The 72089-nt window shown below is 45.0% G+C and overlaps 2 protein-coding genes across 2 annotated transcripts in view; both read right to left on the bottom strand.

The window, feature by feature from the left end:
• The window catches only part of BAG1 (BAG cochaperone 1), an 8916-nt gene extending 8022 nt beyond the window's left edge, over nucleotides 1-894 (bottom strand). Inside the window, exon 1 of the mRNA XM_063451871.1 lies at nucleotides 801-894. Coding sequence (XP_063307941.1) covers nucleotides 801-840 — 40 coding nt within the window. The 5' untranslated portion in view covers nucleotides 841-894. The remainder of the gene's footprint in view (nucleotides 1-800) is intronic.
• A 40051-nt stretch (nucleotides 895-40945) lies between these two features.
• Nucleotides 40946-55587, bottom strand: CHMP5 (charged multivesicular body protein 5). Its single transcript, XM_063451869.1, has 8 exons — nucleotides 55390-55587; nucleotides 53539-53643; nucleotides 48286-48332; nucleotides 46373-46466; nucleotides 46214-46285; nucleotides 43940-44048; nucleotides 42982-43094; nucleotides 40946-41798 (listed from the first exon to the last, which is right to left on the bottom strand). The coding sequence occupies exons 1-8, from the start codon at nucleotides 55456-55458 to the stop codon at nucleotides 41748-41750; spliced, it is 660 nt and encodes a 219-aa protein (XP_063307939.1). The 5' UTR covers nucleotides 55459-55587; the 3' UTR covers nucleotides 40946-41747.
• Between the last annotated feature and the right edge of the window lie 16502 nt (nucleotides 55588-72089).

Raw genomic sequence — 72089 nt, 5'->3', positions numbered from 1 at the left:
ATATAAGAGGAATTATTACATATTGCACTATTATTGTACTTTGTGTTTTCTAGCATTCAGGGTCATATTCTGAACCAGTATTGTAAGTGTAATATTACCATCTACTTTTGAATCACTTTTTCTTTGGTACATAAAAGTAAAATATCCTAGTGTGATTTTTTTTTTTTTTTAAACTTGCTAGTTTACCTTTCATCAGATGACTTCCCCACAGTCCCCATTAAGATGAAGACATGCATTTTAATTCTGCGTAGTCAACCAGGATTGCACTTGCTGAGCAGTATTCTGCCAAGGATATAGATCCTGTCTATAGTTTGGCTCAGGTATGCAATATATTGTGCCAGTCCAGCCACCTGCACTATTATAGGGTGCATTTGTAACTTACAGGATCCCACGGCAATGGCTCAAGGTAGAACAAAGCTACCAAAGTGACCAAGATAGCAGCCTATGAAAATCTTTTTCTCCTCTTCAGCATTACAATTCCTGAATAGTAATTACATATTTGCAATCATCCAATATAACCCTCTGAATGTAAGAGAGGTGTACTGTCAGCAAATACAATACAAACATTAGTATAAACATAGAGAGCTGCAGTATTGATACAAGGCTCACACTGATGGCCGTAGTATCTGATGGCTCACACACATTGTGCCATGCAGGGGATATGTCACCCTTAATAGCACCTTATTACAATCTGCACACTCTGCCACAGGACTCAGCCATTCAATGATAACCCTCTATACACAGGAAGCACATGGACCCCCTGTATCACCCAGTGCCATCACTGACTGCAGGAATATTACCATGGGTGAGGGTGACAGCCAATCCACTGCTCGAACTCATGCTCTGTGAGTGTGGGAGACACTTCTTACAAAGGTGTCCAGCTGCAGCTGTCACACTCACTTCCGCAGCAACGTCACATCCGGTTCCACGCCATTAGTCTTTCTATTGGACGTGCGGCTGCCATCTTGGTTTAGGGAATCGATGCCCTCACATGTTACCAACAGTGTGTACCTGCTGCACACCGAGTGCAGGTCAGCACACTGTCACATGACCTTCAGAATGAGCAGTTTTAATGAGGGGAAAACATGTCTACGGGCTTCTCTCTACACCTTCTTTAACTGACTGGAGCTTGGGGGTGAAAGAATGATGTAATAGGTTTTAAATTGCAAATGTGTGCCCCTAATTACAGGGAGTATAGTCTGCATTTTTGTAGGATTCTCTATAATGTATCATATTGTATTGTACTAATGTTTGTATTTTTACAAGATTGTCCTCTATACAGTCTTATTATACTCTAAGCACCATAACCACTACAGTGGGGTCCCCTGGTACTCTCCCAGGGTAAGCTATTTGCTTCTAAGCTATGACCAAGAAACAGGGGTGTGGAAATGCACTCAATTCCCATACAATATGTATCTGGGTGCAGCCAGGCTGGTCCCACTACCAGGAACCAAATACTTGGAGATGCAAAAATAGAAGAAGGTCCAGGTACTCCAGAATACAAAAAAGGCAACTTTTATTGAACCCACCACCACTCACAACGTTTCGACCTTGACAAAGAACTTCAGGTCGAAACGTTGTGAGTGGCAGTGAGTTCAATACAAGTTGCCTTTTTTTGTATTCTGGAGTGCCTGGACCTTCTTCTATTTTTGCATCTCCATGTGCTTCTAAGCTGACGTGTTAACCATACCTCTCAACTGTCCCTGTTTAGGATGGCCAGCAGTGGAGACTCGTCCATACAGTCACTTGGGGCAGAGCCTTACCAGTTTGTATGTGAGGAAGATGTATTAACAGTAGTTTAGAAACACTAGGATACTTTTTTCTGGAAGGGAGGGTGGTAAGCCAAAAATATATGGGGAAAAATGAATGACTCATAATTCTGTAATAGGTTTTAGTTCTGCAGGGTTTATACGTTTAATTTATAGCTGTTTGGGGGAGCTTACTTGAGAGCCTTTAGGCATGTCTAAAAAATGGGGCTGGTTTGAAACCTGCCATGTTTCTGCAGATTTTTCACATGCCTAGTGTCCTTTTAGAAGGAATTTCCATTGAGTTGCTATTCTGTCCTCCCTCATCAGGGGTCCTCATTGGCTAATAGCACCATGGAGAGATGTTACAGTGAGAGAGAAGCAAGAAGTCATCTTGGAAGCAGCACATGCAGAGCACAGCAGATCTTGGCTTCTGCCAATTATAAGTATGTAATATTAACTTTTTCTCTCCCCCAATAGCCATAGTGACTGCCTGAGGGCACTGTGCTGCCTGACACTAATTGTTTTAATAACTCCTACTGCACATACCATCTGATTTAAGTGATCAGTTATTCTACAACTGAGACCTTAGATCATGGGTCCTCAAGCTCCGTCCCCCCAGATGTTGCTGAACTACAACTACCATGTTTCTTTGGCTATCTATGTAATTCAAATAATCATGGGAGTTGTAGTTCAGCAACATCTGGGGGGCCGGAGTTTGGGGACCCATGCCTTAGACACTCATGCTGTGGCTAGTTGAAAAGCTGTAAAGCTTCAAACTGCTGGACTGGGGCTGTGACTCTGAGGACTGAGCTGTTTCAGATTTCAATTTATTTTGCTCTGTAATGATTGTTGCTTTTGCATATATAATGCATATTTATGGTACATATATATCTCAAAATGCATTTAGAATGAAATAATATATATGTATAATATATTATAAAATGCTTTTAATTATAATATATTATACATATATAGGAAAGTGTGTGTATACATACACGTAATACGTATTACCGTATTTATCGGCGTATAACACGCACTTTTTTTCCCCTGAAAATAGGGGGAAAATCGTGGGTGCGTGTTATACGCCGATATCCCATAATTACTTACCTGTCCTGAAGCGTGGGCCGGCTTCACAGCGCGCACCGCGGTACAGGAACTTTCATTTCATGTTCCGGTTTCCGGCGGGACTGAAAGGAAGTGTGCACAATAGTGTGCACACTTCCTTTCAGTCCCGCCGGAAACCGGAACATGAAATTAAAGTTCCTGTACCGCGGTGCAAGCTGTGAAGCCGGCCCACGCTTCAGGACAGGTAAGTAATTATGGGAGGGGAAGTACACTATGGGAGGGGAGGGGGAAGTACACTATGGGAGGGGAGGGAAGTACACTATGGGAGGGGAGGGGGAAGTACACTATGGGAGGGGAGGGAAGTACACTATGGGAGGGGAGGGGGAAGTACACTATGGGAGGGGAGGGAAGTACACTATGGGAGGGGAGGGAAGTACACTATGGGAGGGAGGGAAGTACACTATGGGAGTGGGGGAAGTACACTATGGGAGGGGGGGGGGAAGTACACTATGGGAGGGGGGGGAAGTACACTATGGGAGGGGAGGGGAGGAAGTACACTATGGGAGGGGAGGGGAGGGGAGGAAGTACACTATGGGAGGGGAGGGGGAGGGGAAGTACACTATGGGAGGGGAGGGGGGGAGAATACTATGGGGGGGAGAATGGGAGGGGAGGGGGAGAATACTATGGGAGGGGAGGGGGAAAATACTATGGGAGGGGAGGGGGGAGAATACTATGGGAGGGGAGGGGGAGAATACTATGGGAGGGGAGGGGGGAGAATACTATGGGAGGGGAGGGGGAGAATACTATGGGAGGGGAGGGGGATAATACTATGGGAGGGGAGGGGGAGAATACTATGGGAGGGGAGGGGGAGAATACTATGGGAGAGGAGGGGGGAGAATACTATGGGAGGGGAGGGGAGAATACTATGGGAGGGGAGGGGGAGAATACTATGGGAGGGGAGGGGGATAATACTATGGGAGGGGAGGGGGAGAATACTATGGGAGGGGAGGGGGAGAATACTATGGGAGAGGAGGGGGGAGAATACTATGGGAGGGGGGGGAGAATACTATGGGAGGGGAGGGGAGTACACTATGGGAGGGGAGGGAAGTACACTATGGGAGGGAGGGAAGTACACTATGGGAGTGGGGGAAGTACACTATGGGAGGGGGGGGGGAAGTACACTATGGGAGGGGGGGGAAGTACACTATGGGAGGGGAGGGGAGGAAGTACACTATGGGAGGGGAGGGGAGGGGAGGAAGTACACTATGGGAGGGGAGGGGGAGGGGAAGTACACTATGGGAGGGGAGGGGGGGAGAATACTATGGGGGGGAGAATGGGAGGGGAGGGGGAGAATACTATGGGAGGGGAGGGGGAAAATACTATGGGAGGGGAGGGGGGAGAATACTATGGGAGGGGAGGGGGAGAATACTATGGGAGGGGAGGGGGGAGAATACTATGGGAGGGGAGGGGGAGAATACTATGGGAGGGGAGGGGGATAATACTATGGGAGGGGAGGGGGAGAATACTATGGGAGGGGAGGGGGAGAATACTATGGGAGAGGAGGGGGGAGAATACTATGGGAGGGGAGGGGAGAATACTATGGGAGGGGAGGGGGAGAATACTATGGGAGGGGAGGGGGATAATACTATGGGAGGGGAGGGGGAGAATACTATGGGAGGGGAGGGGGAGAATACTATGGGAGAGGAGGGGGGAGAATACTATGGGAGGGGGGGGAGAATACTATGGGAGGGGAGGGGAGAATACTATGGGAGGGGAGGGGGGGAGAATACTATGGGAGGGGGGGAGAATACTATGGGAGGGGGGGAACACTATGGGATGAGGGGGGAATACTATGGGATGAGGGGGGGGAATACTATGGGAGGGGGGGAAATTTCCTGGAATTTCTTTCTAAAAATTAGGTGCGTGTTATACGCCGGTAAATACGGTATATACACACGTATTATATGTATATGTGTGTGTGTTTATATATACACACGTATTATGTGTGTGTGTGTGCATATATATATGCACACACACGTATTATATATGTTTAAGGCCGTAAGGCCTGTATTTGTGGGAGGAGTTAAGCGTTCCTATATAAACGCTACTCCCCCCTTCCTACCTTGCCTTACACACGCTGTTCACTCTCAGTGACAGCTGAACTTCCGGTCCTCGCTCACGCTCTTCCGGTCCTCGCCTCTTCCGGTCCGGCATTCTCTCAGTTCCCCCGCTCCACCTTTCGGGCAACGAACATACAAACGCCAAGGTAATCGGCAAATAGCCGCGCACGGGCTATTTGCTGTTCGACAATCTCCACACATTATTCATAATTCACTTTATTATCAGAGCTCTAGGGAATTTTGTGGTATATGGTTATTTTTTCCTTAACGGTGTGTACGAAGTTGCTCATATGTCAAACCGTTATGTATATGCAGTGCACACTGCACAATTCTCTCTGTTCATCCACAAATGTCATTTAAACCTAACTTTGCAACGCAGGCCTTTTGGTTTTGAATATTTTTATTGTTTCATAATACAAGTGCAGATTGCAAACTGGTTTATAAGAAAGCAAATAGTTGCCCACGCAGGGGCTTAAGCAGTAACATTCAAGAAGGTGAACTTTCGCCTACGTAGAGGCTTAATTATCAGCATATAGGGGAAAATGTAAACCATCTCCCGCATAGAGGCATATTGGGTCAATACACATAGGCGTATTTGAACTTTGCAGGGATATGCTCACAAACATTATAGCAGTAATTACATAGATTGTGTTAGTGCTATTACATTCATTTAGCGCATTAATAAGCGTACGGGTGTTAGTTGTAAAGTGCCGTTTACGCAAGGCTGTAAACGGTACGTTGCTCGAAAAACCATATCTAAACTCTTGAGAACAATATCTGTGCTGGCGGTAGACACAGCACTTTTACGTTTGCTTAGCTTAAGTAGTAGTCTCAGCAGGCTGCGTGAAGGTCAAGCTTTATACAATTTGTCATCAGCACGGTATTATGTAATGCAGTTTGAATGCTGGTGAGAGCGGGTATTTGAAAATTTGTCTATGCAGCGGCCCATTGCGCTAGCGTATGACCACCATTCAAGTGTACATAAACTGTGCTTTTGCGTTAAGGAGAACCTAAACGTGGCCGTCCCCTTTGCTAGTGATACCGGAGAAACTGACGGAAGCCAAGCACAGAGAGATGGACACAGGTTTCTTCAGGAAGGAAGAGATTCTTTATTGGATCACCGATCGGGACTCAGAGGGACTAGCGTCACCAAAATACAGCAAAGTCTGAGCCCCGGACAATAGTGCAGGCTCCTTATATAGGCATATAACTCCTCCCATATTAAGCTCCACCCGCACATTCTCTTAACCAATCAACCCAAATAAGAATTAACTTCCTGTTTGACCGCATGGCTTGTCCAGCACAATGGAGGAGGGGAATACTATATCCTGTATTCTTGCACATGCTCCGTACACTACTGATCGTATCTTGCCTCGTGCAACCAACTGATCGATACGTCAGCATATGCACGTACACATGCCACGTGGTAATCTCGGCCTACTAAATTTATTTTTACCGAGATTCCACCACATTCCCCCCTTTGATGCCTCTTGATATTTTACAATTACTTGAGGCATCACTTAACCTTAGTTTTGCTTACACCGCAAGTTACCTTGAACCAGACCAGACTTATCTTATGATGTGAATCTTTTAACACTCATCTTCCTGCATTGGTTCTCCCTGATCTAAAGCCTTATACTTATATATCGCCATTATCTGTGCAGCAGCCTTCCTCTCTGCTATACTTCCTATCAGGCTTTGCACAGACCTAACTACCAGGGGTATAAGACACGGTAGGAGTAGACACAACAGTAAAATCAGTAGGACTCCACCTACCACTGCCTTAAGCCCTCCAAACCACTCATACCAGCTACCAAACCAACTACTTGGATTGTACCCTTTCCATACCTGAGTAGGCACATGCGCTAGTTTAACCATATGGCTAGTAAGCTCAGCTATTGCTTGCCCTTCGTCGTCTATTTGAAGACAGCAATTGCTTAGGTTAAACTTCCCACATACACCTCCCTCTACTGCCAAAAGGTAATCCAAGGCTAATCTATTTTGGTAGACTGCTGTCCTCATCCTGGTGTTATGCTTCGCTAGAAGATTGAGCGCTTGTGATGTCTCATTAGTGATAATCTCAACCACCGCCTGTAATCTTATAATACGGTTGAGCATATAAATAGGGGTTCTATAACCAAAAGTACCATCCTCAGCCCACGTGGCTGGCCCATAATAGTCTATGATACGCTGGGGAGGCCATTCATTATCTTCCCAGGTGCCTATCTCTATGGGTCCCCTTTTCTTCCTATGATTCACATCATACACTTTAACACCTAAAGTCTCACCTGTTTCAATCGGTAACAAGAAGAAGGATGGTTTGAGCATACCCAACACACATGCCCCTTCCCAGTCCTGTGGCAGCTCCGAGTAGGCTTTCTTACCACAGATCCAGTACAAATTTGCTGGGGCTCTCCAGGTAGATGTGATGGATAGATCAAACCACACATCCTTTAAATTGGCATATCTAGCAAACGGGTTAGATGGTTCTGAGACATTTGAAGCCGACCACCAAGTTGTATTCTTTGTATCATCATCATAAGCTTTTTGCCCTAGACAAGTTAATTCTCCTACAGAAGTATTATACATTATTCCTTTCCTTGCTATGCAAACATAACCTATGATGGAGGTCTTTAATCTCCACTCAGATTTACCTCTAACACTCATATGATAATCGGCTTGTGTAGATATTAGTTGGTCAACTGCCTCAGAACCGGACATTACCTCCTTTGCTTCCCAAGGCCATTGGTCTCCCATGTTAGTACCTCCACACACATAGCAGTTGGTAACATTAAGACTACCGGCAATACTTTCAGCTAAATCGATGAACAGGTTTTTAGCATTATGGGGGATCTTATTATCTATGCTCATCTCTTCATAAAAGGAATGGTATACTTGATGAGTCTGGGAGGATACCGTATCAGTCTCTATCCCTATAAACAATAATGTCCCAGGATCTAAACCCGTCCCGTATATCTGAAACCCAAATAAATTGCCATACTTATCTAAGAACTTGTCGGGGTTATTAATAAGTATATGGACTGGGTTACATTCCATAGACTTACAATATGGGCTAGTCGGCAACTTAGTCACTATCATGTCTTTGTCTACTGTCTGTCCCCAAGTCGCCCACCCCACACAAGACCAATATGGACAGAAGTTATAGTCTTTATTTGGGCATCTAGGACTCACATATTTATTTTTGCTACTGGGACAAATGTATTTATCGTTAGACCCATACGTCCTCTCCCATCTAAGATCCCCACATACATTCCACGGCTTTCTACCACTCGATATCGCTTTACACGCATCAAATAGCAGAACACCCGAAGAATGTACGGATTCTAACACCGTCTTATTAATTAGGGTCCCCTGAGGATCTCCATTCCTGAGAGTCAACCAAATTGTACGAGGCTGATACTCCGGACTGAAGCACTTAGGTTCTCCTACTCCTAAATGGCACACACTATAATCTATATTTAAGTATCTACATCTTGATACCTCTCCTTTACATTCGTATTGTGAATGCCAAATTAGGGTTTGGGAAATATGGTTACCTGTTCTCGTAGTCTTAATGCATACCTCACAGCTAGGAGTGTCGGTACCTCTACCTTCCTGAATATAAAAACACATGTAAATAAACACAATCAAAAGCACATCTTTCGCCGTCATCCTCAGTCTTCGTCCGTGCGATGGAACCTCAGCTTCCAGGATGTGAGGGCTGCAGGGAATGGAGTTCTGCTCGTCTTCACAGGTGTCCCTTCGGGACTTTCCTGGCTTATACACTATGTGATGGTAAGCGGACAGGCTTTATTATGGCCTTCTCACTCACACCTGTAACAATAAAATTTGTAATCCACAATAATTCCTCGTTACTCCGACTGAGTAGTGCGTTTCAACCGGATCTTGCAGGGATTCTCTGGATCTGCTGTAACTTGCCAAGAATCGACTGCTGCTGGTTTAACCCTGGAGTGATGTATCCACGGAGTCACTTCTGCTACTTTTATCGCGTATGAACTTATCCAGATAGGATTGGATGTTCTTCTTAGCCTTCTGCGGAATGTGATATTGTCTTAGGCTCACTGGATAAACCCCATGTTTCAGTTCAATTTTTATTGGTGGAATATTGCGGGCCAGTCCTGGTGGGTTGTTCTCTGCCCAAACTCCTGGTATGTTAAACAATGTCTCATCACTCCTAGGGTTTTGGCTAGTCAACACTGTATAAAGTCGCCACTCTTCTTCCTTTGGTACGGATAAAGTCATAATACCTGAAGGTCCATTAAACTTCAAAGATGTCGTTCCATTTGGTAGGAACGTAATCTGCGCTTGTAATTTTGATAGCATATCACGTCCCAGCAATTGGACTGGACATTCAGGCATATAAAGGAATTGGTGTTTTACTACGTGGCCTCCCAATGTACAGAGTCGACTTTTAAGAACCGGTCTTTCAGCACTTCTTCCAGTTGCTCCTATCACAGTAATAGTCCTTCCAGATGGAGGAGCAACTAGATTAGTCACCACTGAATGTTCAGCACCAGTGTCGATCATGAACGCACTCCTTTTTCCCCCTATTGATACATCGACCATAGGCTCCGCTCGACCAAGGGGGATGGAGCCCGGTCGGTATCAATAGTCCTCCATGACCGTGTCAGCCAATCCTACGAAGTCCCTACCTTCTCTATCGCGGGACCTTTGCGCTGCTGGAATATACCTGTCTTCCCTAACACTTCCTCTATTCCCATTACTCCCTCTATAACCATTACTCCCTCCGGGGCCTCCTCTACCTCTCGCTCTGCCTCTAAAGTTTCCGTAGCCTGCCCTGGGTTGGTCTCTCTCGTACTGCTCTCTTTGCGGACATTCGTTCCTCCAATGCCCTTCTTCCTTGCAATACGCGCACTGATCCCTACTCAAAGGCTCCCTACTCCATCTATTATTGCCTCTATCTGGGCCCCGTTTATCTACGCCTGCGATTGCTACCGCTAGCATATCAGCCTTTTTACGCATCTTGCGCTCTTCCTCTTTCTTATTTTCTGTATCCCTGTTCATATAAACCTTATTTGCTACCTCCATTAGTTGGGTGATGGACATACCTGCAAACCCTTCTAACTTTTGTAGCTTGCGCTTAATATCTCCGTAAGCTTGGCTGACAAAGGCGGAGTTAACCATTCGGGAATTATCTGCGTCTTCCGGATTAAAGGGGGTATACAAGCGGTATGCCTCCAATAATCGGTCATAAAAGACACTGGGCGCTTCATCGCTTTTCTGAATCACCTCAACTGTCTTCGACATGTTAATGGCTTTCTTTCCCCCTGCTTTCATGCCAGCAATTATAGCGTCTCTATAGGCTCTGTGTTGAACCATATCAGCACCATTTACGTTCCAATCGGGATCAGTGTTGGGATAATGTGTTGCGGCCCATGCAGCTGGATTAGCTTGGTTCAAAGCACGGGCTCTATCCTCTAGTGCTTTAATGGCTGCTTGATTTATTCTTGTCCTTTCCTCATTGTTAAATAAAGTCATTAATAACTGCTGGCAATCAGCCCATGTCGGATTATGCGTCTGTACTATTGAGGTGAACAGATCAGTCATGGCTTGTGGTTTCTCAGTATACGAGGAATTATGGGTCTTCCAGTTTAAAAGGTCGGTAGTGGTAAATGGGACATATACGAAGACTGGGTCAGCGTGTGCCATTTGACCTGCGGCATCGATATAAGCTGACCCGGGATTTAGGCGAAGAGGCATCTGATAGTGCTTTAATTGTTGGGCACCAGTCAACTGTCGGGTTTGGATGGGGCTACGTAGGGAGGCGTCAGTCATGGGTTCCGGTCGGGGAGAGCTAGGGTATGGGGATGTGGGAGGTTGGTTTTGGGAAAAGGTGGTAAATAGAACACTTCGGGCCGAGCTAGATGAAGCTTGACCGGAAGTCTGAAGTGGCGCCAAATCAGGATATTCATTTTTAATGGGGGTGGGTTCTGGTTCCGGAAGGGGAGATTTAGTACGAGGGGGTGTGGATCCTGTACTGGAGGAGGAAGCGGAAGTGGATGAGGGTAATGAGGGGAGGGGTGCAGGACTTCCTGCGTTTGCGTCACTTCCTCTTAACGGAAAGTAAGGGGGCGGCAAAGGGATCTCGGACTCAGGGGGCGTGTCCAAAATGGGCCTAACACCAGTCCTAGTGGACGAACAAGTCCTAGCTACCATGAGGCGACACTGCTCCTCGTGGCATGTCTGGAGCCATTTTGGCGAGTCATTTACGGCCTGTCTCCAACAGTCAATATAAGGAAACTGGCCGTAAAGTTCAGGCCTACCTGATACAGCCACGTGTAAGCGCTGTACCAGAGTTGGATCCAAACTGCCACGTGGCGGCCATGCCGCAACCAAAGTAGGCCACTCCCTAGTACATAAAGTGACCAAACGTACAGGAGACATCTTTACCCCAAAATCACAAACCTTGAATCCCTTTTTAAAATTCTTAACCATACATCCTAAGGGATCCGGAATCGTTGACTGCGACGCACCCATATTTAACAATGGAACGTCGTCGACAACGATTACTATACACGCGTACTATTCAACAATCACACCCGTTTCCTCTGGCAACAGCACCACGTGGTACGGTTACCAAGTGAAACGTACACAATAACAATAAACACTCAGGGAATTCCCGTACACACACAGCTGCTACACCAGTCACTATATAATCAATATTATGCCCTTTGGCGTAACTATACAGTCACCCACGCTATAATTCTCTATATACGAATTACCCGTCTATAACACACCCCAGTAACATCGTCTTTTACAAATAGCGGTTACAGTACGGTTAGCATAGGTCAAAGTACAAGTTAAGGTCACAATACAATTATTAGTGGTTATGGTGTTAAAACATGCAATTGACGACAATGATTAGTACTTATTATACAATGTCAGTAAATATACAGGGTTATGGTACCGTGCACTATAATACAGCAACACACTATTAACACTCTCGCTAGACGGCTGAGCTCGCGCTATCTAACAAGATATACACTTTACTAACAATCTTTAACACATTTACAATTCCCAACTAAACTATTGGCCAGTACCTTGAATGGACTACCTAAAAACAATCTACATACGTTTTGGTTAGCCACACTGCCCAATCACCACATATATAGCGAGCTAGAGAACCGAATTTACACAGGCGCCTCTTAGTCGCACTATACAACGAGCTAGAGAACCGAATTTACACAGGCGCCTCTTAGTCGTACTATCAAAAGTCTAGTGGGTTCCAAATTTACACGCCTTCCCACTTAGCCCAGATAGGATGAGAACTAGCGAACCGAATTTACACAGGCGCCGCTTAGTCTCCCGGTCCCTCCGACCTAGCGAACGTAATATACACCCTAGAACGCTAGTCTAGACAAGACACCGGTGTCCGGCTAGGGCTATTTACACCAGGACCCCGCCTGACTAACCAAATCAAACGGTCTGACTAAAGAGCGTTCGATCGAGCGGTGCGCCTTCGCTCCTTCCCTCCGACAGAGGGGGCAGATACAGATTCAAAAACCCCTTTGGGCCTACCGCACAATCGGTATACCCCTAGCGGGTCCTGCCGTCTAAAACAGCAGTTGTCTTACCTCCTCGTTCCTGAACCTGAGTTCACACTCATCGACGGGGACACCCCAGCACTTCTCACGTAGAGGCCGATGATCTCCTGGACAACAGACCAGTGGCGCCGAGACGAAGGGAGGTCCACGCAGAAGTTCAGGGGTGCAGCCGTAGAGAACGTGGGCAAAGATAGACCGTCTCACGCCTCTGCCTCTCAGCTACCGTTGAACGATGAGTTTCCCGGCCAATGCACCAAATGATACCGGAGAAACTGACGGAAGCCAAGCACAGAGAGATGGACACAGGTTTCTTCAGGAAGGAAGAGATTCTTTATTGGATCACCGATCGGGACTCAGAGGGACTAGCGTCACCAAAATACAGCAAAGTCTGAGCCCCGGACAATAGTGCAGGCTCCTTATATAGGCATATAACTCCTCCCATATTAAGCTCCACCCGCACATTCTCTTAACCAATCAACCCAAATAAGAATTAACTTCCTGTTTGACCGCATGGCTTGTCCAGCACAATGGAGGAGGGGAATACTATATCCTGTATTCTTGCACATGCTCCGTACACTACTGATCGTATCTTGCCTCGTGCAACCAACTGATCGATACGTCAGCATATGCACGTACACATGCCACGTGGTAATCTCGGCCTACTAAATTTATTTTTACCGAGATTCCACCACACTAGTAATGGTTGGGCCGTTTGCGGTGGGTCTATGTCTCCACTGTAGCTTGTGGCCATTATTGTACCTGTGTTCTGTTGTTTTACTCCTGCGCTCTATGCCTGCCTCCAGTGTTGCGTCTCTATTGTTTATGTTTCGGTGTTTCTGAGTTGTTTCCTGTGCAAGTCGGTCATGTGGTCGTATTTTTGTCATGACTGGGTGGACCCATTTGTGCCCATGGCTGTGTAGCTGTTCTGTGGGGTACAGGATGGATCATATAGGTCTGAGTTTGGACTGTGGGTGTGTGTGGTGCCCTGTTTGCGTGACATCACATCTCCGGTCGGTTCCTGGCTGGTATCAGTGACCGTCGGCTCTATGTTGTATCTGTCAGTGTGGTTGTAGTGGGTCTGGTTTCAGGTAGCGCGGTTTGAGGTTGCAGCGTTTATGGTGTATATGCTCGGCTGCTTGTGTGTGTTCACATGTGTATGTATGTGGTGTTGGGTCGTGCCCTGTCTATCTGATTGTGGGTAGTATAGGGGGGTGTTGGTGGTTGATTTCCTCCCCTGTTGCCATCCAGGTTTGCCGTTTCCCATCTTTTTATGTAGGTGCTGTAGTTATCTTGGAGCTATACTCTCCTCCTCCGCCTACTGTGTCACCAGTTGATTCTGAAAAGCATCAGAGGCGGTTAGTCTAATCCAGTGGAACCAGCGTTTGGTGTAGCGGTCGGGGTGGTTGCCTTCACGTCCTCGAATTTCCTGGTTGCTTCTACCTCTTCCACCCATCTTGCGATGGAGGGTGTGGTAGCCTGCTTCCAGTATATTGGGACCGTCGCTTTGGCCGCGTTTAAGAGTCGTGGGATGACAGATTTACTGTATGTCGGTATAGACATATCTGTGTAGTGTAGGAGGAATGTTGCTGGGGATCTAGTAAGCATTTCATCCGTCACTTCATGTATGACCTCTCTAATCTTGTCCCAGAACGTTCGGAGGCGTGGGCATGCCCACCAGATGTGTATGAATGTGCCCCTCTCGTTTCTGCACCTCCAACACGTATCTGGGATATCCGGATTTCTGGCGTGGAGCGCCGTCGGTGTCAAGTACCATCTGGTGTATATTTTGTAGGAGTTTTCTTGCAATCTTGCTGAGCTAGGCGTTTTTTGTATCAAGATGATGCATTTGTCCCAGTCCGCTTCCGTCATCGGTTCTTCAAGGTCTTCCTCCCAGTTTCTCATGCAGGGGGGTGCCAGTAAGTACCTTCCCGTAACCAGCATTGCATATATTTGCGAAATGGCCCGCGGTGTTTCTTTATCTTGCGTACAGAGTAGTTCGAATTGTGTGGGTTCTCTCAGCAGGGATGTTTTTTGCGGGATGGACCGCGCATATCCGGCTATTTGTGCTCTCGCCAGTGTGTGCAAGAAGGTAAGCGCCCTGCCCGGAAAAAGGTCAGTGACGCCTCGGACATCAAATGGTCGTTGGAGGACATCCATCATGCAGGGAATTGTTGTACGTCCCGCCGGGCCCGGCGTGGGGCCGTGGTCCCCTGCTGGGAAGGCTGGGTTGCCTCTTAACGGCAGTAGCGGGCCTGGATCCGTCGTGAGGTATTGCTTTGTGCCTTGTCCGTGCAAGATCTGCATGGTCGCCGCCACAAATGGGTTGGTGATACGTTTATGTTTGTATGTGGCTCTGGGTATCCATGGTAGCGTCCGTAAGTCGCAGTTAGCGATTTTGGATTCCAGCTGGGTCCACGGTTTCGTTCCGCTAGCGACCGACCAGCTGGCTACTCTGGTGAGGTGCGCCGCCTGATAGTATTTTTCGAAATCGGGGAGCGCCAGGCCTCCTCGGAGTTTAGGCAGGGTTAGTTGAGTGTGAGCTATGCGTGGGGATTTGCCTTTCCATATGAACATGCGGACCTCTGCCCGTAGTGTCTTGAAGAAGGTTTGTGGGGCTAGGATCGGCACCGTTTGGAACACAAAGAGAAGTTTCGGTAGCAGCGTCATCTTGACGGCATTTACTCTTCCTAACCATGACGCGTATAGAGAGCTCCATTTATTTAGTTCCTCCGTTACTTTTTTTAATATAGGGAGATAGTTGAGGGTGTATAGGTCTGCTGAGTTGGGCGTGAGCCATACCCCTAGGTATCGCATGCGTTGGTCGCACCAGCGGTAAGGGTGTTGTCTTTGGAGTGTTCGTTTGTGGGCATGGTCGATGGTGATGGTGAGGTTGAGGATCTCCGACTTAGCGTAATTTATTTGTAGGTTGGAGACCAATCCGTATTCCTCGAACTCTGCCTGTATCGCTGGTAAGGTGGTCTCTGGATGTGTGACCACAAACAGCAGGTCGTCCGCATACGCTAGCGTTTTGTGTTGTGTCGTGCCAACTGTGAGGCCCTGTATGTTTATGTTCCGTCTGATCCTCCGCAGGAACGGCTCCAGCGTCAACGCGAAGATCAGGGGCGAGAGTGGGCACCCCTGTCTGGTTCCATTGTATATCTGGAACGGGTTCGTCAGTGCTCCGTTTATCCGGATTCGCGCCGTCGGGCAGGTGTAGAGAGCCTGTATCCACGTAAGGTAGGTAGGTCCTATCCCGAAGGCTTGGGAACATCATATCCCAGTCTACCCTGTCGAACGCCTTTTCTGCGTCCGTCGACAGAAGGAGGGTCCGCGTTTTGTGTGCTCTGGCGTGTGCAATGAGGTTCAAGGCTCTGATGGTGTTGTCCCTCACCTCCCTGCCTGGGATAAACCCTGTCTGGTCCGGATGGATCGAGTCCGGCAGCAGCGGTGCTAGTCGCGTTGCCAGAATGCTCGCCAGCAGTTTGATGTCCGTGTTGAGCACTGAAATCGGGCGGTAATTTTGGCACAATGTCGGGTCTTTGCCTTCCTTAGGGAGTAGGTTAATGTTCACCGAGGTAAACTGGGCCGTCGGTGTAGCTCCGTCTCGGATGGAATTCACGGCTCTAAGTAGTTTCGGTTGGATCTCTTGCGTGAAGACCTTGTAGTATTGGAGGGGCAGTCCGTCTGGCCCTGGTGCCTTGCCCGTCTTAGCTTTCTTGATGGCGCATGCCAATTCTTCGGGTGTAATAGGCGCTTCCAGTGCTTCCCTGTCTGCTTCCTTTATTTCTGGTATGTCCGCCGAGTCCAGGTACCTGCGTATTTCTGCTGTTTTATGAAGTCTCTGGTCGTCCTGTGTTTCCTTGCGGAGGTGGTAGAGGTCTTGGTAATACCGTTGGAACTCTGTTGCTATTTGGTCCGGGAGGTGTCTGAATTGTTGCTGTGCGTTTTTTATCTTCGGTATATACAATTGTGTTCTCCGTTGTTTCAGGAGGTTGGCTAACAGTCTCCCGCATTTATCTCCATGTTCGTGTATCATGTGTCTGTAGTGTTGGTACGAGCGTTGGATCTTTCTGTTAAGGTGCGTAGTCAGTTGGTTACGTTTGTCGGTTAGCTCTCTGTATATCTTCGTTTCCAGGGTACGTTTGTGTCTGGCTTCCAGGATCGCAATTTCTCAGCTGAGCTTGGTTATTGTCAGGGACCAGGAACCAGACAGAGACAGAAGTAGATGCAAACACACCTTTATTAATAAATAACAAATAATTAACAAAAGCAAAGTCCAGGAATCAAGCAGGGGTCAGTCACCAGAGCGGGTAGTCAGACAAGCCAGGATCAGGAGCACGGAGAGCAGCGGAGTCAGGAACAAGGCCGGAGTCAGGAACCAGGAGCAAACAGGAAACACAGGAACAAGGAGACTTCTGGGAAACAGGAAACCACGCAAGGGCAAGGAGGTTCTGGGCTTAGCTGCTTAAATAGGCAGAACTGATTAGCAGCAGGGTTGATTACTACTCACAGGTGAGTAACCGTGGCAACAAGCAGAAGGAGCTGATAGTAATTGCAGCTGAAACTCAATCACTGAAACAGAAAAGGGTTGCTGTTTAAAACAGCAAGGAAACCCTGACAGTACCTCCCCCTCAACGACTCCCCCCATCTCTGTTGGTGGGTCCGGGCTTCATGGGGAAGCGGGTGTGATATGAACGAAGGAGGGATGGTGCATGGACATCAGAGGCTGGAACCCAGGAGCGTTCCTCTGGACCGTATCCTTTCCAGTGCACCAAGTATTGGATCTGTCCTCTGAAGATCCGTGAGTCAATGATGCTGCGTATTTCATATTCCTCATGATTGTCAATCAGAACAGGACGTGGACGTGGCACTGAGGTGGTGTAGCGATTACAAACCAACGGTTTCAAGAGGGAAACATGGAAAACATTTGAGATGCGCATGTTAGCAGGAAGGTCAAGTGCGTAAGCTACAGGGTTAACCCTTCGAAGTATGCGAAATGGCCCAACGTATCGGGGTGCCAGTTTTTGTGAGGGAACACGGAGGCGTAGGTTGCGGGAAGACAGCCAGACCCTCTCTCCGACCTGATAGGTAGGTGCAGGAAGGCGTCTGCGGTCGGCCTGGAGTTTGTAGTTCTGCATTGCGCGTTGCAAAGAACTCTGGACCTGCACCCAAGTGGAACGGAGTTCCCTGAGATGTTCCTCCAATGCCGGTATCTCCTGTGGCAAGAACGTATCAGGCAACATGGACGGTTGAAACCCATAGTTTGCCAGGAATGGGGATAGCCGGGAGGAGGCATTAATCGCACTATTGTGGGCAAACTCCGCCCAGGGTAGCAGATCAGACCAGTTGTTCTGGTGGTCAGAAATGTAGCAACGCAGAAACTGTTCCAGTGTTTGGTTAGCTCGTTCCGCTGCACCATTGGATTGCGGGTGGTAGGCCGAGGAGAAGGAAAGCTGAATTCCCATTTGCGTACAAAAAGCTCTCCAAAATCTGGACACGAACTGGCTACCCCTATCTGAGACTATCACTTTGGGTAACCCATGCAAACGAAAGATCTCCCGACCAAAAATTGTTGCAAGTTCCTGGGAAGTTGGTAGTTTTTTCAAGGGAATGCAATGCGACATCTTCGAGAATCAGTCAACAACCATGAGAACGACTGTATTGCCACGGGAGACCGGAAGATCTACGATAAAATCCATGGACAAGTGGGTCCAGGGTCGTTCACCATTAGGTATGGTTTGCAGGAGACCCACTGGAGGGCGTCGTGGGGTTTTATTTTGAGCGCACACAGGACAGGCAGCTACAAAAGCTGTGACATCCGAACGGAGACTAGGCCACCAAAATTGCCGGGATACGGACCAGATTAACTGGTTTTTGCCTTAATGTCCAGCTGCTTTGGGGTCGTGGTATGTACTCAATAGTTTCGTACAGAGGTTAATAGGTACAAAAAAACGGCCATTAGGTTTCTCTGGAGGAGCATTACTTTGTGCAGCCAGAATCTCCTCGCCTAGGGGTGAGGTGAGGTTAGTACGGATGGTTGCCAGTATATGGTCCGGAGGAATCACAGGAGTAGGGGTTATCTCCTCTCTAGATAGAGGGGAGAACTGTCGAGACAAGGCATCAGCCCGAATGTTTTTTGTACCGGGCAAGTAAGAAACCACATAATTGAATCTTGATAGGAAGAGAGCCCATCTAGCTTGCCGGGGGGAAAGTCGCTTAGCTTCAGAAAGATATGTTAGATTCTTGTGGTCTGTGAGTATGAGGATTGGCACTGAAGTACCCTCAAGAAGGTGCCTCCATTCTTTGAGAGCTAAAATTATGGCTAGAAGTTCTCTATCACCAATCTGGTAATTGCATTCCGCCGGGTTCAATTTCCTCGAGAAATACCCGCACGGATGCCTGGAGCTCTCTGGGTTAGGACGTTGAGACAGGAGGGCGCCCACTCCTGTCTCAGACAAATCGACCTCAAGAATGAATGGTAAGGCAGAGTTAGGGTATGCCAGTATAGGAGCAGCAGCAAAGGCGACTTTGAGAGACTCAAAGGCAGTAATGGCTTCCTGTGACCAATGCTGTGGATCAGCATCTCTCCTGGTCATGTCCGTGAGAGGTTTAACCAAGGAAGAAAAGTTGCGTATGAACTTCCGATAATAATTGGCGAAGCCCAGAAAACGTTGTATAGAGTGAAGACCCGTAGGTCGAGGCCATTTTAGTACAGCCGAAAGTTTCTCCGGATCCATAGAGAATCCAGCATCTGAGATAACATATCCCAAGAATGTGACCTGTTTGCAGTGAAACTCACATTTCTCCAATTTGCAGAACAGATTATTCTCTCTAAGTCTCTGTAGAACACGAGAAACGTCTGCGTGATGGTTCTCGAGAGATGTGGAATGGATCAGAATATCATCAAGATAAACCACCACACATTGCTGCAGCATATCTCGCAGGACGTCATTGATAAATTCTTGGAAAACCGCCGGAGCATTGCAAAGACCAAAGGGCATTACTAGGTATTCGTAATGGCCGCTCCTGGTGTTAAATGCGGTTTTCCATTCGTGGTCCTCTTTTATCCGGACGAGATTATATGCCCCTCTCAGATCAAGTTTGGTGAAGACCGTTGCTCCCTTGAGGCGGTCAAATAACTCCGTGATTAATGGAATGGGGTAGGCATTCTTAATAGTAATGCGATTGAGACCCCTATAGTCGATACAGGGTCTCAACTCGCCATCTTTTTTCTTTACAAAGAAAAAGCCGGCCCCGGCAGGAGAAGATGACTTCCGAATAAAACCCTTAGACAGTGCATCGGTAACATACTCCTCCATGGCTCGATTCTTTGCTACAGACAGTTGGTAAATCCGGCCCCGGGGATGATTGGTACCCGGTTGGAGTTCGATACCACAGTCATACGGACGGTGTGGTGGCAGAACGCTGGCTTGACCCTTGTCAAATACATCTTGGAATTCTTGGTACTCAGCGGGTAAGGAAGAGGCCGAACATGCGCCCAAAACTTTGACCGGTTTCTGGAGACAGGACAATGTGCATTGCTGGGACCATGATAATATCTCAGCTTTGCGCCAATCAATTGTGGGGTTATGCTTCTGTAACCAAGGGTATCCCAAAACAACCTGGTAATATGGAGAGGAAATGACCTGGAATTGGATCGTCTCATGATGTAGAGCCCCTACAGCCAGAGATATGGGCACGGTTTCTTGGGTCACGCTGGTTGGCTGTATTGGTCTGCCATCGATGGCTTCGAAGGCTAGTGGGAAGTTGCGAGACTGTAAGGGTATAGAGTGCATTCCTGCAAATGCACAATCTATAAACAAGCCTGCGGCCCCAGAATCAAGAAATGCCCGGGTCTCAATGGATGAATCAGGCCAGGAGAGGATAATAGGCACCAAGGGTTTGCCCACACATATCTCTGGGTCTGCAGAAAGACCACCCAAGATCTGCCCCTGACAGTATCTTGGGTGCGGACCCTTTGCCGGACGGATCGGGCAAAACTTTAACATGTGACCGTGGTGTCCGCAGTATAGGCACAGGCCCTCCCTCCTCCTAAAGGCTCTCTCCTCGACCGAGAGGCGTGAGAAGCCTAACCGCCTTGGCTCCACACAGACAGAGGACTCAGGCCCAGGAGGCATGGGAGGTGAGGGAGGTTTGGGTGGGCAAGAAAAGCTCGCTGCCAAATATACAGGAGGCCTCCGCAGGCGCTCCCTGGATGAGGATCTCTCTCGGAGTCTGATGTCAATGAGGGTGACAAATGAGATCAGTTCCTCGAGATCTTTAGGTAACTCTCTGGCTGCAATCTCATTTTTAAACACATTGGAGAGACCTTGTGCAAAGGCAGCCACGAGAGTCTCGTTGTTCCAGTCACCCTCTGCTGCCATGGTACGGAATTCACTGGCATACTCGACAATAGTTTTTGTGACCTGAGCATTAGGCATGAGTAGTTCGGCAGTAGGGGTGGAACGAGCTGGAATATCAAAAACCCTTTTAAAGGACGCAACAAATTCAGGGTAATTGTAAATAATAGGCCTCTCTGCCTCCCAGAGAGGTTTTGCCCAAGCTAGGGCCTTTCCAGACAGCAAAGAAATCATGAAGTGAACTTTGTCACTGTCTGTAGGAAATGCCTGGGGCAGGATTTTAAGGTATCCTTTAACCTGATTTATAAATTCTCTGCACTGAGCTGGGTTGCCCCCAAAATACTGAGGGAGCGGGACAGACCCAGTCATTTCTCTAGCCGCTACAGGTTTGGAGGCTACAACCGGTGCTAGAACAGGAAGTGAGGCAGAGGCGGCCGCAATCGCAGGCTGGCCGGGTACTGGATCCAGATGGGCATACTGGTCCAAATGGTGGTTCTGCTGGTTCCACTGGGTAAGCAGGTTAGGTATAGGTGTCTTGCCTGTACCATCTGTATTCATGGCCCTTGCGTAATGTCAGGGACCAGGAACCAGACAGAGGCAGAAGTAGATGCAAACACACCTTTATTAATAAATAACAAATAATGAACAAAAGCAAAGTCCAGGAATCAAGCAGGGGTCAGTCACCAGAGCGGGTAGTCAGACAAGCCAGGATCAGGAGCACGGAGAGCAGCGGAGTCAGGAACAAGGCCGGAGTCAGGAACCAGGAGCAAACAGGAAACACAGGAACAAGGAGACTTCTGGGTAAAAGGAAACCACGCAAGGGCAAGGAGGTTCTGGGCTTAGCTGCTTAAATAGGCAGAACTGATTAGCAGCAGGGTTGATTACTACTCACAGGTGAGTAACCGTGGCAACAAGCAGAAGGAGCTGATAGTAATTGCAGCTGAAACTCAATCACTGAAACAGAAAAGGGTTGCTGTTTAAAACAGCAAGGAAACCCTGACAGTTATTTCCTGTACTGCCGCCTTTTTGCGGGTCGCGCATATCGCTATAATCTGGCCCCGTACTACCGTCTTGTGTGCTTCCCAGCAGGTCATTGGTGTCATGTCTTCAGTTTCGTTATCTTGGAAGTAGTCCCGTATAATTTGGCCTATTTTGTCTATTACCAGCACATCTGATAGGATTGCTTCGTTCAGTCTCCAGGACATCTGTCTGGGCCTAAACAACGGTGATTCCATCCGTATGCGGATCGGGCAGTGGTCCGACCACGTCATTGGCAATATATCTGCTGCCTTGAGCAGGGCCAGGTTGTGGTGAGTTTTGAAGAAGTAGTCCAGCCTCGTATAAGTTGAGCGTGTCTGTGAGTAGAAGGTATAGTCCCGCGTCGTTGGGTTAAGCGCCCGCCAGCAGTCTGCCAGTTGGTGTTGGAGCAGTAGGCGGAGTGTGTTCGCGTGTCTATTGTGCGGGGTTGTGCCGAGTGCGGATGTGGTATCCTGATCAGGGTGTTCAGATCTCCCCCTACTATCAGAGTGCCTTCAGCAAATTTCATCAGGGTATTCAGTGCGTTCCGAAGGAAGTGGAACTGTTTTGTGTTCGGGGCGTAGATATTGGCGAACGTGTAGGTTTGTTCAAGGATCGTGCCTTTGGTGAAGATATACCTGCCCTGTTTGCATCTGACTGTCGCCTGTTCCTCGTAGGGGGTTCTGCTGGAAAATAGGATACCCACTCCCAGTGTGCGTCTGTCTGGGTTATTGCTGAAGTACCCCAGTCTAAAATTGCGGTCTTTCAGTGCCGGTGCTCTTCCGTCTTGAAAGTGCGTTTCTTGGAGAAACGCTATCGAAGCTCTGTAGTGTTTCAGGTCCCGCAGAAGTCTTGTGCGCTTCTCCCTAACATTCAAACCATGTACATTATATGAGAGTATGGTTAGGTCTTCCCTGGCGAACCTGCCAGGTCCCGAGTCTGGCATCCTCCAGACGGCTACAGGGGTGGATGAGTCTGCTTTGGGGTGTAGTTGAGTAGTATGCGAGTATGTGGTGTTGTGTCGCCGTGTGTACGGTCAGATTCAGTATTTGTTCTGCGTCTATTTACTTTGCCTATATGGCCTCTGTTTTTCTGTAGGGTAATGGACAGTCGTCCCGGGTGTTCGACCTCGTGGCCCGACCTGTTCGGGGGCTGGGTCTATTCCGGGAGTTGTGTGTCCCCTGTCGAGTGGGGATACCTATGTCCTATGCCCGTGGGGGTGTCGGACTTTCCGCCTGCGGCTGCTCAGTCCGCTTCGGAGTGTCTAGAGGGTCAACGTGTACGTGTATGTACTATACACCATCCGTGGTCTGTCATCTCCTAAGTGGCTATTTACTCGGAGCGCCCGCTCCGTGCCTTATTGTGCAGTGCGTATGGGTTCTTTGCGTGTGTTGTGGCAGTTCGTGTCTGGGTTGCCTGTTTATTTATTTTTAATTTTTTTTATATTTTTTTGTTTTTCCTGTCAACTGCTCTCGCGTGCGTATTAGTTTGTTTGACGCCGGCAAGGATAGGGCCTAGCTGGCACATGAGGTGGGGATGCTTTGGGGTGGGGTATCTCGTGGGTCGTATCGGGCCTGTGAGACTTCTCCGTTTGATTTGGGCAAGGCTAAAATTCCCAATGGTTTAGATGTTGCCCTGGTTCCCCACTCCTTGGTCTGTGCCACGTTCCCGTAACCTGGAGTTTTGAGTGGGTGTACATGTTTTTTTTTTTTTATAAATTAAACACCCTCCTGTCCTCCCTCCCCCCCTCCCCCCTTCCGTGTGTGCGTGTGTGTGTGGTAGGTATTGCAGTACAGAGATACAGTTTAACATTGCGGTTTTACGTACAGCTATTACTCTCCCCCCCCTCTTCTCCTCCCCCTGTATCCTTTTGCTTCCTCTTGCCTCCCCTCTCCCTAACCCTGTTCATGCCATGTGTTTCCATCCATCCCCTGCTATGCAGGGGTCCCTCAACCCCCCTCCCTCTATGCTCCCTCGAAGCATCATGGCTGCACTGTCCCCATGCTGGCGTATTCGCCGTATGTCCCACCCCTGACCCCTCCCCAAATGTCCTGGTGCCCCCCGGTCGTGCTTGTGTTAAGGGTCACGGCCCTGGTCGTGCCTTGCGTGATCCCCTCCAAGGTAACGTAGTTGGTGTAAAGTGTCTCTTTCGCCCTTGGTCCCCCGACCCCCACTCCAATTTCTGCATGCTTGTGTCCCCTGCGGTGGTACTCACGATTCAGCTAGGTCTCATCAATGGTATAAGAGTCCCCATGTCCTTACCCCAGCCGTGTGGTGCTGTGGTCTTTTACTGCTCCCTCTGCGCTTGGCCTTGGAGCCATTCGCGTTGACGCTGGGGCTGGGGCCGTTGCTGGTCTGCGTTGGGTCTGCGTGGTTGTTGTTGTTGCGGGCCCGGTGGTTGTTGGAGGAATGATCGTGCCAGCCAGTCCGGCACCTGTTGTGGTGGGAGGCCTAGGGTGTGAAGGAATCCTTGGACATCATCTGGCTTCCGTATGATTAGTTGGTCTTGTCCGTGTCTGGCCGTGAGGGAGAATGGGTATCCCCAGCGGTACGGTATGTTGGCTTGTTGCAGCGCCGACGTCACTGGTCGTAGGGCCTTCCTGGCTTGCAAGGTGTAGCGTGACAGGTCTTGATAGATTGATACGGTCTGACCTTCCATGCGGATCGCCCCCATGCGTCTGGCTGTGCGCAGTATTTCTTCTTTTAAATGGTAGTTTTGCAGACAGCATATTATATCTCTCGGTTGTTCTTCACGCGCTGGTACTGGTCTCAGCGCTCTGTGTGCGCAGATCAGGCCAATTCTGGGTATGTGTTGGCCCCCCAGTACCTGGGTAAAGATCTGTCGCAGTGTATTCAGAATGGCCTCTTTCACGGACTCCGCGGACGCGTAGGTTCATCCTGCGGCCGCGGTTGTCTAGATCATCAACCCATGTGGTGAGGTAGGCTATGTCGGCGTCCTGTTTTGCGACTGCCGTATTTGTGAGTTCCAGGTCCGTCCTAAGCGCCCTTGTTTCAGACTCTGCTACTGCCATGCGGGCCTCCACGTTTGCCACATCTGTGCGCAGCTGGGCCACCTCCTCACGGACCACGCGGCCCAATCTGTCAGAGAGGGCTTCAAAATCAGTTTTGGTGAGGAGATTGGGCAGAATATCTCTCCACTCACCCTCTCGTGGTTGCTGTGGGTCCGGTGAAGGAGATGGTGCCGGGGAGAATACCGCCGGCGTGGACGGGAGGGATTCTAGCTGCAGGCTTGCGGCCTCCATTTCCCTCTGCGGGGACTGAGCGCGGCTTGCGGCGTGGAGGAAGGCGCGGATCAATTGATCCCCTCCGTGTCCCACGGGTCTTGGGGTGCCGCCGGGGTCTGCCTGCCGTCTTGTGCGACCCATCTGGTGTGTGCAGGAGAGCTCGGCTTATGGTAGGCAAAGATTTATCGCGGGTGCCACGAGGAGCTGAAGAGTTAGGCGGCCATCACCATCGGCTGCCAGACACGCCCCCCCAACGCAGGCCTTTTGTAGCCATACTCTCATGTCATTCTGTTTCTTCATCATAAGCTTCATCATAAGGTTTAATACAAACCAAGTATAAATTCCTAGGAACAGTTCCTGTTCATAAGCCTCAGACCTAATTACATATTTTACAAGGGCATTTACTACAACCCGATCATTATTCTCATAGACTCTGTGTTTTCAGGTACTAATCTACCCTAATTCATGTCTCTAATTACTGCCTGCATGGCCATGCAGCACTAAAAGGGGGTTCTTAACAGGGAGCTTGACTTCTCACCTAGACTCCCTTAAACTCCTTCAGTTTTTCAGCATTTTCATCCTTTAAATCCTATCACACTTCGGCACCTTATAGGGGAATTTTAGTTACTGTCCTTAGTCTCATTTTGTACGCTCAGGACCTTTGGTTATAATTTCTATATGTAATATCACGGAATTCACAATAGATATTCCCTACTATCTTCTACTCGTATAACCAACTGCGTTGCTTTGCCACATATTCAGCATAGTTTGATTCCGTTTAGAGGCCACTTAGATTGTAGGGTTGTCCTTTCTTTTTTTAACTGCACCTTGATTTCAGGTTCAAGACAGCATTCTATCGCCAGTCGATTACTGGCTCGTTTTGTCTCCAGGTTTCAATCAGGTACATGTACTTTTCGTTTATTTAGTTAATCTACCACCTTATCAAGCTCACGCCTTAACACAATGGGGTATTGGGATACGGGGGCTTGATTTCCCGCCTTGCCTCGTCAGGCCACGGCTCTACTCGATAACTCGTCATACGTTTCATCAAACTCGCTATCTATGGACAATCACCCTGTTCCATACAGCCTCACTCTTTTCACCACCCTCTCCCCATCTGTTACTATCACATTTTTTCTTGGCACAATGCCTTTCCGGTTATATAGTTGCCATCCTGAGTGTCTTCCGTACCCTCTGGGGTTATGGTTACTACGCTATCATCCACATTTCTGACATCTACACTGAATTGTTCATACTTTTCTCTGTCTTCTATCCCACGTCTACAGTTCCTCCTCGTCTTGTTTTTCTTTTCTTTTCTCTCCCTGTAATTCGCACCTCACGGTTCATGTCAACCTTGACTCGGTTGCTACATACTTTACGTTCCACCCTCTTTAAGCCCCTGTATAGGGCTAGAGAACTGGCTGTTTAGGGTTAGATTGCTGGCCTTAGTTGCACTACGGATCTGGTCCCGCGAGGCCAACTCCCCAATCTCAACGCTGAGATTTTGCCCTCGGCCCAAATCATAGTTAGAGCCTCGCATCAGCCCACCTATCGGGTTCATAGCTAGGGCCTCACCAAACACGGCCACACGTTTTTTTGATCTTTTACTGTCACCGAGAGGCCAACACCCCGCCACCACGCTAGTGGCACGAGCCCCACGCCCAAATCATAGGTAGAGCCTCTCGCCAGCCGCTTGGCAACTAGCAGGGCCTCACCTGTCATGGGGTAGAGAGCTTTTCGCTTCGGCACTAGTTAGCCAGCCAGTTCTATGCTTATTCTACTCTTTAAGTTATTAATCAATGCTTTGTTGTTGTGATGTTCTTTTTCAGTACGTCCCAAGAAGGTAATATGGGAGACGAACCATTCCTTCCTAGTACAACCACTGAACCGAACCTGGAAGATTCCGGGTCAGGGACCAGCTCACAAGGAGAACTCTCTGCCATAATAGGAAGTCTGAACGCCATTCTGACCACTCTTCAGTCCTTCAATGATAGACTATCCGCCTTAGAGACCACCAGCCCGGCTCATACTGGCACTCCACACACTCCATCCACACACTCCATCCACCCCGCAGAGGTGGCCCCCCCGCATCACCTTTCACCCCTCCTCACGGTCTGGGTACTCATCCGCTTATTTGCAACGATTTTAACTCTGGCATATGTAGTTCTGCCAACTGTGGGTTACTTCACGTATGTGCCTTATGCCTCGGGGCTTATGGTAAGACCGTCTGCCCGTATATGTTGTATCAAAGATCATGAGGTCAGAGCTTTAAAGTTCTTTGGCTGTCAAGTCTGTCCTGCACTTGGTGGTATTCATTACACGGGTGCTACACTAGGTGGGGGTCACTCAGAGTGCGCTCTAGATGTTCCCATCTCCTCAACTAATCACGTATTATCTAATGTGGACCACCGGCATACTAATAAACACTGTCTCAGCATTGTTCTGTCTGCTCCACTTTCAGTCGCATCCTCTGCCTTAAATATCATTACCCAATTTCTCTCGATACTATATCACTAAGGGTTGTAGCTATATTGCGGGCAGGTGTAACCACTTGGCCTAGCAGGACGGACATCTCCACGTTACCACTCATCCCTACAACTATTGGTTGAGGTTGCCGATTAAGTGACGCTCAGTCTTCCCACCTATTGCAACAACAGCCTAGTCAAACTTACCGATAGGGGCAGCAACATTTACGTACAGAACCCTGGTCAAGCAGGCCAGTTGAAGGTTAGGCCGACTGCATAGCGGTCTGCAACATATTCTATACAATCGTTCATCCTCTTTGTCCTTTTGGGTAGATGGTTCACAGACCGTTTGACGGAGACAGTGTTAGAAGGTCCTTCGGCATGACATTCCTGTTCTGGTAGGGGGACTAATTTGAGCTCCGTATTGGGTTACGAGTTCATCCCGCCTGGTTCCGACCTACTTCCAAAAATTGTACAGTAGAACCACTATCCTGGGTGGCTCCCATCTGACAACACCCGATTCACCGGTTACTTTACACACTTCATAGTCCGCTTTTCAACATCCTCATTCAGTCGCCCAGCTGTTGGGACTCGACAACAATTATCACCGATAGCATTATTCGAGTGCACTTAAATATGTACAACAGGAACATGACATTCTTCCATGACTCAGTGGCGACACTCACAGGCATACCGTTCAATTGTAGTCTATTCTACCATTTTTGCCACCTTTCATTCAGCCCTTCATACAACACTATCGCACTATACCAATCTGACCTACAATAACACCTTATGACAAGCCTTTCAAACCGCACCCCGTCTTCTTAAAGGCTCCATATAAATATCAAGGAATAAATAGTTGGTGTATCACCCTACAATAACATACTTCCGCAGATGAGAATTCCGGGCAGTATCAGACTCCCTAACAGCATCCGTAACACACAAATCTAGTTGCAAACCTCTGGGCCTTCAACCTTCCAAAGGATCCGGTCACCACACAACCAGGTCTTAAATCTATGTGCCTGCAACCGTACAAGGGTTCCGGAACCCTACAACTCCACGATCACAACTAATCAGACTGGCAAATCATGTCTCCTCAAGGAAGATTTAAGAAGGTACAAACACTACATCATGTCACGCCGACATTCAAACCAGGCAATCAAGACACTTGACATACTAATCATTCCCTAACCACTTCTAAATACGGTTCTACATTCATAGTCCTGGCATTAGAGTAGGTTGGGGCCACCGGCTCCTATTTAGCACATCCTTTCAATAAGCACGGCATCCAGTAGCAGTATGCCGGTACACATATTAGAGTCACTAGAAGTCAGCTACATCATACAGGAACATTCCTAACGGTTAAGAAGTAAGGCAAACAGATTTTATATGATAATTATAGTGCTATAAGTGTGTTTTCTTGCATTTCCTTTTGCCCTTTTTTACAGGCCTACCCCCTACGTCGGTTCCGGCACACCACACCGACTTAATTCCAATCACAAGGTATTTCACTATACGATATTAGCCGACCACAAGTTTAAGGCCGTAAGGCCTGTATTTGTGGGAGGAGTTAAGCATTCCTATATAAACGCTACTCCCCCCTTCCTACCTTGCCATACGCACGCTGTTCACCCCACTTACCTCTCCCTCTTATACAATTCATTTGGGGAGGCCCTCTTTTACAGGCCTACCCTCTACGTCGGTTCCGGCACACCACACCGACTTAATTCCAATCACAAGGTATTTCACTATACGATATTAGCCAACCACAAATATATATATATATATATATATTATATAAATTGGTAAAAAAAAACAAAAAAACATTTATAATAAACAAATAAAAACGCTTACTTTGGCCAGCGTTTGTGTCTAAGTGGCTACTACAAAAGACTCCAAATACCCCCTTGGTTATCTACATTTGAAAATGGTATGCCATAATGGGGTTATTTCACATTCATGGGCTACCATATGGTCTCAAAAGTCAAGACAGATGGTCTAAAACCTGTAACTTTCCAAAACACCATCAAACCTGTACATGGGGGGTAAATTACATTGGCAGGCTTCAAAAATGTCCCAAATAGGACATGGGTGGCATGATGACCAGCTTTGAAAATTCCAAGTTGGAAAACTGGAATGCGCACCCTCCAAATAAGGTCTTCTAGCCCCTAGAGAACCCAACACACCTATACATGGGGGTATCACTTTACTCAGGAGATGTTGCTGAGCACATATTGGGGTGTTCTTCAGCAGTAACCCTTGAAGTTCTCCGTACATGTATTCTTAAATTGCAATCTGTGTTAAAAAAATCACCAATTAGTTTTTCTTCACATTTGGCATAGATTGGTGGTAAAATGGTTGCATGAAAAGAGTCAAACCACAAGCTTAATACCTTAGGTTGTCTTCTTAAATATATACATGTGAAGGGTTATTCATGGATTCCCGATAACATGGACAAAGGATCCAATACTTATATTCAGGGGAATCCAAATTATATCAGGCCCCTGGAGAAGCAATTAACACAACACAAATGGTTGTAAGTCCAGAATTACTTCCCGCTCGTTTATTCAAAGTATGGTGTATTTATACACAATATTGTTGCAGCTTAGCTTGAAAGTTTAAAAATAAAGTTTAAAAATAAATAATGTAGACAATACAAACCAAAGGTCATCAGAGGAGTGTCTTCTGTTATACAGGGGTATAGGCGTCAGAAGTAGGGGAAGCTGGTGTGTAAATTAAGGTTCGGCCAACATGAGGTTTTGAGATACATAAGTGAGAAAAGAGACATGAGAAAAACTTGAAAGTAAGAAAGACTAACAGGATAACAAATACTGCAATAATTAAGAAATATAATATTTTCTTGACAAGTAAACTTAACCATGTACCCAGCCCAAATGTCAAGTCCCAATTCTCAAAGAACCCGGTGTCTTGTTTGATATCCCTCACTAGATCGTGTAAGTTCTGTATGTGTCATGGATCATAGTTCCGTGATCAGATAGGTTAAAACAGCACATTCCTTTGACAGCCGCACATCCCAACTCATGTTTCATTAATAGGTAGTCAATGGCTGCTCTATTTTCAAGGATTGCTTTCTTATTTGCCTGGGTATCATTAGGAGTTCTTCTAAGGCCTGAGAGGTGGCATTCAGACCCTTTTCTAGGGAACAGGCCAATGCATTAATAGTTCTGGTATTGCGTGAAGCAATGCCAGTGTAGCGGTACTTACCCTTCCGAGTGCCGGCCGGGGTCCTCTATTCAAGCTGCGCGCGGCTCAGCTGCTGCATGAGCCGCGCGCGGCTCATCCGACGGCTGGAGATGGAGGGCGGGCAGTGACCGCGAGAAGCGGTCACGTGTCCCGCCTGACACTAAGAGCGCGCCGCAAGTCTCGGGCGCGCTCTTAAAGGGACAGTGGGAGCCTAATTAGAAAAGGTCTCCCATTGGTCCCTGTCATGCCACACTCCCCATACAATTACCTTTTGGGGGTGTGGATATGACAGGGACCAATCATAATAGATGTTTGGCTATTTATACTTACCTCTTTCCCTTTGTTCCTTGCCCTATCGTGGTTTCTGCTACAGTTCCCTTTAGCGCTTGTGGTGTTCAGTTGTGTTTCTTCGTTTTGACCGTGGCTTTGTATTCTGACTTCGTTTACTCTTTATCCTTATCTGTTCTGTTTGCCGGCTTGCTGTTTACTGTGTACCAGACCCCGGCTAGTCCTAGTTTACGCTGTCTCTTAGTGCCCTTGACCTCGGATTGTTCCTGACTCTGTACTTCTCCTATATACGTCGAGTCCGGACACTCTAAGGACCGGTAGACGTATCTTCCCTCTGTGTTGTCTTCTGTTTAGCTGGATCCTGCGTGTTGGGGTATAATCTCGTTACAGCCAGGAACCCCAACAAGGGAAAAGGCTAGAGCTACATATTCAGATTTAGATAATAGGCAGATGCTGGAGTCACAGTCTGGGGAGAGGGAATCCTGGGTATTTCTCTTATTTCTACCGGTCCTTTTTGGCGGGTCTTGGCCTAGGATCAGGTGTGATTTGTTAAACATAGTCATAGTTAAGCATGAGAGGGCACAGGGTCCTCCAGTAATGTTACCAGGTATATAGGAATATGTTATGTTGCCACAAGAAAAGGCCCAACCACTGGGTAAGCAAACATGTTTTAGATGATTGGGCTGCCTTATAATTTAATTACAGGACATCTGATTTTCTTGAAACACTAATATTTGTGTTCAGCGAAGTCTCCTGAGTAAACAGTACCCCCATGTACAGGTTTTAGGGTGTCATAGAAATTACAGGGTAAAATACAGTGCTAGCAAATTAAATTCTCTGGACTTTCGGCCTGGGTTGTCAGGCAGGTCCCTCAAATTGCAATCAATAAAATTACATAATTATGTAAAAATATTACATAAATACGTGCGTAGAATTTAAATATATATGCATATTTATATATTTGAAGTCTACGTGTATATTTATACACGTATGGACATATGTATATTTCGTATTATTTTTATTTATTTATATATACAATTTCTTTCTAAGTGTATTTTGATATAAATATATATATATTAATATCAAAATACAATTAGAATAAAATTTCATATAGATATATAATTTTTTTACATTTAATTTAATTTACTTATTTGAATTTTATAATAATATATATTATATATATATATATATATATATATATATACGTGTGTAATTTATTTAATTATGACATTATATATATGATATATAGACCTATATTATATAGATATAATATAGGTCTATATATCATATTTATATACACATATATAATTTTTTTTTTTTTATTAACATTAAAATTTTTATTTTTTTTTATTTTACACTAGCAGGGAGACTGCCTGTCAGCACAGGCAGTCACCCTGCAGGCAGACACTTGGACACCTATTGTGACCATGTGACTGCTCTGTTGAGCGATCACATGGCCCCAGGGGTCCTAATCCGCCATGGGGAGACTGTCTGAGCTTCAGGCAGTCTCCCCACACCGGGAGCACCGCGGATCGCCGCCAGGGGAACAACGGCGATCGGGTAAGTACATCTTACTGTTGTGACAGTTCAGGACTGTCAGCGGTCGGCAACGCAAAAATGCAGATGACGGTCCTGAACCGTCACTGGTCCTTAAGGGGTTAAAGTGGCCACAGGGGTAGGTACAGCTATTAAACAAGATTCAATGGCATGTTTAGTGCTATGTAGCGGGTTGAGGCAAAAGGAGGTTAAATTAAAAGCTTCTGCTATTATCTTTCCAGAGACCATGTTCTCTAGCTAACAGATTAGAAGTGGTCCTGCTAAAATGGCACACACACAAAAAGGATATGAGCAGAGGCTATTTCATCACGATCAAGGGTAACCACATTGCAGTTACTGGCGTGAATCCAAGTGGGTTTTAATTCTAATTTTACAGATGTGGTAGTAGTCAAGAGCACTTGGAAAGGACCATCAAATCTAGGTTCCAGTCCTTTGCGAACGTGTCTTTTTATCACCACCCAATCACCAGGCAGTAGTTTGTGGGTTGCAGAATCAGAGTCCGAAGCAATGTAGATGGATTTAACACCATACATCTTTTCAGGGTGACATTGGAAGGCATAAGTAGGGCACTCTGCATCCTAAGATGCCTAGCAGTATGTATGTGTCACGATTCGGGGAACCCAACACGCTAACACACACACACACACAGAAAAGGTGCAGTACCGGACCTTAGAGTGGCCGGGCTAAGCACACACAGAATAGTCAGGAGACAAGCCGAGTAAGGGGAACTAGACGACAGAATAACGAGAAACAAGCCAAGGTCAAAGGGTAGGAGAAAGTCACAAAGTCAGATTAACAAGCCAGAGAGTACGTAACCAGAAACACAAGTTCAGTATCAATACTAGTAAGCAAAGACCACAACAGGGCAGGGAGGAACAGGAAAGGTAAGTATTTAAACCATAAGGTTAATTCTGATTGGATAATTTCCAATCAGAATTAACAATCACACGTGGGAGATATCTAAACCTCCCACTGTGATTGAGTCACTGTGCCTTTAACGCCGGGTCAGGTGACTGACCCCGGAGTGTCATATATTGGGCGGTCTCCCAGCGTACAGCGTCATGCATGCTGCCGCTGGGGGACGTGGAGGAAGACGCGGGCGGCATCCGAGGCTGGAGGGATGCCGCTCGCCGAGCCCACGTGGAGGAGGGGACCGCGCACGGCTGGAGGGTGAGTACTGCGAGCGGAGTGCAGCCTCCCCTCGCAGCCGCCCGTGGGATCCCGACATTACCCCCCCTTCGAAGACCGCCCAGAGGGCGGGAAGCAGAAGGCTTCAAAGGAAACCGGGCATGAAAGGAGCGGACCAAAGAGGGAGCGTGCAGATCAGAGCTCGAAACCCAAGACCGCTCCTCAGGGCCGTACCCCTTCCAATCCACCAGATATTGCAGCCGACCCCTAGAAACACGAGAGTCGAGAAGGGCAGCCACCTCGTACACGTCACTAGAGACCGCTCGAGGGGAAACGGGCCGCCTGAGGGGACGAGAGAACCGGTTGCACAGCAAGGGCTTCAAAAACGAGACGTGAAACGTGTTCGGAATACGCATGGAAGGAGGCAGGTCAAGGGAGTAGGAAACGGGGTTAACCCTACGTAACACCTTGTAGGGACCAAGAAATCTGGGAGCAAATTTCATCGAGGGAACCTTGAGATGGAGGTTCTTGGAGGACAACCATACCCTATCACCCGGAACAAAATAAGGGGCCGCAACCCTACGGCGATCAGCAAACTTCTTCTGAGCAGCTGCTGAACGAGACAGCGCAACATGGACCTGATCCCACATCTTCCGCAAAGAGGCGAGGTGCTGGTCCAAGGCGGGCATTCCCTTGTCGGAGAACGCACCGGGAAGGACAGAAGGCCGAAACCCATAAGCAACCTCAAAAGGACTTAAGCCAGTAGACGAGTGAGACACCGTATTCCTGGCAAATTCAGCCCACGGAAGGAGGCGGGACCAGTCGTCTTGGTGCGCATTAGTGAAGCAGCGCAAATACAATTCCACAGACTGATTAGCACGTTCGGCCACACCATTAGATTGCGGGTGATAGGAGGAAGTGAACGACAAGGAGACCCCCATCTCAGCACAAAAGCCCCTCCAAAACCGAGAGACAAATTGAGGACCCCTGTCAGATACAATATCCTGAGGTACCCAATGCAAGCGGAACACTTCTTTGGCAAACACCTGAGCTAGCCGAACTGCAGAAGGCAGTTTCTTAAGCGGAATAAAGTGCGCCATTTTAGAGAACCTATCCGTCACAGTCAATATCACTGTCTGACCATCAGATAGAGGAAGGTCTACAATGAAATCCATGGATAAGTGGGTCCACGGTTTCTTGGGTATGGATAGAGGCATCAGTAGACCCTGGAGTCTCACATTAGGGGACTTACACTGTGTACAGACCCGACAAGCCTGTACAAAATCCACTACGTCTCGCTTAAGTGAAGGCCACCAGAACTGTTGAAGGAGGCCCTTATAGGTTTTGGTAACCCCCGGATGACCAGCAGTTTTGGCGGTGTGAAATAAAGTCAACAACTTTTTTCTGTCATTTGCTTTAACGTATAGTTTACCAACCGGCGTCTCAGGGGGTGCTTGGGTTTGGTATGTCTTAATACTATCAAGGAAAGGAGACAAAACAACCAAACGGTAGCAGCTATTATCTGAGACGCAGGTACTATAGGTTCAGGAGTCGGGTTAACAAATTCTAATGGTTCATGCTGTCGAGAGATAGCGTCTGCTTTGGCATTACGGCAACCAGGTCTATAGGTGATCACGTATTGGAAGCGTGAGAGAAATAGAGACCATCTAGCCTGTCGGGCAGATAACCTTCTAGCATCCGCTATATAGGAGAGGTTCTTATGGTCTGTTATAACCATAATTTTGTGTCTAGAACCCTCTAATAAGTACCTCCATTCCTTAAAAGCTAACACAATGGCTAAAAGTTCCCTGTTACCAACATTGTAATTCCTTTCCGGATCAGACAACCTTTTAGAAAAATAACAACAGGGATGGAGAGGTTCGTCATACGACAACCTCTGTGACAGTACTGCTCCCACACCCGACTCAGAAGCGTCTACTTCCATAACAAAGGGAAGAGAAGGATTAGGGTGGTGCAGCACTGGAGCAGAGGCAAATGCTTTCTTGAGAGTTTCGAAGGCCTTAAGGGCTTCAGGAGCCCAAACCCTAGGGTGTAGACCTTTTTTAGTCAGCTTCGTTATAGGAGAGATAAGTGGTGAAAAGTTTTTTATAAATTTCCTATAATAGTTGGCAAATCCTATGAAACGCTGGATAGCCTTCAGTCCTTGGGGAAGTGGCCAAGACAGTATGGCTTCCAATTTAGCAGGATCCATACTGAAACCCTGTTCAGTAATTATATAACCTAGGAATTGCACAGAGGTCTGATCGAATAAACATTTTTCTACCTTACAGTAGAGTCCGTTCTGTAATAACCTTTTGAGCACCATCCTAACATGGATATGGTGTGACTTCAAATCAGGAGAATACACAAGTATGTCGTCAAGGTACACCACGGCACAGACATGCAATAGATCCCTAAGGACATCGTTTATGAGGTCCTGAAACACAGCAGGAGCATTACACAGTCCAAAAGGCATGACCAGATATTCGTAATGCCCACTGCGTGTGTTGAACGCTGTCTTCCACTCGTCATTCTCCTTTATACGGACAAGGTTATAAGCCCCCCTGAGGTCTAATTTAGTGACCATATTGTAGCAACACAACATCATCTGCCCTTGGCCACGCTTCGAGAAATTGGGCCATTGCCAAACTATACATAGTAGGTGAATTCTGGGCACCTCGTGGCAACACTGTCCAGGTGTATTGTTTGTGCTTGTGTGTGAATGCAAAAAGGTATTGGCTGTCTGGGTGCAAAGGTACAGAAAAGAAAGCATTTGCCAAGTCAATGACAGTAAACACAGTAGAGGAGGGTGGAATCTGGTAAGAAAGTGTATAGGGATTGGGAACATTCAGGATGATTAGTTCAGTAACTGCATTTACTGCCCTGAGATCTTGCACCATATGGTAAAACACTGCTTTTCCCTTCTCTACTTTCTTTTTGATGGGATACAATGGGGTATTACATGTGGAGGCAGTTGGGACAATAATACCTGCCTGTAGCAATTCATGTATAGATTGTGAAATGGCATCATCTTGAGCTGGGCTAAGAGGATACTGTTTCTGACAGGGAGGGATGGCTCTTGGCAGGAGATTCAATTTGAAAATGGTTTGGAAATAGCAAAGTGCTACTTGTACTTATAGCCCTATAACTTTCCAAAATAGCTAAGAACATGTTAACATTGAGCATTTCTAAACTCAGGACAAAATTGAAGATGAGACCATGTATTGAGACTGTACTGTGTGATCATCTCTAGATTGCAGCTCTGTGTAAGCCATCACAGTGATCCTTGCTGTGTGGGATAGTTATGAATATCTCCTTATTGTGCCCATTTATATGAGTTATTTCTCTGTATATTACTTTGCTCCACATGTATGGGTATCTCTGTGTATTGTATATGCATGTTTGTATTGTGCCAGGTTTGTATATCTCTATTTGTTTCTCAGCTCTGTTTGTTGTGTGGGTATCTCTGTATTGTACTCAGCTCTTTGTATTTTATAGTTATCTTTATGTTGTGCCCAGGTTATTTTATTGTATGAGCATCTCTGTATTACACTCAGCCCCCTGTATTGTATGAGTATGTCTATACTGTATGGGGAGGAGTCTAGCGCACCACCATCTTAAAACTGTACCAACCATCACTGAGGGACAGTCCCTATTTTGGGCCAAAATATCTTTAACGGCATTGCAGGTTAATAAGACACTGTATAACCTTTATACCAAATGCATCCGAATGTATATCACACCACTGCTATATCTCTGCTATTCATGATGTCTGATGTAAGCTATCTTGCTCTGTTATCCATTGCACTTATTTCCTGTACAACATGGCACCTTGTATTTGTTTTATGACCATACAATATGCCTCTTGATTTTTTACCAAGACAAAATAAGGAATGTTAAACAAAACACACACAAAAAAACAATAAATGTGTTTAGAAATCAGTCTATGTAAATAATATGCATTGTTATTGTTCTAAATGCTATTTTAATTGCATAAATCGCATATTAATCAGCAACCTGAATTTTATCAGAACATCCTGCTCCTGTCCCTCCTCCCCAAGCTGGCTTCTTCAATAGCGTCCTTGAAATGGGATATATACGCGGTGATGTTAGATCGCAGGTCGTCGAGCATACATTTGAGCAGTCCCACTGTAATCGTATCCTGGTCTTCAACCAAGGCAGGTTTGGCATCCAATGGTGATCAAAATGCAGCCGCCTCTCCTGGAACAGATATATCCTACATAGAGAATGAGGACCTGTCTTCATGCTATGCCACATTGAACCTCGAATCGTTGTGCGAGCTGAGCTTCTAAATCATGAATTTTGGAGTAAGAAACAAACATGTTGAAGTAACTTATATGTTTAAGGGACACTATAGTCACTAAAACAACTACAGCTTTATGTATTTGTTCTATTGAGTATAGACAGTCCATGCATGCATGTTAATGTAAAACCTGCCTTTTCAGAGAACTTTCCCCATAGAGATGCAATGATTCAATGCATCTCTATTAGTAGATGCTAATTGGTTAGGGCAGTGCTTGGCTGAGATTATCAGAATAGATCTTAGTCAATACAATTATTTCCTATGGGAAAGCATTGTGATTGGCTGAGATCATCACTTCTGATGAAGTCAGCCAAGGAGGTGTGGCAGGGCCAGATGCGAGGAGCCCTGCCCAGTGCTGGAAAAACACGAGTAAATCATCTTTGTAACCTAAGGTAAGGGGAGCCGACCACCTAAACAGTGGGCTTAGAACTATAGTGTCAGGAATACACATTTGTGTTCCTGACATTATAGTGTCCATTTAAATGGTGCTGAGTTAGAGAACTTGAAATGAAATGTTCTTGGGAACATTTATAGATAAGCTAGGCAACATTGTGCAATGCCAGTCTGCCGTTGCAAAGGTTAGTAAGGTGCTCTTATGTGATCAAAGTATAATGTTGTTTTGTTATAAATCAATGGTAATACCCCCATCTTGAATATGTGGAGCACTTTTGGGCACCATTTTTAAAGAAAGATATTGCAGAAGAAAAAGAGCTACAAAATTAAAAAGGGGATGGAAAATAATTATGAAGAAAGGCTAGAAAAACTGCATTTGTTTACTTTAGAATTGAAAAAAAAACAACAACTCCATTTAAGATAGTCATATACAAACCAGTAGGTGCTATCCCTCCCCTCCCCCTCCCCCACCCGATCATGGCATAATTGGCCACTGCTTCAAATTGGGGGTGTTATTTTTATTTTATGCCTCATTTTGGATCAACAGCATACAAAGATGTGTTTTAAAAATGTAACTATGGACTTGAGTCCTTTTTAAAACTAGATTACTATGTAATATACATGCTATATAACTTTTTTTTTACTTACTTGTAATTCACCTGTGATAGGGTCTTCTTGAGACCTCTTTGCTACACCGTCAGGAGAGGAAGTGAAGTACTTAAAGTGGTTTGGAATGCTACATTTAGAATTATGGATGGTCCTGTACTCTTCGGCAGTGAATTCTGTACTGCACGACAGCCCTATTCAGGTGCCAGCATGATGAGGGTTTCACATCACCCCTACCTGCAACATCTTAAATATCAACAATATTCATGCAAAGTATAGTCCCAGAATTTGCTAGCAGAAAGGAAGCATTAACACATCTTTCACTTTTAAGATATTTTAAAAAAAATAAAATCGAGGTGGCAGGACATGACATCCAAATGACGTCACTAGTGATGTACATACTACCTGTCAGCCCGCCTCACATGCCAGGCGGCTCATAAAGAAAGATCTGCTAAAGTGCCCTCATAAGTTCTGTGGTTGTTTATGTACACAGTGGCAGATGGTCTACCTCAGAAATGTTGACAGGCTCCTAAAACCAAATGAGGTATCTAAAGATCTTATATATGCTATACTTTAAGGTGCTGCTATTTGTTATAATACTTTACCTGTCAAGCAACATCTAACAGGACTTTGTTTTTACAATCCTTATTGACCTTTCAATTGCTTGATCAGCATTTGCTCCTTTTGCTCCATCTCATCTTTAGAATGCATGATGAGCTGTTGTGCTGATGTTCTCTCTCACTGCCTTATGCTTGTGTGTGAATTCAGTGAATAATATAAATGTACAGTGGTTCTAAATCAAAAGATACAATGAACATGTATTGCCTATATATTGCAAGGTGCTTCCCCTAAAATTACTGTGGTGGACTGCCTGGTACCCAGACAGGTTGCCTCCACCAAACACGCTCCCTAACTTTCACCGGGACACCAGCAGCGCTTCAGCCCCTAGCCGCCACAGTTTGGCCAGGGTCTCACCGTCGCTTCCCACCATGGAACCAGGGTCCTGGATACAGCTTCAAGTGATTAAGCTCTCCTGCGGAGAGTATTGCTGGTCCACCCAAAGATAAGTACCGCTTAGTTCTCATGCCAAAATTAGTGCCATAGCGGTCGAAGCTACGCAACGCTGAAGACCGTCCGTGGGTTGATTCGTGCGAACTGACACCAAGGAGCAAGAGTTCGGTTAAATCCAGAGAAGGGAAAGTGCCGAACCAGGGGCACTGAGGGAAAGCAGCTTGGGGAGGCCGGGCAGGTTAAGTCCCGAACGGGGTCTTTGGATACGGCCCATAGTCCTTGGGCAGGAGGCTAGCTAGCAGGCTACTCCAGGAGCTCGTGGCATTGGCACATTTGCCACAATTACCTTTGTAATCTGGCTGGAAATGAAAAGGTTTTGCTCCTAAGATTACATTTACAGTCTGGCTCTCAATTTTGGCTACAGTCTACTGTTCGGTTTCCGTATTTTTATCATTGTTGCTGAATTGTCTTGTCCTAACTTCACCATCTACTGTGACCTAGTTACCAACTAACCTGCTCACCAGACCTGGTTTTGCCTTGTGGCAGGTATCTAGTAACCCAATTATACATAGTGAATGCATCAGTTATGAGCTCAACAATAGTGTCACCAAAGGATTATGCATTTATCCCAACTACGAAGGTGGTTGTTACAGTGAAGTTTGCAGTGGTGTGCTACACTCCCACACTGAGGTTGCAGTCAACCATGTCTAAAAGCTACAGATTAAACCATCTCACAAAAACATGTTCTCATTGTGTAATCTTAAATTTCACATAACCAAAAAATTAAACATTACAAACACTTATTTACACAAAATACAACTCGAACAATAATATTTCACTCTTTATTGACAGTTACACCTTTTAACAAGGTACAAGCAGTGAATCTTTGGAGCATCTCTATACCCCCAAGTACAGGATGACTTTAAAAAAAAGGAATTGTATCAAATAAGAAGCCAGGATAAAAAAAAAATATACAGCAGTATCGTACAGCCATGGATTCTAGTTTAAAGAAGCAGGAAAATAAGCAAATCATTTCAATTACTAATGTTGATTGAAAATTTACTTTTGATCTTTAATATTTATTGTACATGGATTGCAAAAAGTCTACGACATGTAACCAACTGATCAGATGTATTTTTCATTGCTGAAAGCCAGTAATGTTAATTGTAAGTCCATAACATTAATGATGAGGAGACGGATGACCTGAAGATTGGATGGCATAGTTTGGCATTACCATCTTGAACAGATGTGAGAGATGTGGTGAACCTTGTTGGACTCACCATAACATTAATAAGGGTGCAAGTCTGAGAGGCCCCTTATCATAAAGAGAAGGCACTACATTGATGTCCAGCAACAATTTTCTATGCAAACATGCACTGGTGGTAACATCTCCTGCAGCCAGATGTAAAGCCCATGGTTAAGAGGTATAGAAATCTGCTCCAAAAAGTTACACAAAATAATTCACCCCAGGACAACATATCAGAATGTAGTGACTCACGCGGAGTTAAAAAATGGAATTCAGGGTTTAGATTTTTTGTTTATGTAGATTATTCAAAAGGGACATTTGTTAAATAAATTTAAAGGGGGGAAAAAACAGAATACGTAGACTCCAGCAATTGAAAATGTGCCTTTATGTAGCAGGAATCTGTGGAAGTCCGAATTCATCCACCAACACACCATCCTAAAGAAGAGAAACAATCAATATATAGAAATATTCTTCAAATATCAGTACAGTGTACAATAGCCTCAATTCTAGAGATATTTCACAATGAGGAAATAAACAACATATGTACCACATTTAATGCATGAATGAGTTAGCACATACATGCAATTTTTGGCTTTGCATTTTTATCCTTTTGCAAGCTGGGTTGATTCAAGTATAAGTCATCCAATCAGCAATTGTTTTTCGTAGTTATTACAAAAGTCTACCATAACATTTAAAACGGACAGTAGGGATCTTAACTAGATTCCACGTTTAAGATAAGAATCACCAAGCATCAACATCTATTCACAGATAGATTGTCTTAGTTGTAAGTTGTGCAAGGCAAAAGACAAAGTGTCTTATAATATTTTACTTGAATCCAGTAGCAACATTCCCCTGGTCAAAAGGAGACACAAAGCAGCTATATTAACAAAGTAAAGCTACTTTGGTTTGCATGTTAAATACTACAATACAAGCAAGAAAACTGAATATACATTCGATCTCCTAGAACTAAATTTTTAGAGCCAACTTCTTATTTTATTTTTTTATAATTGCTTTTGCCCTGTCTAACAAATTGATTTAAGAGGTTGTAGAGTTCTTTTAACCCCTTAAGGACCAAACTTCTGGAATAAAAGGGAATCATGACATGTCACACATGTCATGTGTCCTTAAGGGGTTAAACAGAACTAAAACACATTTGTAAAAATATATATTCCTTCCCATTAAACAGTAGGAAAGGTATTTTAGATCATCCCATTGCAAGATAACACAGTGAAGGAGTTGAAGCATGCGCGGGATAGGCATAAGGCTATCCTACCTATAAGATAAGGCTAGAACTAATGCAAGTATTTAGAAAATTGGACAGACTAGATGGGCCGAATGGTTCTTATCTGCCGTCACATTCTATGTAACTCTACTATGACATTGAATCATGAGAAGTCTGGCTTTATAAAAAAAAAAAAGGAATTAGGGCATCTATTTTAATCCTATTCTTAAAGAGTGTGAAATCTATTTAGTCTGCCCCATATAATTCAGCATCCAAACCTAGTAAACTTTTGATTAAAAGAGAAAGATCAAGATATCTGCACCTCAAAACTCCGATAGAAATAGCACCACTGTGGATAAGATCAATATAACGTAAAATGGTAAACGATAAATCTACCTTGTTTTTCGAGTCACTGGGTACACCTTCTGGAATGGCTGGTGCTGAAGCGGCTTCATCTAAATAGGAGCTGTCATCATCCGCCAACAGCTCATCTCCTAGTGCATCAAGCTCTGTTTTCAAATATACGCAAAATTATTGTATGTACAACATACAGGACAAAGGGTGAGAATGGTCTTACTAAGCTCACCATCAGCTGTCTAATTGGTTACATTGTCAAACGTCATTGTATGAATCTTTAGAGGGAATCCAAAAAAGACCATAAACAAAAAGCAAAATAAATTTTCCAAGCAAATGTAATTTGTTTATTGACTACATTTTCCATAAATTTTGATAATGAGTTCAAAAGCTATGCAGCAATGACTAAATACAAACCATTTTTATGGTTGTATGTTGAATATGTTAAATCCTATATAGACAAGCGAAACACATTTTTCCACGATATCATTCCATTGACCTTTATTATATAGTTATAGAACAATCATAAATCAAATTGACTTTTGACCAGTAAAACAATAAACCAATACAGTCTTAAAGCAGAACTGGCACCATCTGGGGACTTTGCATAATTTGCAAATCCCCCAGATGATGATGAAGTGTATCTTCTTCAGTCAGCTCTGACTTCACTGCTATGCACGAGAGTACAGAATTGAGGTCTACGGAGGATCCCGCGAGATCCTCCATAGACTTGTCACTGCTGTCAGGATTAACAGTTATACCCCATCTAGAGTCAAAAAGGTGAGGCAAAGGAGAAATACAGAGATAATGTAGTCCCTAATTTGTCTCTGTATATCTCTTGATTGAATTGGAATTATAGTGAAATTCCAACACAGTTCAAAAGGAGTAGTTCTGCTTTGAAAGGTTATGCCCATTTCTATTCAGTTAATCAATGATGATATTGTCTACATTATAATTTCTTTGTTTGTGACTGCTTTATTTGTTATTGTGGCAAGCTTACCAGCCTCAAGGTCATCTTCATCAATTTCTGGTGTTCCGTAGCTACGGCTAAGTGCTTCCTGGATTTCACTTGCATCTTCCATCATATCTTCTAACTGATCTTGCAAATCCTGGCAAACCAATAACAATTACATTGGTAAAACTGCAGTAACAGTATTGTAAGTTAGCATTCGTGTCACATTAACAGTTTAACTATTTCACTGCTACTGCATTTTCCGCTAACTAGAACCTAAAAGCAATTTTTGAGATGTTTGATCAACACTACATTCATACGATGGCATAAAAAGCAGCAAGGCACTGCTAATGCATATTACAGAAATAAGACTTAAAAACCTCTAAAAACTAAGTTGTGTAAATATAAATCTTCATGGTTTGTATGGCTTATGATGTCAAGATACAATGTATTATCTTTGGAAAAAAATAAATATCCACATGCAAAGTATAAAACAGTTCTAAAGCATCCCCTTATAGAGATTTGCTCAACTGGTTTACACGTCTTTTTTCTACACTGTACCTCTGCTCAACGTGAAAAAATGCTATAGGTTAAGATTTAGAATACATCAGAAAGCTGATCTTGGAATCAAAACACTGCAATCTCAAAATTGTATATTTCTCTCACACATTTTACCACAATCGTAATTCGCTAGATGCAATATTTCACCCAGATGAGCACATTTCTCTCCTTTTGGCATTTTTTTTTGCAGAATTAATATCTCAAGAGAACTGCAGCAGCAGTACAAAGTCAGAATGTAGCATAGGGAGAAAATCAGCCTTTGTTGTATGTGAAGATGAAGGGCAAGGACATCAAACAACATGGGACTGTTTCTGACAAGTTATCATGAAAAGTGAAATTCTAATTTTATAGATGGTGGAATAAATAAATAAATATATATATATATATATATATATATATATATATATAAATAAATAAATTTTTCCTTTTTTTATATTTTTTTCCTTTATTGGTTACTTGTTCTTGATATATACGAAGCTCTATTTTTGCCACGATATTAATGAACTTTTGCTGAGCAGACAACACTTTGTAGCACCCTACAGAGACATGGGGCAAATACACAGATAATTAGCCCACTCAGAGGGCTCCAACCCACCTAATAATCGTTTTTCCTTCGACAAGCCACAACTGCAAGCCCAACTTTAGATGGTACCTGGGATGCCATTAAGGCTCCAGCAATTTGGAAATCTCCCAAGATGAAGAGAGACCTAATGCCTCACGGGCCCCAAGCAGGATGAACCGGAAGACAGACTAAAACACAGATACTTCTCCATCCACTAAAGGGAACATTAATAATGCTCCTACTCGTCCTATGTGAGGTCTGGAAAGCAGACCTTGCTGGGGTTTATGCTGACGCATTAATCATGTTGAATCCCTAGAGAGAGAGGTAAAAAGATGGCCGGCTAAAAGAAACCCAATCTCAGGTGGAATCTCTTACCAAACATTTCCAGTGACTTACCCACACTCCGGCTTCACTTTAGACATGGCACTGCTGGAGAAATGGTGGGCCCGGAGGTATTGCTGGACTTTGCAAATAGTGTGATACTGGCATTGGAGGAGAGAGGGGATGGTGGATCTTTGTCAATAATGTCAGTGTTCCACATTAGGAAGCCCCAACCGCCCCTGCAGATGCACCCAAGGATATAATTGCTGTCACTCTGAACATTTATGTAAAAACATCTGTTAAGGCCCTCTCCAGAAACTACCTCAATGTCACTGTAGAAAACAGTTCTATTAAGGTTTTTAATGACCTACAGTTCTCTGTGCTGAGATAGAAGCATGGTTCATGCCAGTCACCAAGCTACTGAAGGAACACAACATCAGGTAGCAGTGTGGAGCATCCGGAACTCTAGTGATGCCAGACTAGGACAATGTGCTGACCTCCGTCGTCTACGGAGGACCCAGTGGATCTCCTTTGTACTCCACAGTTGTTGGCTAAATCGCCCTTGGTGCCAGGATGAGTCGCAACCAATAACAACCCAAGTTTAGAACTGGAAGAAAGGTCCCGAGCAGAGAAGGACGTTCCCTGCAATTGTAGGATCATTCGTAGGACACCTTATTACGATGAGAGGATCTCAAGTTTCCAACGGTTCATGTATAGTCTATAATCACTTTCTGCATTAGTTTATGCTGCATTTTATTATAATTATATAAGAAAATTATATATATTTATAATTGGAGAGAGACAGAATATCTCATAAGTATATGTCTCCACTGAAAGATGAAATGTAAGTTAATTGGTAAATGCAGAACACAACATACCTCAATTTGATCAATTTTAACTTGTTTGTAAGCTTTCTTCATTTCTTTAGCACCAATCTTCATTGCATCTACCTGTAACGGTAAAAAAAAAAAAAAAATCAGCACTTCAATCTAGAAGTTTGAGAGAAAAGAAAGCTGTGGAAGCCAATTTGACATTACCGTGGTTTTTGTGTCTTTTAGTGTCTGTATGGTATAGTTTGCTTGCTCCATGTTAAACGACTGCTGGTTAAGATTATCTCTCTGTTGTTCATACCTGAAATACATAAATATTTTACAGATTAAATTACAGCTCATGTTATATAACACCTAGGATTAAAATTTCAAGTTCAAATTCAGCCCTATTGAGTACAAATTCACCCTTGTTGAGTGTGCCACGAACCCTTCAGGTTGACAATGGCAAGTAACATTTACCGTATATACTCGTCTATAAGTCAAGCGCAGTTTATTGACCAACAATTGTGAAATATGCCATGACTCATGGATAAGTCGAGGGTATGTGCTCCCTTATTTGTATCTTGTTTCTTTCATTTCCGCCCTGCATTCAAATGGAATTGTTCCCCTCCTGTTCGGTTATCGAACAGACTCTGTGTGGTCCCCCTTGTTAACACCTCGTAATCACCGACCACCCCTGGCTGTTAACCACAAACAAGCATTCACTGGGTGGCCGCCATTTGTATATACGAACGCAGGCAGCGGTACATGGTCGTCGATGGCATGGATCTCTGCCGGCAACGCAAGCCAGCAAACCCCGCTGAAACTTGTACCCCTGCCCGTTCGACTTCCCGACCAGCTAGGAGAACGGCATTCGAGAGTCGACATTCAATGTACAAAATTCTACTGACCCTTGGATAAGTCGACTCGTTTTAAAATGAAGTTTATGACTAATATTTCTCAACTTATACACGAGTATATATAAGGTAGGTCTGGCAAGTAGCATAGGACTTGGCATTTATTTTGAGTCCTGTAACACATACAAAATTAGTCTATGAAATCATCTCACGCGATACACACCCAACAGCATCATTGTCCGCAAATGATCCTGGGTTAATTATCCTAAGACTCTTAAAGGGAACCCTAGCTAAAAGAAAAGCTTTTGCTTTTTGTAGGTTTACATGCAATAATTCCATGTAGTTAGTACAGAGATACTAACATAAGTTCTGTGTTTAGAATGTTCAGTGATATCTTGTACATTCTGATCGCAACTACCTGAAGATATCTATAGCACAGTAAGACCAATCAATAAACTAAATAAGCATTCATATGACTATGTTAATAACAGTGATAACATAGCATGGCAGTGTTCAACTGAAATACAAAAAAACTAAAATATACGAATGGCATTATCTGCTGCATTTCCAAAGTGATTATTAACATAGTTAATGTCACAGCTTGAGAGGTGGTGTTACCATGTCATTCAATCCCTGTCACTATTACTGGTTAAAAGATCTACTAATGTATTAGATGAAAACTCCGATTTCATTTCTTTTGTTTGATAAAATGCTACAAAGAATTAAAAAAGACATGCAGCTCATTGTAGAACTGATGAAAATGGAAGAAAACCTCTTGCCTGATTTAGAGGGAAGTTGGATTGAGGAGGGAGGTGTTCCTCCCCCATATTCTAAATGTGCCAGATTCTATTGAAATCGGTTTTTAGACAGTCGCAAATCTAACAGACGCTACAAACATTAAACACTTTAATACCAATGACTTAGCAGAATTTTCATGTAAATGGACCCAATTGAAAGGATATTCTAAACAACATAACCACTATGGCTTCCTTTTCTGATACTACTAAGGAAATAATTTCCACTTCTGCATTAGTGATGTAAATTCCAGACATATTTGGCCACAATTCATTGGCTAAGAATGTCACCTGACAGGGGTGCAACTGATGTTACTATTGCAGAAGGGTCCCTGTGGAACCGGATAATTGTTAAACCGTCCAAAAGCATTTGACTGCTTACAACGTAAACAGTGGACTAATGACATCATAATTACTACATAGTTCTGCAGTGGTCATGGTGACTAGACTGACCTTTTAACCCTCGCCCTGAAAAAGTATATTTACTTACATTCTTTTCTGTTTTAACACTCTCATTGCTTTTTGCTTGACCATGTTCTGAAAAGAGACAAAATGTAACATATTAATTAAGTTTATAATCATCTATAGTCAGCTGTAGATGCCCAGAAGCATATAAAATGATTTTGTTTAAAAACAAGATTTTTAAAAAGTTTTTTCTCTTCTAAATTTAAATTTGACATTATAAGATATCATGTAAGAATATCTACTCTGTAAAAAGCTTACTCAGCCCACACTGATAATGTGTAATGGACATTTTCATCCAAATCTGGACAGCATTGTTATTCTGAAAGCACTGTGCTGATCTGTCCCAGTACCTTCAGCCAATCACTGCTGTCTAGGATGGACAAAATGCATTAATGTATACGTGAGATTATCAATACAGCTGAAGGAGTAGTGTTCGCTGCCAAGAGTCTGGTTGTTGTTTTTTTTTTTTTGTTTTTTTTTTTTACCAAACTGCTTCTAAATGTTTAAAAAAAAAAACAAAAAAAAAAAACTAAATGTTATAATAGCAAAAAGAATCTCGGGCAAAAGTGTCACACAGGGAGGCAAAGTCAAATGACAGACTGACGGTTCCCGGAAATAGAGTACTAGGTTGGCGTTTTGATACACCTGCAAAGTGTGATAATGGGAACCCAGCTAGGAACTCCAGTAAGCTTTTCTGTATGTTATTTTACCTTAATAAATTGTTTTTGTACTGCATTATTCGGTTTTTCTGTTTTGGTGTCTCCCTATCAAGAGTTATTATTATTATTGCGATTTATAAAGCGCCAACAGATTCCGCAGCGCTGTACAATTAGTGGAAAAACGTACAATATACGAGGTAAGAGAGCCCTGCCCGTAAGCTGATATCTAGCCATTGGAGTTCTTTTATACAAAGTGCTTGGCTAGATGGCCCGTGAGCTTACAATCTAAAGGATACCATGGGGATTTGAGACAAGATGTAGCAGGGGAAGTTTGGAGGTGATGGCTGAACAAGTTAACAGAGAAACAGCTATTGGTAAAATACAAAGGGAATGAAGAGGTAATTGGGTGAGAATCTCAAACAGCTGGAAAAGCATGCTATATATTTAGGGGGAGGGTGGGGAGAAAAAAATGCAGTCTTTCACTGAGTTGAGTGAGGCCTGAAGAACAGAGAATGGGATTGAACAGTTATATGGAGGGCCTGAGAGTGGTAGGTGTTTCACTGCAGGATGTAAAATGCAGTCTTTCACTGAGTTGAGTGAGGCCTGAGAGTGGTAGGTGTTTCACTGCAGGATGGAAAATGCAGTCATGAAAGTGTGTGACAGTTTTTTTACAGTGTTGGACATTTCACTCTCCAGTGAAGCCATTTATAACCAAAGTCTGGGAAATGTGAGTGTGTGTATAACACACACACATATATATATATATACATACACACACACACACATATATGTGTGTGTGTGTGTGTAAGAATCCTAGGTGTTTTATGACATTAATTAAGCCTTTCAATTTTATATATGTATGTGTGTGTGTGTGTGTGTGTGTGTGAGTCATATTTGAAAGGTGTGCTTCAGTTAAGAACAACAGGTTTGGTAATCACAAACCAACACCCACTTACTCAGCAGTACGATATGTTTCAGTCACCTGACAAGTTATAAGCTAGTCATTCATTCTCATATGTCATAGCAAGAAGAACAGGTAAGCAAACGCAGGTGACAAAAATCCATGGGATTCATTTAGAACATTGTATTTGGGATACAAATACTTGATGGATTACTACAACAACAAAGCAGTGTTTCAGTGGCTTTACTGCTACCAGTATGAATCCTCATCACACGGACAGAACCGCTCCAAGTCAATGACTCAGATAGTCTTTGTCCATAAAATTAAAATACAAAAATAAATAAAATAAAAAGTATATATAAAAAAAAAAAAAAAAAGTTACTTCTGGGGCTACAGCCATTAAATGAACCCTAAAGTGTCAGGAATGCAAACATGTATTCCTGACACTATAGCTTTAAGACTGCGGTTTAGGTTTCTGCTCCACCTGTCAGAAGCTTAAAAAGGTAAGTTTCCTCACTTCTTTTCCAGCACTGCACAGATCCAGGGCATAATCAAGCAGAATTATCTCAGCCAATACAATGCTTACCCATAGGAACACGCACACGCGTGGCAAAACGCTGCACCAATCAACAGCTCCTCATAGAGATGCATTGAATCAATGCATCTCTATGGGTAACATTCAGTGTCTTCATGGAGAGTCACGGGATGCAGAGAAACCAGCAGCTACAAGGGAGTCTCAGCTCTGAAAAAAAATATATTTCGATGGCAATATGAGAGGGGCTAATTAGAAGTTGGGACAGGGACACGATAGCATTCGGAATACAGGTTTGCATTGCTAATGCTATAGTGTTCCTTTAGGTGTTGGAAAACACACAAAGCCTAAATAACAGTCCCATGACCTTGCTGATGAGAAGACTGTCTCGTGGCAAGAGCAGGCAGACTGCTCTCTGTCTCGTGGCAAGAGCAGGCAGACTGCTCTCTGTCTCGTGGCAAGAGCAGGCAGACTGCTCTCTGTCTCGTGGCAAGAGCAGGCAGACTGCTCTCTGTCTCGTGGCAAGAGCAGGCAGACTGCTCTCTGTCTCGTGGCAAGAGCAGGCAGACTGCTCTCTGTCTCGTGGCAAGAGCAGGCAGACTGCTCTCTGTCTCGTGGCAAGAGCAGGCAGACTGCTCTCTGTCTCGTAGCAAGAGCAGGCAGACTGCTCTCTGTCTCGTAGCAAGAGCAGGCAGACTGCTCTCTGTCTCGTAGCAAGAGCAGGCAGACTGCTCTCTGTCTCGTAGCAAGAGCAGGCAGACTGCTCTCTGTCTCGTAGCAAGAGCAGGCAGACTGCTCTCTGTCTCGTAGCAAGAGCAGGCAGACTGCTCTCTGTCTCGTAGCAAGAGCAGGCAGACTGCTCTCTGTCTCGTAGCAAGAGCAGGCAGACTGCTCTCTGTCTCGTAGCAAGAGCAGGCAGACTGCTCTCTGTCTCGTAGCAAGAGCAGGCAGACTGCTCTCTGTCTCGTAGCAAGAGCAGGCAGACTGCTCTCTGTCTCATAGCAAGAGCAGGCAGACTGCTCTCTGTCTCATAGCAAGAGCAGGCAGACTGCTCTCTGTCTCATACTCACAAATGTGAGAATTGCAAGGAATTCACAGTGAATTCCAAATTTAATGGCAATACAGCCAAATTGGAAATAGATTTTTTTTTTCTAATTTGTCTATTTTGGCAAAATTTGAAATTTACTTTTAATTCACTCTGAATTCTCAGCAATTCACACTTTAGTGAATAACTCTGTTTAACTAATATCTTTTATCACTTACACCAGTGCTTTATCGTGGTGCAGTGGAGCATTCATCTACACACTCATTAACATTACATTTTATGGCTTTTCAAATGCCACTTTAGCATTGGCAGCAGATGCTATAACCTTATATTCATGTGACTGTATGGCAAATGATTTCTAGGGAGTGCACATTGCGCATATGTGCGGTCACTATAGACGATGCAAACTTTGTACATGTGCACTGAGCATTATAGGAGGATTCCAACACCTTTTCTGATTGCTGGAGACATCATTGGTGGAAGTATGGTGACCCGGAAAGAGAACTTCTTCAGTTAGTCTATTTTAGGATTGCTTTTTTTTCCTGTACAAATGTATTATTTGCTCAACAGTTTGTTGTAAATTTATTGATCAGCATTATAACTCGTTATCCAATTTCGTATAGGCCACATAGTTAGTAAAAAACAAAACAAAAACAACCAACCACAACAACAACAACAAAAAGTGAAGAAATACTCGAGACACCATAACACCATCAAAATTAAGTTTTCATGGTGTGATGAGGTCTTAGGCCCAACTTACACTCAGGGGTTAAACCATAAACTAACTGTTTAACCCCAAAGTCTTCAGCTCTGCCAAGCTATGTCCGTTTGAGTCCTAGACTTCAATCAAGAAGCCTCTATCAGGGTGCTGCTGAGAAGCCTGAAAGCACAAGGTGACTCTCCTTATAAGTAGCTCCTCATTTACAAAATATGAGTTGCCCATTCACAAAGAAGATACTTTGTACACAAAGTGGTCCTTTAAATGTTTACTCCAAGCATCATAACCACTACAGTGATGTTTTGAGGAGTACACTGGCTCCGCTCAACGACAATGGGGAAAACCGCTTAACAATGGCTTGCCCTCTTACCTGGGTCTTGTTAGACACCGGTCTGCTCTGAAGTAGGATTAATGACATTCAGCTTCTGCAATTCTGCAGAAGGGGGATGCCGTTCCTGCTCGCTCATTTATTGGCTGAAATATCAATTGACCTCTCTCAGCCAATGCATGACATTCTGTGCATAAATATATGCAGATAATGGACATTAGCCAGACCAAAACGTATTAACACTGCCAGAGGTGGAGTTACATCTGCAGCAGCAAGGGGGTTAAAGTTTGTCCAGTGTTTTTTTTTTTTTTTAATGAAACGCTGCACATAGGCACCATGGCCACTTCAAATCAACGAAGTAGTCATGGTTCCTGGAGTAACCCTTTAAAACTGGTAAGAAAAAGTAAATAATCATACAATAAATGAAGTATGGAGAGACTAATGATAAAGACTATAGCCACCTGGGTGCTAATCCTCACTGGTATTCCCTCAAATACCAATATAAATAGTAATCATATTAAGAAAGAGAAGGCACACCAAAAGTCACAATAATAACTAACCTGGTTTTAATAAACCAATATCAAATTCAGGCAAAAAATAACAGTAATAAATAAAGTGACACAAAATAGGCACAAATCATGAATCAAAAATCAATAAAGATTTACCAAGAGTTCTCACAAGCCTAATAGGGCAGAAACAGGAATCAAAAATAACCCCCTGACGTTTCGGCACCTCCTGGTTGCCTTTATCAAGGGTGTATTAGTAATGTTGATTTATGTATTGTGCCTATTTTGTGTCACTTTATTTATTACTGTTATTTTTTGCCTGCAATTGGTATTGGTTTATTAAAACCAGGTTAGTTATTATTGTGACTTTTGGTGTGCATTCTCTTTCTTATTAAGAAAAGTAAATAAACCAAAGCAACATAAATGACTTGGTACACCACCAGATTAACGAAACGCAAAAAAAAAAGTACCAAAAACTTTTCCATTCATGGAATATGTATTTTGCATAATAATAATAATAATAATAAAACAAAATAAAAAAATTAATACACAACAGTATTTATATAATTGATATAGATAAAGTCCATACCTTAGATGGTCCATCCCTCATCTTCTTCATTTGATCTTTGTACTTCACAAGTTCTGCATCAAGCCTTGATATTTTTTTGTCAATTGATTCTGCTCTGCTATCGACCTTAGGGGATGAACAGAAACCGGTTTTACAACTTAAAGAAACACCATGACAACATTATCAGATCTGTACTTAAATTCATGACAGAACATCTAACAATCTGATCTTCAGACATTTCAACTAATGTTTATAGAAAATACAGTACATCTATAGTGAAATGATTGCTGCCTTGAAGGATGCATCCTTTCGATATGGCCATAAATGAAGGGGCAATGTCATCAGGCCTTACATGATGGCAATCATTTTGCATTGTTTATTACAAAGTATTACAATGTGACCAGCTGGGGATCAGGCTGGGGGGGGGGATGGAAGCTGGGGATCAGGCTGGGGGGGGGGGAAGCTGGGGATCAGGCGGGGGGGGGGAAGCTGGGGATCAGGCGGGGGGGGGGGAAGCTGGGGATCAGGCTGGGGGGGGGGGAAGCTGGGGATCAGGCTGGGGGGGGGGGGAGCTGGGGATCAGGCTGGGGGGGGGGGAAGCTGGGGATCAGGCTGGGGGGGGGAGCTGGGGATCAGGCTGGGGATCAGGCTGGGGGGGGGAGCTGGGGATCAGGCTGGGGGGGGAGCTGGGGATCAGGCTGGGGGGGGAGCTGGGGATCAGGCTGGGGGGGGAAGCTGGGGATCAGGCTGGGGGGGGGGAGCTGGGGATCAGGCTGGGGGGGGGAGCTGGGGATCAGGCTGGGGGGGGGAGCTGGGGATCAGGCTGGGGGGGGAAGCTGGGGATCAGGCTGGGGGGGAAGCTGGGGATCAGGCTGGGGGGGGGGAAGCTGGGGATCAGGCTGGGGGGGGGGAAGCTGGGGATCAGGCTGGGGGGGGGAAGCTGGGGATCAGGCTGGGGGGGAAGCTGGGGATCAGGCTGGGGGGGGGGAAGCTGGGGATCAGGCTGGGGGGGGGGGAAGCTGGGGATCAGGCTGGGGGGGAAGCTGGGGATCAGGCTGGGGGGGAAGCTGGGGATCAGGCTGGGGGGGAAGCTGGGGATCAGGCTGGGGGGGAAGCTGGGGATCAGGCTGGGGGGGAAGCTGGGGATCAGGCTGGGGGGGGGAGCTGGGGATCAGGCTGGGGGGGGAGCTGGGGATCAGGCTGGGGGGGGAGCTGGGGATCAGGCTGGGGGGGGGAAGCTGGGGATCAGGCTGGGGGGGGGAAGCTGGGGATCAGGCTGGGGGGAGGAGCTGGGGATCAGCCTGGGGGGGGAGCTGGGGATCAGGCTGGGGGGGGGAGCTGGGGATCAGGCTGGGGGGGGGAGCTGGGGATCAGGCTGGGGGGGGGAGCTGGGGATCAGGCTGGGGGGGGAGCTGGGGATCAGGCTGGGGGGGGGAGCTGGGGAGCAGGCTGGGGGGGGAGCTGGGGAGCAGGCTGGGGGGGGAGCTGGGGAGGGGAGCTGGGGAGCAGGCTGGGGGGGAGCTGGGGAGCAGGCTGGGGGGGAGCTGGGGAGCAGGCTGGGGGGGGGAGCAGGCTGGGGGGGGGGAGCAGGCTGGGGGGGGGAGCAGGCTGGGGGGGGAGCAGGCTGGGGGGGGGAGCAGGCTGGGGGGGGGAGCAGGCTGGGGGGGGAGCAGGCTGGGGGGGGGAGCAGGCTGGGGGGGGGAGCAGGCTGGGGGGGGGGAGCAGGCTGGGGGGGGGGAGCAGGCTGGGGGGGGGGGGGGAGCAGGCTGGGGGGGGGGGAGCAGGGGATCGGCCGGTGCAGGCTTGGGAGGGGGGGATGCTGTAGCCCCGGATACAACGCTCAGTCGGTCTATTGTGCTGGGGGTCACTCACAGTGCCGATGACGTCTGTCAGGTTCGGTGGGGGCACTTTAGGTTTCGACTTCCCGAATAGCCTGTTCATTTTCCGGCAGTATCGGACTCGGTGTCGGTAAGCTGGTTCCGGTACAGTCGCAGCCCTCAATCAGTATATCACCGACCCGGAAGTACCGCACTGAAGCTGCGCTCTGGGCAGCCAATGACGTCACACCTTACCGCCCACTGACTGGCAAACCTAGAAGAATCCACGCCTACTTCCAAATGTCACATGACAGTCTGCTCTTTACGTCACTGGTGCTCTTACCCCTGTCTCATGATACAGCTGTCATGCAGTATGTGTGTGTACACAAAGGCTCTGTGTTAGAATGGAGCTTTGTGTAGAGTATCACCTCCCACACTGCTTTCATGTCACTGTAGGATAAGGTGTGCAAACCTATTGGAGTTTGTTTACCGATTTCCTCAAATATACATTTATTTTACATTTATACAATTCTGCCCTTCACTTAGCCAAGCAGACATACTTCTCTTATATATCTACCATTTCCTCCAACCCTAAATTACTTTTCTCTACTCATTCTACCACTAACCCGCACCAACCCCCTCTCTGCCATTAGTGTTCAAGACCTCGATGACTACTTCATAAAAAAACACATTTGATTCAGGCAATATCTTGACACAAGTGTGCAATATTCCTCTACCACCCATGACCAATCTCTTCACAGTTAATACATTCCCTGTCTCCTATCCTCACACTTTCTCTTATTCGAAGGCGGTGCAAGGATTTCTAGCTACACAGGTGAAGATGTATTTTGCTGCCCACCCTTCCCCCGTTCCTTACCCCCACCCCGTTCCTTCCCCCCAAACTGCATCTTCACCTGTGTGTCCCTTAATTACCTTCTTGAATTTCTTAACCCTTTTGTGTTTTTATCCTCTCTTTTGAATGTCCTACCCCCTTTACTATGCCTTATCCCCCATTTTCTGTCTGTGTGTCTCTTACACTTGCCATTTGTGCTTCTCTGACTCCCCAGCTCCTTTGTGTTTCTCTTACTTCACTCAGCCCCTTTGTGTGTATTTTTCTCCCCATCCCCATGTGTGTGTAACTATGTGCCAATATGTGTAACTGTGTGTCTGTGTATTTGCATGTATGTCAGGGTGTGTATCTGTATGTGTGTATACACTACAGACAAATGCACGCTTGCATTCAAACACCAACATTCAAATACACACATGCTCCATTCAATACCATGTTTATATTCAAACACACATACACTGCTGAGTGCTAAATACAGCCCTGCAAATTGTAGATCCCCAGCTAGCAAAGCATTCTGGGACTTACAACAGATTCAGAACTACATTTGGCCACTTTACACACACTGCATCCACTAAACACACACTGTGCATTGACTACACACACACAGAGACTCTGCATTCACTCTACACACATACAGCATCCTTGTGGGCAGATTCAAGGATGGCCCTGTGGGCGGACTCGTGAGTGGGCTCTGGGGGCCCAGACCTTGAACTTTGTCAGGGGCCCCAAAATTTCTGATGGCAGCCCTGTCCCCAAGCCTCTTTTGAGTGTCTCTTTCTCTCCTTTCCCATACTCTCTGTGTGTCTCTTGCTCTCTCCCAGACCCTTTCTGAGTCTCTTTCTCCCCTTCCCCATCCCCTCTGTGTGCTTCTTTCCCTAGCCCCTTTTGTGTATTTCTTTCCCCACTTCCTCACCCTTCTATGTCTCTTTCTCCCCCAGCCTCTCTGTGTGTCTCTTCCCCCCAGCACCTTATTTCTTTCTTCCCCAGCCCTTCTGTGTCTCTTTGCGTCCCCCAACCCCTCTGGATGTCTTCCCACTTAGTCCATATGTGTCTCTTTTGCTCTTTGTTCAGCCCTACTGCGTGTCTCTTTTTCTCAGCACCTTATCTATTTCTCCCCCCAGCCCCCCTGTGTCTGGTTTTGTCCCCCCACAGCCACTCTGTGGCTGTCTGTGTCCCCTCTGCCCCTTCGTGTCTGTTTGTCTCTCCCCCCCCCCAGCCCCTCTGTGTCTCTTGGTGTCCACCCAGCTACTCTGTGTCTGTTTGTGTGTGTGTGTTCTGCCTCTGCATCTCATTGTTCTCCCCTAAGCCCCTCTGTGTCTTTTTTTGTACCCCCATGATCCCCACTGTGTCTCTCCCTTTTGTATCATGGCCGTGCTATGGACCTCAGTTGAGGAGTTTGTTTCCCTCCACCCAGTCTGTTAGGAAGCAGTTCGGTGCTCCCTGCAGCTTCCTGTCAGACGGGCGCTCTCCTCCTGCTGGTTAGCATGATTCTGTGCCGCCTTATGGTACTGCCTTATGACCTTGCTCCTTACCATCCTCTCTTAGCCATGCAAAGGTCACTCCCTTACTCAAGAAACCATCCCTTGACTGTAATTCACCTGCAAACTATCGCCCCATATCACTGCTTCCAATAACATCAAAACTTCTAGAAAAACTAGTATTCAACTGCCTAACTCACTTCCTGTCCTCCAACTCTCTCCTTGACCCCCTGCAATCTGGTTTCCATCCCCAACACTCAACTGAAACTGCCCTCACCAAGTTTACTAAACACCTTCTTTCTGCTAAACGTAAGGGCTACCAGGCTGCCTTTGACACAGTTGGCCACCTTCTCCTCCTACAGACTCTTAGCTCTCTTGGTCTCTGTGAAACTGCTCGCTCTTGAATCCACTTTTATCTCTCCAACATGTCCTTTTCTGGTGACTCCTCCTCTTCAATGCTTTTTTCATTGGGGACAGGGGCTGTAGTTGGAATAGGCTCAGAAGTGGGGGAAATAAAGGCTGTAATAAGTAGGTAGTGGGCAGACAGAAGCTGTAGTTGGGGAGACAGGTGCTGAAGATTAGTCAACAGGGGTTTTAATTTGTGAATAGAGGCTGTAAGGGGGACAGAGGCTGTAGTTGGAATAGAGTCTGGAAGGAGCTCCTAACCCAGCATCAGAACAGGCCCTCTCGCATACACCCACTCTCTGGTTAGTCCGCTCCAAGGCACAAGGGGCACAGTAGGCCCCTGTAAGTTATGGGCTCAGGGCAGTTGCCCCTTTTGCCCTGCAGTAAAGACCATCCTGACCTTGTCACTGGGTTAACTTCTCCATCGCTATATCTTCAAATATCCTCTTTAAGCTGATGACACTCAGATCTACCTCTCCATCCGATGTCTCTCCTCCTGTCCTGTCTCATGTTAGCCACTGCTTATCTTGCTTTTGTTCCCAGATGTCCTATCACCACCTAAAGATCAATATTTCTAAGACTTAACTCCTTCTTATTTCCCCCCCATAGTTCAACTCTGATTTGTAACTATCATTGTTGACTGACAACATCATTATCTGCTTATCACCCCAAGTCGGTGCCTCAGAGTTACACTTGACTCTAATTTGTCCTTAACCCCCACAACTACCTACACAATAGCAATATTTTCAAAATTTATCAATTTCTGAGTGCTGACACCACTTAGAAAATCATTCACTCCCTTTCTCGTCTTGACTACTGTAATAACCTACTAACTGGCCTTCCTTTCTCACACCTTTCCCATTTCAGTCCATCCTGAATGCCTCTGCCAGGTAAACCCAAATTACTTGTTGTTCAATATCTGCTGCACCCTCTGCAAGTCCTTGCACTGGATTCTCATTCACAGCAGAATTTAATTCAAAATTCTCATCTTGACCTACAAAGCCCTTATTAACGCACTCCCCACTGATATCCATGAAGGATTCTGTGGGACCATGTGCTCCACCATGGGGACATGTGGGAACAGTGCCAGGTCCTCCTTTACTGGACTGGGCAGCCTCTAGTGGCTGTCTCATTGAGCTTCCGCACTTCTCACTGTGAAAATCACAGTGAGAAGACGCTGACGTCCATAGGAATGCATTGAGAAATGCTTTCCTATGGACTGATTGAATGCGCGCGCAGCTCTTGCCGCTCATGCGCATTCAGCGCTAATGTCAGAAAAGGGAGGAGATTTCCCCAGCGCTGAGGGAGCCCGGCACTGGAGAAAGGTAAGTGTTTAACCCCTTTCTCCCCCTTCAGCTGGTGGGAGTGGGACCCTGAGGGTGGGGGGGACCTAAAGACCCTATAGTGCCAGGAAAACAAGTTTGTTTTCCTGGCACTATAGTGGTCCTTTAAATGTTTCTATCATATCCCCCCTGCTTCGTCTTTCCTCCAAGCTATACATGTTAAGATCCTTTAACCTTTCCTGGTAAGTTTTATCCTGCAATCCATGAACCAGTTTAGTAGCCCTTCGCTGAACTCTCTCTAAGGTATCAATATCCTTCTGAAGATACGGTCTCCAGTACTGCGTACAATACTCCAAGTGAGGTCTCACCAGTGTTCTGTACAATGGCATGAGCACTTCCCTCTTTCTACTGCTAATGCCTCTCCCTATATGTGATAATTGTGATAAAATTCCAATTAACTAATTAAGCATGATTGCATCACTAATGAGCAAATTAATCTATTATAGATAGTTAAGATGGCACTAAGAAATTAAACTGTGTCGCACTAAGAAATTCAATTAAGATGACATTGCATCAAATATTCCATAGCATGTCTGGCCAATATCCAAAAATGCCCACGTGCTGAAAAGATGGATTTGGTGCCAACAATGTGTAGAAAGATAAGAGTAGGGACATAGATAGAATAAGATACCGCATGTGTCTGGCATGGGCCTTGGGTGGTCATAACTGGCCTGATCAACCATACTGATTACTTAATGCGCATGACAAGATACATGCTGGGCTGCACTGATAAGAAATCTTGGAAAAAATACAAACTTGGTAAAAGGTATAAAAGACGGAGAAACTTTGCACTCACTTGGAGAACTACCCACCTGTAATGCGGACGCGTGTTGCTAGTCTCTGCTGTTCCCAGAGAGGGTCCCTCCAAGCCTGACTGTCAGAGTTCCCCCAGTCGTGCAGTAAGGACACAACCAAGCCCCTCTAATGGTGATGTATACTTAAGCTGATATATCTAGATACTAAGCTGTTTTGAAGTGAATGCATGCAACTACTTAATGAGAGTTAAGCTTACTCTGTATTGGGTCCTGTGGGTATATTTATGGGATAATAATAGTAAACAGAGAGAATTACCCACTAATTTAATTCTCAGATCCCAAAGAACGTTTATCGTTATAAGTGAAATGTATATCATATAATAAAGTCACAATTTGTTATAAAAATAGATAATATTTATTTTTATATTCAAATGATAATAATATAAGTAACATGCATGACAATAAGCAATGAATATTCAGTATAAAACAATATGCAATACAACGTGGCAATTTAAAAACATTTCCCAATGACTAAGACGTTTAGAATCTACAGCATTAGGCCGTCAAGACAAGATTTACGATTGTCTTTCACAGAGAAACGAAGTGAAACTCACACAGCTGCAGCGTAGAGCAATAAAGCCATAAAAACTTTCAGCTGGCAGTTAGAAATAACCCTTTCAATGCTGGCTAGACCTCTTCTCGGGATTTAAGATCTATTTTATGTAATTCTAAATAAAATAACATTTAACCAGTCATTAACCACCTCCTTGAATCCATCCAATGAGAAATCTATATGTTCAATAAGCTGATATTTTATTTAATTTGTCTAACAGATATTTTATCTTATTTTAGAGCAAATCAATACAGCTGGATAAATGTCACGATATGCTAACTTGTGATATGTCACATAAATACAAAATCATCGTTTTTACCTGCAGAGTAAAAATTTTAATAATGTATTTCTTATTACTAAGATTTCTAAATATGGAAATCTGAACGTGCTTTTATCCAGTCATATATCATGCTATTAATTTTAATTAATTTTAATTAATTAATGGAATTCAGTATAATTACCAGTAAATAGATATTCTCACCAGATGTTCTCAGGTAACTTCAGGAACTTGTTTGTCATGGGTCTCTTTCTCTGCATTACCCCTCCTGGCTCTGCCTTGATCGATCTCTCTCTCTGAATGCTTGAATGCCTTTGAATGCCGAGCGTGTTGTAATGCCTCTCTCCCCTTTCTCTTAACTTTTTAAAGGGAAATTTCTCTAGGTGATAACCAATAGGAAGCTAGAGGTGTGGTTCCTTCCTAGGTAACCATTTTAGTATTTGGACTCAAGATGGCAGTCTTGTCCCACTAAACATACCTATCCAGGAAAGAGTTAACTTTTCCTTGTGGCTATTTTGACGTCATTTACGTTATCTATATGGTGGCTATAATTTTAAATATCCTTTCACTTCAAAGGGTCTTTCTCAGTTTTGTCCAGACTATCTGTCTCCAAATTCTGTAGTAATTCCTAATATGACACATTGTGAACTAAAAATGAACTTCTACTCACAATGGGATCTACATATAGAAAGTAAAATTAATTATTTAATCTTCTCTGTCACCTATGTCTGGGTTTAGAATTTATTCTATCCCATTAGCATTTTAGACAGTCTGTCCATCCCCCGTTCTCAATGTCTTCTCTCTTTGGTTTGTATATACAAGACATTCTTAGCCCTGGCTCAGTTTTAGAGAAAGGATAGAAACTTTGTGTCTTTTGTTAACTTGAATATAACAAAATGGAGTCTGGTCTGTTCAGAGTAGACTGACAATATACATTTTACTTTCTATCATAGCACAAAATGTCTGCCGATATAAATACCCTGACAGTCCCCTCGTGGACAATAAAGTGTGATGTAAATTCTTATCTGCAACTTGGTCTCTGTGTGGTTTCTGTTTCCTATAGCCCAAGATACTCATCCCGAACTGGGTTGTGTGCCCACCAATATCGTTATAAACCTTATTAGGTAATTGATTATTACTTTTTGGATATTGGTGCTTCATGAATTTAATGATTAGGCAAAACACTATACAACCAAGCATTCTGCTAGAAGTTCCTGCTGCTCTATTACATTGTCTGCCTAACTTTAAGTCATCTGAAATAATTACTCCTAAATCCCTTTCCTCAGATGTTGAGGTTAGTAGGGTATCAAATATTTTATGCTCTGCCCTTCGGTTTTTATGCCCAAAATGCATTATCATGCACTTATCCACATTAAATGTCAGTTGCCACAGCTCTGACCATTTTTCTAATTTACCTAAGTCATTTGCCATTTGGCTTATTCCTCCTGGAACATCAACCCTGTTGCAAATTGTAGTATCATCAGCAAAAATACATACCTTACTATCAAGATCTTCTGCAATATCACTAATAAAAATATTAAAGAGGGGGGCGGAGCTTGACCACTGAGCCGGGTGGACGCAACTAACATGGGCTCCGGCCGAGCGGGCACGATCCGGGGCCAAAGCTGCGATCACCTCACCCAAAGCCACTCGGGGTGCGCCACCCACATCGGGGGTGCCCTCCTGAACCCAGCGACACCACTCCGGGGTCCGTGGAGGCCGGGAAAGCAGAGAAACGAATGCGGCCTACTGAGGCTGAAACCAGGGAGAGGCGGCCACTCTCTCCGACACAAAAGCCACTCAGCGACATCTCTGTAACCTACCCCCCCCCCTTTGGACCGGCGGGGGATATCCCGGTCCACACTGGAAGCAAGCAGGCGACCTAGACACGAGCCAAACCGGGGACACTGTCCCACAGGGTAAACCCTTAATGGCGGCTCGGCGCAAACGTGGCAAGCGGAGCACACACACCCAGCCACCCTTGTCACCACTGGAGACCTTCGACCACCTCTGCACAAGCTTCAGGTATGCCCTGCAGAAGAGGGGTGCTACCTACCGGCAAGCAGAGAGAATGGTGACCTCGTGGATACGACCCGCAGCACGACGGAGCTACTATAGGCAGACACCACGAGGCTCCAAAATGGGCACCCGGCTATGCAGACACAAGCGGGCTCAGCGACGGAAAATGGCGGGAGGCCTACCGGGTGCATCCCCCTACATACAACGGAAACCTCCCGGGCCGGCGAAACAACCGCTGCAAGCAAGCGACTCACCTGATCTAACTTCCAGCACACAGAGCAACCTACACCGATGCCACACGCACATCAAGAAGACCCAAGCGACTGTACAGCAGAGGACTCCACAACACACCGCCGGAGCCAACTCCTGCAGCAGCCTCAACAAGCTGGGGGGCGACAGGCGAGAGACTCAGAAGGACAATGCCCTGAGATTACCGGCAATAGGCATCGGCTAAAAGCAACCAATATACCGCCCTCCACAGGTACTCTTAGCCTGGACAGTTACGTGCTATCACAACAAAGAAGCACCCAGACTTTGATGCCTAGTACAGCTGTAAAGCAGACTACGATCAGCACTACTCTGTGCTCCTCAGGACATTTGAGACTACTCATTCTTCCAGTAACTTCACCCTAAGAAATGATAGGCTCTACCTCAGGCCGCCCATGTTTAGCGTGTTTAGCATGTAAAGCAATGACTAGCTCATGGTTTACTATAACCTTGTTTGATGTCTTAAATGTTTCAAAGTATGCATGTTTTGCCTTTCAAGTATAGCCTTAACCATAACTCACATTAGCTACTGACGACGCTCTGGTTATTGAGAGGGGAATGAGGAATAGGCAAGCTTTCTTTGCTACCTGAGCTTCCCCATCATAGTTCATTAACCCTCTAGAGCCAAAAAGGTGCAGCATTTATGATACACGAGACCGACCTTTTTTCTTTCTTTCTTTTCTTTTAAGCATGCCCTTCACTAAGAATGGCCTCAGCATAAGCGGAGAACTAACTGTAACTACACTCTAACAAATATAATCCAAGCTTTGCATTATCCCTAGTTTAATACCAAGAATAAGCCTGGTGTTATACTGGATCGTCTCTTGACATGCTAACCGTATTAACTAACCTCACACACCCAGGGACACTCTGTCTCTGATTATCCCACATACACCTAGACTCAGTGCGCCGGTTGCGGTTATGTTTTGCTTGCATTTAATCATAACATTTCGCTAATCGTTAAGCCTGCACTCACCGCTGCAGTCGGCGCATCAGTTAAATTTTCTGTTTAACTTTAACCTTGTGATCTGGTCTAACTTACACATAAGCCTACTATATAAGCCTGACAGATAAGCCTGATAGATAAGCCTGATAGAAAAGCCTGATAGAAAAGCCTGATTTATAAGCTTGATTTATAAGCCTGATTTATAAGCCTGATTTAGAAATATGTTTTATACGCTAGTTGTTTCAAGCTGTTTTGTCTTAAGTACATAAAAGAGCGCACTGTCTATCCAAGCCACATTACAGTCCCTGTAGGAACGCGTAAAGCCTGGTAGAATGCCGTTGTGGCAACCGCTGTCATAAATGTACTTTGTCTTATTTTACATATGTAACTAAGCTACAGAAACAGTTATACATAACCTGCCATACTACACGTAGTTTAATCAACTATTAACCTATAAAAAATTGTGCAGAATATTCCACATGCCAACCAACTGTTAAATGTCTGTTTGTATGCTGGTCAAGCTGTTGGGGCATGACGAGCCCACTTGTTATGTTTTCATGCACGCTAAAAATAAAGAATTAAAAAAAAATATATATATATATATTAAAGAGAATGAGTCCAAGTACAGATCCCTGAGGTACCCCACTGATAACTAGACCTTGCTTCATACTCCATTGACTACAACCCTCTGTTGCCTGTCATTCAGCCACTGCCTAACCCATTCAACAATATTGGAATCCAAACTTAAATATTACAGTTTATTGATGAGCCTTCTATGTGGAACAGTGTCAAAAGTCTTTCTAAAATCTAGGTAAGCAATGTCTACTGTACCCCCGTGATCTATTATTTTAGTTACCCAATCAAAAAAATCAATAAGATTAGTTTGGCATTATCTCCCTGAAGTAAACTATTTTGTCTTTGATCATGAAAGTCATGTGATTTTAGATGTTCAACAATCCTACCCTTTAACATGGTTTTCATTATTTCCCCACTACTGAATTAAGGCTTACTTGCCTATAGTTGCCCGACTCCTCCCTACTACCTTTCTTGTGAAAAGGTACAATATTCGCTAACTTCCAGTCTTCTAGGACTACTCCCGTTAACAATGATCGGTTAAATAAATCCATAAATGGTTTTGCATTTGGCTCAAGCACTATTGCTTCCACACTAGCTACGTGTGGCTCAATCTCCCCTTCTGAGCGGGCTGCGTACACTTACCACACATTTTGGGGGCGTAAGCATGACGTGGGCCAATCAAATGTTAGTTAAGGATATTTAAACTTTCCTAGCCCTATCCACTTTGCCCTATCATGGTTTCTGTTTTAGTACCCTTTAGTGCATTCCTTGATCTATTTTTTCTGGTATTGACCTTTGCTTTGTATCTGACTCTGAGTTTATCTTTAACCCTGTTCTGTCTTGTTTGCCCATCTCACTGATTACCGTGTACCTGACTCTGGCTAGTTCTTGTTTTCACTGTCTCTCCATTACCCTGACCTCGGCTCGTCTCTGATTACACTTTATCTCTGCAAATAGATACTGATCTGAGGCGCTTTCCCTTTAAAATATGTCTTACAATGTTATACCTTTAACATTATATGTGTTATGTGCTGCTGTCCTCCAGTGTATAACACACAATAATACTCAGTATATTAATGAATGAGTTAGCGCACAATTTTAAAAGACTCTCAAATTAGAGAGTAAATCAACATCTACACACCAAATGCCAATCTGAGAAACTTCCTGCACAAAATCATAACACGCCTCACGCCAGTGCAGAGGTGTATCACGATCATATGCAGGGATTTGAACCACATACTGGATCCCAAATGGGACTCCACAGTACGACCAAACACGCCTAGAAACACAACTCTCACACGGGAATGCAAACCCTTAGTCCGCCTACTGACCTATATGATGCATGGAGGGTACTACACCCCGAGGAAAGGGATTATACATTTTTCTCCCAGGTCCACAACACCTACTCCCGGATAGACGGGTTCTACATATAGGGTACATTCCTCAACCAACTAACATCTTGCTCGATAAGCACCATTACATGGTCTGACCATGCCCCAATCCCTCTTGAACTGCAAGATGCATATGACTACAAACACCGCAGTCCGTGGAGACTGAACGAGACCCTTTTGAATGACTCACAATTCTGTAAAGACCTAGCCACTGACATGCACCTTTACTTTACTAACAATCAGACACCAGGAATAACACCGGAAACCTTATGGCAGGCACACAAGCCGGTTATTAGGGGATTTCTCATAGGAAAAGCAAGCGCACTAAAACGAGAGTCCCAAACAAAAACAAAAAGCTGGCTAAAAACATTGTACACTCTCAACAAGCAAAACCAAATAACCCTAACACCAGAGTTAAAAAGACAAATTCAGGGGGGTGGAGCCTAGCAGGCTAGCTGAGCGGGTGTGCAAAGCTTCAGCTCCTGCCCAACTCAGCACGAATCGGGGATTAAACCCCCCAAAAAACTGCTTAAAGCACACCAAGTGGAGCTGGAGAGACGGGGAAACCCGGGGGAGTCTTCCGACACCAAAATCAAGCATATACCCCACCGGGACACTGCTCTCTGAGGCCCACCGGAGATCGAGCAGTGGAGCAGCCACGCTGACTGACCTGGATATGGACTCCTCGGGGCTCCCAACTCCTACCCCCCCCCCCTCTGGACCGATGGGGGTTGTCTCGGTCCTCGGCAAGCAGCGGGAGAGTCAGTCACAGACCGATCCTGCAGCCTGAGAAACAGCGACAACGTAGAAACCAAGCACATGGCGCACACAAAATGGCGGCGGCAAACTCACTCCGAGAGCAACATCACAGAGCCGAACTGGAGGAATGCTGCGACATACAGCAACGTATAACAGCAACCTTCGCCCGATTCTGGTCCCAGCTCAAGCAAAGAATGCAAACGCCCCCGACAACACCGCGAACCCTTATGCCCACGGGCAAGCGGAGAGAGGTGCCCTGGAAGCAAACAGGGGCGAAACGGCAGGGTGTAAACAAGACGCAACACACGCAAATCATCGCCACTCACCCCGAGCACCACTCAGCCTCGCAGAGGATCCACACAAACCGGCACCCCAAACTGATTCCCCCGGCTCCCCGCTCGCGCACAGGCATCAGACCCTTAAACACACGACACCGAGCCTATGGTCTGGGGGCCTGGAACAGACTCAACCCGGTACCACACCTCCATAAGAGCAGACAGCTGACACAACGTGGGGCAATACACTTCGGGGAACACCCCAGAAAGGCACAGGATTGGACCCTCAACAAAACCGCAACCCACAGTCTGGCGGTGCACACCCGGGCGGAACCAAGGAAATGGGATGGAGCGCAGAAATGGCGAGACGCCACTGCCACGCACCTGGACTTTTTTGCCCTCACACCACCTAGGCCAAACACAGGACAAGGACTGCCAAGCGAAAACCGACCACCACGCAGACAGGGCATTGGATGAACGGGCAAGTATACCCGGACTGTCTCAAGGCACGGGCACTGATGGCACTGCAGCCCTGGACTATCCTAGCGAACACCCGACAAATTCAGGCTTTCCTGTGAGCCCCTGGCATCCCTCTTAGCCTATGGGACTGTCACAAACCCTGATTAATAAGCTGAGCAGCGACATGCAGAGCTCCAAATAAGGGGTACCGCACATTATGCAATGAACTAATGTCCATTTACTTCACGTAGAAGACCATAGCTTGCTTTAAGATACATCGCCCAGTCTAATAACGCACCTACCCTGTCCTGGCAAGCATACCATAAGAAAGGGCCTGAGAGGCAATACCATTCTCAAACAAGGCAGATGTTACTCCTGCTCATAAGCATTCACTAACTCCCTCTGAACGCAGGTCACTCTACTGACTACACTCCACGCACTGCTCCAGCACAGGGGTTACCCCCACGACCGACACTACACAGGCACATTAACCCCAGCAGAATCCTACACGTCGCACAATCACACAGCAAACCGATACGCTACTCACTAATACCCTGCCATCCACCTAACCTAGATTACAACGCAAAGCAAGCTTATGTACACCTCAATCTGTACCTTCAACTATCACTCACTTATATGACTCGCAAGTACATACAGCTAGACACGCAACTCCAGCTAGGATTGAACATGTTCATTTTGAATATTTTGTTTGCCGATATGCTTGTATGTAATTTGATTGTCCATTATTGTTCTTTCATGTTAAAAAAAAAAAAGTGCTGTACTGCTGACATTTCACAACAAACTTGATCTCAACCTTATTGTATTGTATCTTTTATTCACTTGAAAATGTCACTGTGAGCTTGTTAACTAAAACATGCACTGCAAAAATAAAGAATTCAAAAAAAAAAAAAAGACAAATTCAGGAGAAGTTGGCCTGGCGAAAACAGGGTTCCGCCTTCGAAAACTCAGGGCCACACACTACGTTGTCAGGGTATTTATATCGGCAGACATATTGTGCTATGATAGAAATTAAAGTGTATAGTGCCTAAATCATTCTGAACAGAGCAGACTCCATTTTGTTATCTTCAAGCTAACAAAAGACACAAGATTTCTATCCCTTCTGTAAAACTAACCACTTTTCCAGAAACTAAGGAATGCTTAGTATATACAAACCAAATTGATAAGAAATGAGAACGGGAATGGACAGACTGTCTAAATGCTAATGGAATATAATTAATTCTAAACCCAGACATTTGTGACAGAGAAGATTAAATAATTTAATTTTACTTTCGATATTGTATAAGATCCCATTGTAAGTTTAGGGGTCATATTTAGTTATAACTGTCATATTAGAAATTATAGCAGAATTTGCCAGACACATAGTCTGAAGAAAGCCCAAAGAAACTCTTTGAACTGACAGAAAACTTAAATTATAAATAACCATAAAGATAAGGTAAATTACGTCAAAATAGCCACCAGGAAAAGTTAATTCTTTCCTGGATGGGAATGTTTAGTGGGACGAGACTGCCCTCTATAGACCAAATACTTAAATTGCTATCTGGAAGGTAACCACACCTCCAGTTTTCTATTGGTCTATCACCTAGTGAATTTTCCCTTTAAAAAAGTTAAGACAAAGGGAAGAGAGGTATGCAAAAGGAAGCAAAGAAGCAAGGAGGTGAGCAATCGGGGGCAATGCAGAGAAATCCATGACAAAAATCCACTCCAGGGCACTCAGAGTTACACACCATCACACATCCATTCAGTTCCTGAGACTACCTACTCATCAGATGAGAATGTCTACTCAACTGGTAATTATACTGGTTTCATTTAATTAATCTAATTTAATTAACATTTTCTAATAGCATGATATATGACTGGATAAATCCCGATCAGATTTCGATATTTAGAAATCTTAGTTACTAAAGAATATATAATTAAGCATTCTATTCTGCAGATGGAAAGTAATAATTATATATATTTATGTGATTTATCACATGTTAGTGATGTAGATTAATTTAGAAATAAACAAATATGTTTAGAAATCTATCCTGTCCAAATGTGAGATGATTACATTGCGTATACGCAGAAGTAAATTCCCACTGACACACGGAGTTCAGGTTAAAATAACTTCGAGAAAATTTAATGGCATCTGGCAAAAAACAGGCTTGCAAGCCCTTATAAGACCAAAATGACATCATCATTGAATATCAGATAATAACAAATAAACATCATTAATTGGATTAAATGTTAAGTGACTATGTCAGTGTCCACCCATCAATATTATTAATTGGATCAAGAACTAAGTGGTTAGCTAGGTGTCCTCCCACCGGGAGGTGGTATTGTTCTGGACACGGGTGTGGACAGATGGCTCAAGCGCCATCTCTCCCAGCATGAGGCTTACTCGGTGGGAAGGGGGGCTTGAGCGTCATTTTGGGCAGTTAGTGATGTCAGACTCTCGGTCAGGTGCAGGGTTCTTTTATGAATAGAACATTTCATTAGGCCTGCTTCACATGGCCTTGGCCTTGGCTTTGGTTATACTTTGTTGCATGTTACAGGAGATTCAATAATTCCGGAGTCAGCTATGTCTTTATAGAAAATACAGTCTCTATTCATTACACTAAATGTTGCTGGGAAATTCTGTCATGTAATGTAGTTTAAAATGGAGGATCTGTCAGGGAATGTGGGTTAAAATGGAGTTAGTGCAAAAATTCAATACAGGTTCAATACAGGTTTTTAATAATTCTACATCTACAGTCCCCCCATATGAAATGTTAGATTCTAAAAGATAAACTTTATTTGTTAATACCAGAAGACGTGTTAGCCCAAAGGCACAGAAACCCCGTGGCCGCTAGCTAGGTGTTAATGCAAAGTGCAATTCTGTCCCTTAATCTGACCCTAGTAGGCTAACTCATCCGTCAGCATGGCTCTCGAACGCTTCACTCCCATGGGTGGCCCATGGTGGCTTGTCCACCACTTCTCCGCACGGAGGCTTTACCCATCACAGACGGATGCTGTCCCTAAACTAGTCCCTTCCTAGAACTCTTGCACTTTATCAACAAAAGGGATAGTTTGCAGCGGTATACAGGGTGAGTTGAGATCTTGAAAATCTTGGTCATCAACTGCCAGATGTGCAAAAGTTGGTGTTGCTTGGTCTACAGTCTTCTGTAGGAATTTTCTCAGACAAGGGAGGACACAACAAACGAGATGAGCAAAGATAAAAAGAGAAATTAGTATTGCTTTACCAATATGCATTAAAGCTTTTTGCCATCCTGTCATCCAACCAAACCATCTTTCCCAGGGATCTTTTATCCCAGAATTTCTTTTTAACTCTTCAGAGAGCTCATTTAATTTTTCTATGGCTAAGGTGACTTTACCATTAGGGCCTGTGTTTTCTGGGATGTAAGTACAACATGTCATGGTGTCGGGCAAAACTTTACATACACCCCCTTTTTCGGCTAGAATCATATCTAAGGCCATTCTATTCTGGAAGGACATTTGGGATGTAGCCTGCAGCTGTTCGGCTAATCCCTGGAGGGCATCCCTGGTGTAATTAACAAAGCGCTGTTGGTTGTAATAAATGTAATTTATCCAATTCAAATTCTTGTTTGCAGTAACTATGGTAAAAAGTGATTCAAATCCTGCAGCAACTTCATCTCTTGCTTTAAATTCATTGGGCACCCCCCTAGGCACCCCAATGGCATCAATATAAATGTGAGGGTCAAAACTGCCTTTTACTGGGGCTTCACGCTTAACCTTGGCTGGTGTGTGTTTGGACTCATGTGTGTCAGGGTGTGTGTCAGAGATAATATGTATAGGCGTAATGGCTTTAGCCAGAGTACACTCCCCCCACCATTCCTTGTCCATCCTGGATCTTAGCTGTAAATCCCCACACAACCAGTAAATATCCCCCAATGACCTAGTATGGAATTGCAACAAGTTCATGGAGACATTTCTGTAGGTGGCACAATACCCTTTAGAGAAGTTACCCAAGAATTTACCAATTCCATCATAATTAGCATAACAAGTGTAGTTACCTTTATATACTGTAACACCATCTGGGGGTTTGACATCCTTGGTTAAAAGAGGATATTCCACTGTCCATGCTTTGCAGAGGGACCTATTGAAATTGTAGTGGTAGGCAAAAAGACTCAAAACACATTCTTCTAAATCTACTGGCAAGGTTAAAGGTACGGTGCCGAGGTGAGGCCGGGCACCACCACACACATAGCATGCGGTTCTGTTATGTTTGTTGGCATTATATTTCATCCATTCCAACCATAGATTAACATCATTAAAACCTGTTTCAGCGGCCATGGTGTCTTCAAAGGTGGGGTTTGCAATG

The sequence above is a fragment of the Pelobates fuscus genome, chromosome 4 (assembly GCF_036172605.1).
Source record: "Pelobates fuscus isolate aPelFus1 chromosome 4, aPelFus1.pri, whole genome shotgun sequence".
Lineage (NCBI taxonomy): Eukaryota > Metazoa > Chordata > Amphibia > Anura > Pelobatidae > Pelobates > Pelobates fuscus.
Note: the sequence above shows the minus strand (reverse complement) of the source record. Positions and strands in the feature narration are given on the sequence as shown.

Bases quoted from the DNA above. Each gene is read 5' to 3' on its own strand.
- CHMP5 (XM_063451869.1), bottom strand. From the start codon at position 55,458: ATGAACAGGCTATTCGGGAAGTCGAAACCTAAAGTGCCCCCACCGAAC. The intron at 44,049-46,213 runs GTATGTTGTGTT...TTGGTTTGCCAG, and splicing joins TTAAAATTGATCAAATTGAG to GATTTGCAAGATCAGTTAGA. The intron at 41,799-42,981 runs GTAGATTTATCG...TCTCTTCTTTAG, and splicing joins CCAGTGACTCGAAAAACAAG to GATGGTGTGTTGGTGGATGA.